The 58,048-nt window shown below is 40.4% G+C and overlaps 1 protein-coding gene across 2 annotated transcripts; it reads right to left on the bottom strand.

Moving 5' to 3' along the window:
- Positions 1-6,969: 6,969 nt before the first annotated feature.
- Positions 6,970-51,352, bottom strand: LOC124254740 (serine/threonine-protein kinase PAK 3-like). 2 transcript variants are annotated; one of them, XM_046688583.1, is made up of 7 exons: positions 51,271-51,352; positions 15,798-16,008; positions 13,683-13,932; positions 12,806-12,962; positions 11,472-11,535; positions 10,220-10,699; positions 6,970-9,279 (listed from the first exon to the last, which is right to left on the bottom strand). In XM_046688583.1, exons 2-7 carry the CDS (start codon positions 15,977-15,979, stop codon positions 8,961-8,963), a joined length of 1,452 nt encoding a protein of 483 aa, XP_046544539.1. In that variant the 5' UTR covers positions 15,980-16,008; positions 51,271-51,352; the 3' UTR covers positions 6,970-8,960. The 2 variants fall into 2 exon arrangements, with proteins under 2 accessions (XP_046544539.1, XP_046544541.1); XM_046688585.1 differs by lacking the exon at positions 51,271-51,352 and adding an exon at positions 44,226-44,325.
- Positions 51,353-58,048: the final 6,696 nt, after the last annotated feature.

Below are 58,048 nucleotides of genomic sequence, written 5' to 3'. Positions count from 1 at the left end.
GGGCGTTTGGCATGTTGCAGGTTGGCATATCAAACAGGATTATTGCCAGACGATTTGGTTGCCATCATTCCATCATCATAAGACAAGCCAACAGGTACCAACAAACAGGAACCACCAGGGACCGCCAACGTCCTGGCCAGGCACGTGTTACCACCCCTCGCCAAGATCGAGACATTGTTCGGCGCCATATTCGGGATCGTACGTTGCCGGCTGCCAGAACCGCCAACGCTGTCCAAGGCCGACGTGGTTTGATCAGTGCTTCCACCGTCCGACGCCGTCTCCGTGCGGCAGGATTACGGTGTCGACGCCCTTATGTTGGACCCATCCTGACTGATAGACATCGCCGTGAACGCCGGCGATTGGCTGAACAGCATCGTTTGTGGTTGTTGCGACGTTGGCATAGTGTTGTGTTCTCCGACGAGTCACGTTTTCACTTGCGAAATGCTGACGGGCATCTACGGGTATGGCGTCGACGGGGAGAACGTTACCATCAGGACTGTGTTGTGCAAACAGATCGGTGGGGTGGAGTAAGCATTACGGTGTGGGGAGGGATCAGTTATCATCACAAAACCGCTCTGGTAGTTTGTCGTGGCAGAATGAATGCCCTTTACTACCGTGACACCATTCTTCAGAACAACGTCGTTCCCTTCTTTAACCAACATCAAGATCTGCACACATTCCAGCAGGACAATGCTCGCGCGCACACTGCACGTGTTGCAAGTTTCTGGCAAACAACAACATTCCTCCATTTCCATGGCCCGCATTGTCACCAGATTTGTCTCCCATTGAACACTTGTGGGATTACATCGGCCAAGGCCTCTCACGTCGCCCACAGATCAACAACCTTGGGAAACTTGAGAATGCCTTGCAACAAGAGTGGAATGCATTGCCTCAAAACATTATTCAGAGACTTATCAGTTCAATGAGGAGACGTTGCACAGCTTGTGTTGCTGCTAACGGCGGTCATACACGTTACTGACTTTCCAATTTGACTCCATCTTTCTTTCATGGTCAGCTGGATTAAAACTTCACTCTTTGCTGGATTGGTCCTCGTTTCTTTTCTTTACCAATCATTGGACTACAAACGTATGTAAAATTTACACCGATTGCTCATTTATGCTCTTGGAAATCCAAACCAATACAGGTGGTGCGTTTTCAATGATGTTCAGTATATTAGAGGCATTTGTATCATGATTCTCGTGACTTAAACTTCAACATGGCAAAATGGAATGCTTTTTTAAAAATACACTTGGGAAATAAATATAAAAACGAATTCAACGTTTCATTCAAACTTTATTCATTGTTAGAATATCTCGAGAAACAACAACTTTATAACAGGTTGAAGAACCCAGAGCAACAGCAAGTTGGTGGGTGACAATTAAAGACTTACTCCATATTGTTTCCTGAACCTGAAAACTTCTAATGAATGTCAAAAACTATAGTCAGGAAGATAATATGATACTGGAAAAAGAAAAACAATTTATTTTTGGATGCTTATTTGAGTGTGTTGCTTAATACAATGAAAATGGAAAATAGTTAAAGAGTGAGATTACAAATCATTGCTGAATACACATAATCACCACTGAATATACTGTCACAGTGATATTGAATAAAGGGTAATTGCTTGTCAGTCAGTGGCGTGGTACATTGTACCAATCATAAACAGAATTAACCAATCATCAACAGTACTAACACCAGGAGGTGATTCTGTCCACACATTGTGAAAAGGCACATAGTGAAATCTGAACAAGTTTAACAAAATATAGCACTCCTTCATACTGCATGTCAAAGTTCATCAAAAAAGGCACTGTGGTCTGTAATACGGAATGTTACATATTTATCTCCCCTTGTTAAATAACATTTATCTCCCCATGTCAAATACACGTAGATGGTGTTAGCAAGAAAGTTATCTTTCCTTGGAAACAGGATCAAACATCAATCACATAATTCCTTTAGGAATAATACTAAATAATACATTCTGACACAAACACTATACTGACCGTTACAAGTAAATAGGTCAAAAACATATTTGCTGGTGAATTGCCAACCTGTCTTGAATATTTCATAATGACTTGGTTTTCGACATTTGTTCATTTTCCCATGGGCATCATCTCTCTATATTACTCTGGGTTATCTTTTTTATTCTGGAATGTTGAACATTACAAGAAGCAATATATCAGTAACTCACAAACATTATGTAAATCAGGATTCGATTCCAACACAAATTTAACAGAAATGCAACATAAGTAAATTGTTACAATTATGATATGGAATGACATGAGAAATGCATAATTACATTATTTAAAAAATATATTCTTAACTGTAAATAATTCATATTTGTCCATGTTTCAAACAGTCTCAGTGTGTCAGTATCCTTCTGTCTCCAGCAGCATAGTGTTAACACAACAATGGTCTGGTTTATCATCTTTGACAACATAAGTCTTTACATTCTCATATTGCTGCCTGAATGAGAAGGGTTTTGTCAGTCATTTCAGTGAGTGAGTTTAGTTTTGCGCCACTTTTAACAATATTACAGCAATATCACGGTGGGGACACTGGTAATGGGCTTCACACATTGTACTATGTGGGGACACGAACCCCGGCCTTCGGAGTGATGAGCGAATACTTTTACCACTAGGCTATGGCACTACACCCTAACTTTATTATATGAGAATACAGTGACATTAAGACTTGGATGTCCTTAAGTTCTATTGAGAAGTATCGTTACCTTTCCAGCAGTGCCAGACCCATGTTGGAACATACACTAGTGTGCCATCTGGGCCAAAACAACACATTTTCACATAATGTTTTTTTTCAAAAAGGACATGTTTAATCAAAGTTATGTGAGAATTTTGTTTTGATGTCTTAATTATCCATTAATTCAAACTTGTGATGTTTACACAAACACTGGTTAAGTTGATAAAAAGAACATATTTACAAATAATTTGATGAGATTGTGTTTATAGATTGTCATGATTGGACATTTAATGTACGATTTGATTATTGAACTTCCTTAAGGAAACATTGATTTGTTCATATAAAACTGACTTTTGATTTGTATAAGTTCAATGGAATATGAACCTTCAGAGAGTGAGTGAGGGAAACACAGCTAGAACATCGGAGCTTACAAAAATACATGACTGGAGAGATTCCCAAAGTGTTCATGAATCTGTGACAAGGTGTTCATCATGATGAATTGGTTAATCACTGAAAGGTGATTACAACCATGTAACAGATCTTAAAGGGGGAGTTGGTGAGTTTAAAATTATGCTGCTTTTAGCAATATTCCAGCAATATCATGGCAGGGGACGCCAGAAATGGGCTCCCACACATAGTACCCATGTGGGGAATCGAACCCAGGACTTCAGTGTGAGGAGCAAACGATTTAACCAATAAGCTTCCCCATCGCCCTAGATACTAAAGAAGATTTATAGTTTGCTGGAAATGTCACCCTTCAGTCTGGACTTGAATCAAGAGATTTTCTTCATTTAGACAACTAGGATCAGTGGCAGCGAGGATATTCTTGAGCAGGTATGCAGTAAAACGTTCTGACTCATCTATGCTACAACCCTCACTTCAGGATTTAAGTGTCCAAATGCTCAGAAACTAAACTTGTGTGTGTATTCATGCTGAGGAGTTCAAATGAATTCCTTTAGGTATCTGGAAGTACATCAGTTCCTCCATCATGCCAAGAAAACAATCTCATGAAAACATGTGAATGTCATACTGTGTTTTCCCCTTATAAACCTCAGTTTCAGGGTCATGTGACTGACCTCTCGTCCAATAGAAAATCAATGTCCCAAGTAAACATTACAAAAAAAATTCTTTTGATTTTTCATGTCAGGTTTAAAAAACATCTCGTATAAATTCTGCTGGAATAAAATGTTGCATATAATTTTCTTAAGGTAGAAACAGATTTGGAAAACACAGCTTAACTGCAGACAGAGTGGAGGCACTGAACTAGCTATGTCAACTCTGCGTCACATCAGCACACTTCAGTCAGTCATAGTGAACTGAAATCTCATTCAGCCAAGAAAGGCTGTCTACTGAAGTTTGGTTTTAATACAACAGTACCCATAAATTTAGGATTTACAGCAATAATGCAATCGAGGTAGAAGCTATGTAAGAATTAGATACATTGATGTCACTAAACCTTGTCATACATAATTTTAGAAATGCTCAACATTCTACTGAATGAACCATTACAGAGCATCCCTATTATTCTGTTACAGTTATACAGGTAGATAAAATACTTGTGCTGAATATAAGGGAATTGTACAGAAGAGCAATACGTAGGTTTACTTACTTAAGTGAAATAATATCTATACAATACAATTGTTAAGACAGTAGATGAGGTACATAAAGATATATAAAGCCAGGTGGATGTACAAAATCAATCGTATGATTGCCACACATGGAGTGATAATAATACTATATTTCAATGGAACACAAGCAATTGTTTACATAATGATAATGCATCATGAGTTTCTATAGAGACCATCCCCAAAATGAAAAACTATGACTTCTGATTTCTGACCATGTTAACAAGGATGCTCACTGCCGACAACTCAACTAATGGAAACCAACGCAATGCAACAGAACACTGCTACAAATGTCAATAAATATGCTTAATCAGCAATACAATACAAAATTTAATTCTCGAAATCGTGCATTATTTCAATGTCTTCCAATCATCTTGGGGATGACATGTTTCATTCTGTACGTGTTCCCTGAATTTTTTGCATGAATATATTTCCACATTCAAGCATATTCGCAGGGCACTATTCATATTTTTACTTAAAGCTTTACATCAGTTAATAGAATATCAACAATCATGCTGGTACCAACATATCAGGCAATCATACCATGTGACAACAAGGTCACATTACAGTTGTAAACATGTTCATTACATGTCAAATGCAAACATGATATAAACAGTTGCAAATATGTCCTTAACTTCTGTATAAACATGTTCACGACTTCACAGCTGCAAACATGTCCATGACTTAACAGCCGCAAACATGTCCTTAACAACAGCTGCAAACATGTCCTTAACAACAGCTGCAAACATCTGCCAAGTCAGTTTCAACAATTAGAGAATCTCCTTAACTTATCAGTACTTCGTCTTGTATGGTGACCATCTCATCCTCTGACTCACTGTTGTATGTTAATAAAGAGATGAATTCTCCTTGTTTCCTCAATGGACTCCAACCACAGATGACATGTTTGTCAATGTTAACACTAATATTCATTTCCTGCTGATACAAGCTGACTGCAGACCAGTTGAAGAAATGAGTGTATTGATACCAGCAACAGGAAGACAACACCGTAATGGGGACTAACATAGGATACCGACATGAGCAAGATGAGGAGACAAATCAATTGAAACATCCAACTAAATGCATCCACTACTGTATGCAGTTGCCATAGAAACCAGTGATTACAATTACAATGTATCTATTCAGAAAATTGTGCTAACAGCTGCTGGTTCTGATTACACAGATGGTGACAGGCAGTTTCATGTTTCCCCATAACCGGTAATGATGGGTTGGATGTACAAAACTAAACAAGTCAAAGACCCTCCCTAAATGCTACATGCTTTTTATGTACTCATGCATTCTTCTAACTTTCTGGGAATCATTCACCAGTGCATGTCAGTATCTTAATGACTCTTCAACTGGATTTAAATGAGAATGTAAATTTCTATTTCTCCCTTACCGACCCCTCTGTGATGCAGGCATTCTTGTCACATCCTTCCCTAGGTCCCTTACACATGCACGAGAATGAAAACAAGGTGTAATACAGGGCAGGGTTATATGTGGTGCACAGATGTAGCGAATGAACGCAGAAAAGCAAACCTACCACTTCCTGGGACACAAACAAAAATACTGACAGCGAACTACCGCACCTCAAGAGTAGTGTGTCTGGTGAAGTAACAATAATCATGGCCACTGTCCACACTATCCCTGATTCAACCCAGGCTCTGATGAACTGTACCATTTCAATACTATAGCAGGCCCTCATATTACCTTCAAGGACAGGAGAGCTGAGGGTCGCGGGTTCGATGCCTGACCGCGTCATACCAAAAGACGTTAAAATATGGTACTTGTTGGTCCCTGCCTGGCGCTCGGCATTAATGGGTACAACAAGGACTGGTCGGCTCGGAGTCAGTATAATGTGTCTGAGTGGGGTATTCATGCTTCACTGCGACATGGTATCTCAGTTGGCTAGCACTATAAAAACCAGCTTAAGTCTGGGCTAGTAGAAGCAGCGGCACATACACATACACATACACACGCATGCACGTCATCATATGAGTGAAATATTCTCAAGCACGAAGTTAAACCCAATTTCACCTCACCTTCACCTGCAAGGACACTTAAAACTGATTGAAGGGAGTCCCCTGGACCCCGAGTTTTGTAAGTCAAGGTAAAGCCCTGTACTGGGTGAGAATGACCCAGCTGATTTCTGAAAGGAACAGGGTTAATATCACTTTCTTTAGAATACAACTTCTACACTATAACTGTTGGGGCTGACACAGTGCTCTGCCTCTTAGAACTACAGATCTCCAGATTCAACATTAACAAATCTTCAACATTATCACTTTACCTAAAAATACTACTGAAAAGAAATTAGGAAAATAGATGTGATTAGTTTTTTTTGGTTTTTTTCAAGAATACCAACAATAAATCTGCACACACACTGAACATTGCTCTAAAAATGTCAGTATAATTTTGGTTCATTTTATAAGAAATCTCCTAAAAGTGTGAAATTTGAAAGATATTTAAATGACAAATACATTGGGTTTATAGGACACACTGATGCCCCTAATGTATCTGTTTCACCTACAGGCTACACAATAATGATACAAACAACAATGGACAACTAAATATAGAAATATAACTTATGTTTGTTTCAGAATGAAGAATAACTTGTAAATACGCGTTAGATATATTACAATATAGATTATTTTCGTATCTTGGATAAAAAGAGGAAATTTAGCTACCATCAGAATATCCCTATCACAAGTTCAATGGCATACACCCTGCCAAGCTTCCCTTCAGGAGCTGTAGTTTTCGAATGGCAAGTTAACAGCAATAATTTGCACTATGTGACTGGGACTTATCAGAAAACAAACATCATAAACAAATATCAACATTAAATGTTTCCTGCCCTAATCCAGTGTCAAAGTTTACTTCCCTTTCATCGTCAAAGGCTTTCTAGTAACAGTCTTTCATCACACTTCACACATATCTGCCTGGACGTGAAGAGACGTGAAGAGACCCATGTGAACAGGCCCAGGGTCAGCTGTACTTAAATTTACATAACTTCAGTGGAAAAATTCATTCGACAGGATATATACAGTTCCTATAACAGTTTCAGTCCTTCTGGAGAATAATACAGTAACTCATGGCAGTTTTGTTCCGATAGAGCTCGTCATGACTAAATACAGTGTGTAGCATTACTTGTTAATGGATACATTGTGTGCATATCGACATGGGCTTGACATGCTGTTTCTACAGGTTTTACAATCTACAACCAGGACCATAATTTAGAACAGGCTTTTCATTATACTCTTTGCAAGTTGTATGATTTTAAGCATCATTTCAATTTGGTTCTTTGCCTCCATGAACGCTTAAGCAGATGAGTCTCGCAAAACTTATTCAATATTAGGGATTAGTTGTATATTATTTGGAGGGGTGTATGTGTTATTGGGGGACAGTTCCTTATTGCGATCTGACACTCTTTTCATGAACATAATGTCAAAACAAATCTTAACAACATCGCATTGTTGAAATAATTCCTTATGGTTAGGGGAAATAAGGAGTCCAGGTGTCCTTACTTTATGGACCAAATATGGCTTGATAAATTTACTGCACTTCCCTCTGAGTCAGAGCACACAGTGGTCAAAGATCAGGCAAATGATCGTATCAAGCATATTGAATATGACCATAAGGCTACCAACATGAGAAACTTGTTGCTATGGATATAGATACTTCTCCTTGGCATCATGCCAGTGAAACGGTCTTCCCTTTCAACTCTGTATTTCTCCAACCTACTTAGCGCCTTTAGATCTGCTCTCAAGACCTATCAAACTTTCAACTGGACTTTTCTTCTAATTGTTTGATCGTCATTTTAGAAGTTTGGGAGTCAAAACTGAAACATATGACGGTGTAAGAATCTACATCGAAATGCCGCTCTATGCAATAAACAAAAAGTTGTCATCCAAAAAGTTGTTTCATTTTTGAACTTTTCTTCCATGCACTTTGAGGATAATATTGAGTATAGAAAACATAATCTACATAAGCCATATTCTTCTGTTTAACAGCATTCTGTGGTGATACTAGGACAATAGCTTGTTAGCACATGTCAACACAATCAGTGTTGTACAGTACTAGTGTTAGAGAAACATCAAAACACATGTTATGTATATTCTGCTATTGTTAATATTGACTGACTGACTGATTGAGTTTGGTTTTACGCAACTTTTAGCAATATTCCAGCAACATCATGGCGGGGGACACCAGAAATGGGCTTCACAAATTGTACCCATGTGGGGATTCTAACCCGGGTCTTCGGCGTGACGATCGAATGCTTTAACCACTAGGCTACCCCACCGCCCCCCCCCTGTTTTAGATGTTACTTGGGTACCATGTATATTATCTTTCCAGTTTACATTTTACAAGCAAGTACGAAAATTGAAAATTAAAGGACATAATTTTGTGAGCATATTGTTGAGAGGTTGCATACTGAATTGTTAATATTGTGCAAGAAGTGAAAGATCCCTCTGTCAGGTGTCTCTCAATAACCGTATGGTCCTTACTTCAAAACATGACAATATGTACAAGAGATGTGTCAAGTCATTTTATCATCAATGATGAATACGCCAACTTGACACTGTCATACGGCTCCTGTACTCAAGCCCATGTAGATATATACACCAATCAGAATGAATCGACTCAATGACCAGTAGATTGCCTGGCAGCAATGATTAGCGGTTTTAGTGTAGTAAGCGGCATGGCTTTCTTCAGGAAAGCGTGCTCAAGCAGTTCGGAGGCATTTGCCCTCTTGTCGACCTCCACTTCCAGACAGGCGTGCAGGAAGGAACGCAGCTCCTCAGACAGTTTGGTTTCGTTCTTTATCTCGGGTTTGCCGACAGTGGCAATCCTGAAGATGGCTTTCAGAGGAGTTTCATTGAGGTATGGCGGCTCCCCTTCCAGCATCTCAATGATCATGATGCCCAGACTCCAGATGTCCACCTTGTTGCCATACTGCTTCCTGGAAGACACAAACGGTAAAATGCCAGAAAAGCATCCTTTGTTTTATGTCACAGTTAAAATTCTTCTTGTGAGTGAGTATGATTTTACGCTGCTCTTAGCAATATTCCAGCAATATCACGGCGGGGGACACCAGAAACAGGATTCACACATTGTACCATGTGGGAATCGAACCCTTACCTTTGGCGTGACGAACAAATGCTATAACCACAAGGCTACCCCCTTTAAATCCTTCTAACCTGTAATAATTGAGTCCAGGGGTGGAAATAACTTTAAAATTGCTAGTGTACTCCGGTACAGTGGCACATGTAAAATCACTTGCCCTGATAATTTTTCCACTATACCGGCCGTTTTCTTGTTGATTTTTTAAATAAACAACATAACTAACATTGGAATATCAACTGGACACCGGTACAGTGTGATATACAAATTTGCTTGCCCGACAGAAAAAAAAACCCTGTGAGTCTGAACCAGACAAACTAGTGACTATTTCATGAACAAAGATCCCCCGACTCAGGATGGGAATGGCAACTCAGTGTGACCATAACCATGCCTTGTATGACAAGCACAGGTTGCTGGGGCTCATGTCTATCCTAGAATTCCAACAGTTGGAGAAACATAGAGCTTTCTCGCAGACGCATAGACAGAATCTCAGGGATGAGAATGAAGTTTTGAGAAAATCTCTGAAAACTATCCGGGGGTTTAGCATCTATCGGATTTGGACGATTCACAAAAATGACCCTTGGCCATATGAAATTCCCGGAATTCTGCGGATCCGCGGAAAATTCGCATCCCGGGAATCTTGACAAAAGTCAATGAAATATGTGGACATAAGACAATTTCTCCAGTGACTTCAAAATCATAATTTAAAATGTTTAATAAATGAAGAATATCAAAATGCACATTTTCATTCCTTGAGACATAAATCCTCAAGAACTTACCTGGAGACAACTTCTGGCGCCATCCAATATGGTGTTCCCACCATAGTGTCACGCTTAGACTTCTCTCCACTAAGTTGAGCACAGAAACCAAAATCGGTCAGCTTGACAGCGCCAGTCATTCCAAGCAATACATTATCACTCTTAATATCCCTGTGAATAATATTCCTCTCATGAAGAAACTTAAGCCCCACAAGGCACTCGCGACATACAGCTGCAATCTGACCCTCCTTCATGATGGTTTCTGTGACAACATCGGTCAAGGCGCCACCGTCCAGGTACTCCATGATTACCCAAAGTTCAGAATCTAGCATGTAACAGTCCAGGAAGTTTACAATGTTGTCATGGCGATAGGTTTTCATGACCTCGATCTCAGTAATAATCAGCTCCTTCTTCGGTTGGTTATTTAAGTCCATCATTTTAATCGCCACAACAACATCCTCATTAGCCTTCTCTCTGGCGAGACACACCATCCCAGAGGCACTGAAGAAACAACATGTTAAAGTGAGTGAGTGAGTGAGTTTGAATCTGATCCATGTAGCAGTTCTAGTCTAATGGTGAAGGGATGCTAATGTATGGATAACACCTTACAACTGTTCCCTGTATATGTTTTGTCTGGGGTTTTTTTAACACACACTCAATTTTTCAGCTATATGACGGTGGTCTGTACATAATCGAGTCTAGACCAGACAATCCAGTGATTGACCTAATGAGCATCAATCTACATCTTTGGGATATGATGACATGCATCAACCAAGTCCACCAGCTTGACCACCCAACCCCATTTACAATCATGGTTGCTGAAGATTCTACAGGGATGGCAACAGGAAATATCTATTTTCAGCTGAAAACTTAACATTGTACTATCGAATGGGGGAGTTCAATCAATTTTTGAATAAAATCTGCCGAAATCCGCGGATCAGTGGAAAATGCCATAACTGATTCCAACTCCGGTCACAGAAGATGATAGAAGACAGAGATGGCGAAATAGTCTCACATATCAAGATAAAACCATTCATTGTATTCTCAGTCATCTAGTCTTATACCTTAATTCAGTAATGCTACCTTTACTGACTTCCGACCCATGCTATTCTTCAGATGTGACATTAGCACTCCATTGCTCCTAACACAGAATTTCTGTTGTATAACACAAATTTGCCATGGAAGAGACTGGGTACAGCGTTAAACTGAGACATAATGCCCCTGGTCACCGAGGATGGGTATGACACGGGAAAGGTAAGGACACTACTCTTACCCTGATCCTAGTTTCTTCTTGATCTCAAACTTCTGCTGTGGGTCTCCTGCACTGGCAATCTTCCCTGAAGGGCACACACAAACATTTCATGTTTTCATGCTTCAGAACTGGTCTTATTGAATGGGATAAACAATATCAATAAAGAAAAACACAAAACTGCCAAGAAACTGAACAAGTGGGAACAGATACCCTTTCAGTATATATACATGGTGTCATTTTTAAAACTTATTGGGATCTCAGAGATTGCATAACCCTGAATTACCTGCGGAATCACAGCAGAAATAGCGAGAGAGTGAGTTTAGTTTTATGCCGCACTCAGCAATATTCCAGCTATATAAAGGCGGTCTGTAAAATAGTCAAGTCTGGATCAGACAATACAGTGATCAACGCATAAGCATTGATCTGTGCAATTGGGAACTGATGACATGTCTCAATCAAGTAAGTGAGCCTGACCACCCGATTCCATTAGTCGCCTCTTATGACAAGCATGGGTTACTGAAGATCAATTCTAACCCGAATCTTCACAGGCCAGCAGTAATAGCGATGTACAGAAAGTTTCACATTGCAAATTCACAGAACATGAAAATTCTACATCTGACTTGCATGATTTGCTCAATATGATCGCGTAACTTACAAAAAATCAGCATCAGATTTATCTTAACATTTGGCAGACCTTCAGTCAATTCTGTTAAAATATTTGTCAAGTACGAACTGAACAGTACACATCGCTAGTATGACAAATCCAACTGAGAATAGTCTTGCTTTGACGACATCGAGCCTTAACTCTGCCAGTGTAGCCAACACATCGTAAGAAGTCAGAGCTTATCATACTAGCAACTCAAACTATACCATTTTTATTAGATGATAGAATCATTGTTTGTAGTGGAGACAAAAAGATTATTTATCTCTGTCAAATAAGATAATGCCAACAGAAAATGACTTTGATTTTGTGATATAAACATCATTATTTGACACTGACCAACACCATAATCCAGAGCCTAGGTTTTCGAAGCTCTCTTAGAGCTAAGACAGTCATAAGTTAATGTTAATGTATGACACTTACGACTATCTTAGCGCTAAGAGAGCTTCGAAAATCTAGGCCCTGAGAGTTAGACTTAGTCTTTGGGGAAGTGACTTTATACTCATATTTGTCCACAATTTTATGAATTTTTGACATTTGCAAAAATAGGCAAAATGCATCAAATTTCTTGCAATCATATATTTTCTTGTGCTAAAACGAACAAGCCAAACAAACATATATCAAGTATTGCTAGCCTGTTCAATATTGGTACAATAGGCGACAACCACTATTTCTCAAAAACAAATTTACTTACGCAATTCCTCATTTATTTCTTCATCTGTCTTTGCTTCCACCTTTTTGTCTGACTTGGGTCGGCGTGTGGGAACTTCCTCCTCATCCACGGTTACATCGGCGACGCCATCTCCCAACTTGTCCACTGCCTGGTCTCCAGCACCCACTTCGTGTTGATGCTGCAACAGATGCGAACAAAATATCATCATCCATGGGGAGATATGTGCGCACATTCCCAGAACCTGTACTGCAAATATATCACTGCAGAAGATTTGATTGATGACGATTGTTTGTTGTTTAATGTCACACTCAGCAATATTCCAGCTATATAGACCCGTGTTAGAATTGATCTTCAGTAACCCATGCTTGTTGTAAGAGGTGACTAACAGGATCGGGTGGTCTGACTCACTGACTGGGTTGACACATGTCATCGGTTCCCCATTGTGCAGATTGATACTCATGCTGTTGATCACTGGATTGTCTGGTCCAGACTTGATTATTTACAGACCACTGCCATTTTGCTGAGTGCAGCGTAAAACTAAACTCACTTACTCCAGCTATATAGTGGCAGTTCGTAAATAATCAAGACTGGACCAGACCATCAAGTGATCAACAGCATGACTGTACACAACTGGAATATGATGACACGTCTCAACCAAGTCAGTGAGCCTGACCACCCGTTCCCAATAGTCACCTCTTACAATAATCATGGGTTGCTTAAGACCAATTCTATCCTTGATCTTCACTGGTGTTAGGAAGGAAAGAGCACATAGGACAGATGACAATATTTTAAGAAAATATAAATATAAATCATTTAATGAGTATAATAATTGCCAGTCTGACACGGCATGAGAGAGGAACGCTGTATTCAAACATCCCAGAGGTAAAGTCACACATACTTTATTCTGCTCATCCTTGACCGCAGTTTTAGCTGCATCCTCCGAACTTTCAAATACAACCTCCTGGCCATTGGAGTCTTGCTTCGAACTCCCTTCCTCATCATCAGCCCCTTCCAACGGCTCATCAGACTCTCGTATCGTCGTAGCAACCATCATGAACTTGGCATTTGATGGTTTTCGTTTGACAGAGTTCTGGTAGGTCTTCAAGGAGTTGATGACGGCTTCAGGGTTGTCTCGTTGTTCCTTGGCGCTGTTAGCAGTAAGACATATTGTGTGAGTGTAGGTGCTTCATATAGGTATCAATAGGTTTCTAGGTGTTTGATCATGTGTAAGCAGAGCTCCAGATAAGATTTAGCTCATGTGGGTACTGTACCCACTGTATTTTTTAGGAGTGGGTATTATGAATGTTGAGTGGGTATTTCATTTTCCGTTACCCACTGCTTTCAAATATGTGAGTATTTCAGTCATTTTACTCAACTAAGTATTACGTCATTGAGTAAGTTTACTAAGCAGGTATGTTCTGCCTTATGTCATACCTAACCAAAACCAACTTAAATATAATGGAAATGATTTCATAAAAGATCACTCATCCTATACTGACAGTACAACACTTGTCCTATACTATCAGTACGACTTGATAGCAATTGATGTCTTTTCATTATGCAAGCGATTTTTATAAATATATTCCGTACGCATTTGTTTTAAACTTTTTGCGTATCTAACATTTTAAATGCGTAATTAGTACGCAACAATTATTTTTCAATGCGTAATTGGAAATTTTCTATGCGTATTTTACCCGGATACGCAGCTTATCTGGGCCTCTGTGTAAGTGTTTTTTCATCTCTACATTTCTGCTCACAGATAAGTGTTTGTTCATCTACACATGTTTGATAATCTGTAAGTGTTGGTTTGTTTCTAGGTGTTTGATCAACTGCAAGTGTTTGTTCAGTTCTAGGTGTTTGATCATGTGTAAGGTTTGTTTCTAGGCGTTTATCAGGTGTAAGTGATTTTTTTCATTTCTAGGTGTTTGATCATCTGTAAGTGTTTGTTCATCTATCAGTGTTTGTTCGTTTTTAGGTGTTTGATCATCTGTGTTTGTTACGATAGTTTCTCAGTGTTTGATCATCTGTAAGTGTTTGTTTGTTTCTAGGTGTTTAGTCATCTGTAAGTGTGTCATCTATATGTTTCTGGTCACCTATAAGTGACTGTTCATCTATCAGTGTTTGTTCGTTTTTAGGTGTTTGATCATCAGTGTTTGTTACGATAGTTTCTCAGTGTTTGATCATCTGTAAGTATTTGAAACGATAGTTTCTCAGTGTTTGATCATCTGTAAGTGTTTGTTCGTTTCTAGGTGTTTAGTCATCTGTAAGTGTATGTCATCTATTAGGGGTGTCACGATATGCGAATGTATCGATGCATCGATACATCTTTACTGACGATACGATACGCGATACATGCTTGCGTGTATCGATTCCTATTTTAAAACTTTATTGATTCAAATTTTTATGCTATATCCATCTCCTTCAAAGTCTTGATAGGAATATTATGCGAGACCGCTCCGATAAATAGATGTAGCTAGTTTTACTTAAAAAATAGGTTGGAAACTAACAGCTTTTGTGATTGGCCAGACTATTTTGATGGACCAATCAGCGAGCCCATACGTTGCCGGTAAGGTAATGGTATGAAAAGGCGCGAAAATTATGTATCGCGATACGTATCGTATTGTGACCTTAAAATCGTGATACGTATCGTATCGTGAGATTGGTGTATCGTGACACCTCTATCATCTATATCCCAGATAGCATTCAGACGTTGGCCCATTGTTGGCAATGGTTTTGACAACATTGCCAACGTTGAGCCAATGTCCAAATGCTATCTGGGATGTTTCACCTATAAGTGACTGTTCATCTATATGTGTTTGTTTGTCTGTATGTGTCTGTTCACTACAGGTGTTTGTTAATCTGTAAGTATTGGTTCATCAAACAGTTATCATTCCATGTGATTATTTTCATTCTAGAGATATCACCTTATGTAAGTGTAGGCTAACCAAGGCACAACCCAATAATTCCTTGCAATCCCGTTTCTGAATGCGATGTAAGTGTAAGGTGTAATTACGTCAGGTTGGAGTCCTTCAGCAACTGGGACCATGCCGGCGGCAGACCCACAAACTTTCCGTTTGAGCTGTCAAAGTTGACGTGGTAGTTGCGGACAACGTTGAAAGGGGTGCCGATGCTCATCGCTCCTTCGGCATCGCTCTCGGAGGCTTTGTTTTTCTTCTTCTTTGTAAAGAACGGCATTTTATGTGTCTACGGAGAACTTTGTGTATCTGAAAAATAGAAGACAAAATCAGAAAGACATCAAGAAAAACTCACAAAACATACTTTTGTATGTCAAACGGAAACACATCTTGATATAACATATTGGTGTGACATGGTGTGACATTATGGTGTGACATCATGGTGCAACATCATGGTGTCCGCATAATACAGGAGATACTGAGACATATCTTAAATATCAGAGTGAGGGTGTGAAAAAAGCAGACCTGACTAAACTCTAAGTAAACGTAGGCTCAGTATTATTCGTTACACTGCTTATACTGAGTCTAACAAACCCTAGTAGAAGGTCGCGTCAGGTAACCTTTTGAATTGACCAATCAGAATACAGCTTACCAAATTGTGAACGTTAACATTCGCACATATTGTTTGAACTTTTACCTTGAAAACTCGAACAATTCCGAATGCTATTTTCCGCACGATCGCTTCCAAGTGTTACACATGGATGAAGCATTATTCACAACAGCGAGTAAACAGTCGCTGAACAAAGCATTTTTGTCAATATTCCAGGATGTCATCTTGCGGAAATATAAGCTAATAGTCATTTCTGGTGTCCACCGCCATGATAATACTGGAATATTGCTAAAAGTGGCAGAACTTTAAACTCACTCATTCATTCACTTTTAAATCAGTGGACCCGTGAAGATCCGAGTTAGAATTGGTCTGCAGCAACCCATGCTTGTCGTAAGATCGGGTGGTCAGGTTCGCTGACTTGGCTGACACATGTCATTGTATTTTGCGCAGATCGATGCTCATGCTGTTGACCACTGGATTGTCTGGTCAAGACTCGATTATCCACAGACCATTGCCATATAACTGGAATATTGCTGAGTGTGGCGTTAAACAACAACCAACCAAACCAAAAATAAATCATCGACATCTTTAGCATAAACCGATGACATGCATAATGTCACGAAGAAACATCACCCTTGACACTGATGACTAGGGCTGCGCAATATAACCGGTTTACCGGTATTTACCAGTTCAGACATGAAAACGATACGCATTGCGATACGCAGATCGAAAACCGGTATTTTGACTTGCATTCGGAAAACTTCGTAACACTCGGAAATCTTCGGATATGTCCTTGTTTCATTTGTGCCAAATATTATTCACATTTTTATTTTATCATGATTAAAAGTTGTTATTAAAGCTTAATCAAGCCTAGTGATTTTGTTGTGTTTTTGCTCTATAAATCAAGAATTAACTCGATTATAAGTAGTTTTTTGTTTAAAAATACTTCATGCAATATATTGCAATAGAGATCGCAATATATCGCAATATGAAAATTCTCTGCAATACCCACCCCTACTGACCCTATTAACAAACAGACCCAATGGCTGGATCTGAGGGATAAAAAAACATACCTGACTTTTACTTCAGGCTTCATTGTTAGTTTCACAATGCATGCTTAGTGTTGTGGTCCAATACGTTCAAACATTATACTCAGCCTAGAGATCATTGACTGAGCCAAAACCAGGAAGTGTAATAATCTTTACAACCATGAAAGCATGTAAGGAAAAAAAATCATCTGACTATTATATGGAGTACATATTGTGTAGCTTTACAAGGATGTAGAGGAAATAAACATATCATAAATTCTTTTTCAGCATGATCTTTATGATAAGCTGTTAAGGATTATGAAACACTGAAAACTAAGGCTGTAACGATCCACTCGCACATTCGGTGAATCGAACCGTAGCCCTTCATGAATTCAATTCGTTATTCGTGGTCACAAGAACCGAATATTCATGAATATTTACCATTTTTTTAAGGGAGTGTGTTTTACTTGAACCCTTATGTCCTTTTTCAAAACGAGATATGCAAGAATGCAATATGTACTAGCCTTGTAGTAGCCCAAGTCATGTTAGTTTGCCAAGGCTGCACATGTTACTGTCAACTATAACTATTACATACCAAATTTGAGTGTCATGAGATGACTGGTTTAGCTGAGACAAATTAACACTGTCAACATGGGCGTTCCATATTGTACATCAATCACTTAACTACAATATTGTATTCATGAATAATTATTCGTATTCGTTACCTAATATTTGTGATACGTATCATATTCGCCACATAGTGTATTCGTTGCAGCCCTACTGAAAACACAAGCAACCACACCCCATGAAACATCCGTATGTAAAGAGATCTACGATATGGAGGATACTGTTCATTTTTGCGCTTTTGAAACAGTCAACAATTCTCATTACTTTAATGAGATTAAATTCCAATTTAATGACATCCCTTTGTTTTGGGGAAAAACATGGTCGATGCAGTACCACTTTTTAAGAGCAAATGCTATTTCTCTAGTTAAGGTCATAATGTTCATAAATAAGTATTTCCGTAATTAATTACCTATAATCAAATAACAATCTACATACCATGCTGACAATATTTCCTGAATGAAACTAACAAAAAATCACTTCATGCATTAATGACCTTCAAAATTAAAAACAACTTTGACATTTGATACAATCTTGACATTTGATAGGTGCTGAGCTAGAAAGTTTGTATTCATGTTACCTGATCGCAAAATTCTACTTTTTTGTCATGACTTAATCAAAACTTTTTTAAAATTTGTAACATTTCATAAAGAGTCTCTGGGAACTCGGTGTCATGGCAGTAAATGCCTCTGGTTGACAGGTGTTGAAAGAGTTAAAGCTATTTGTGACTAGACGTTTGTTCCATATCTACTTGCGAAGTGCACACTGAATACGTACCAGAACACCCCTGTCAGCTTAATACTCTAATCTTTATTTGAGCACATCTGTTTCAAGATATTCCCAACAAAATTCAACATAGTTGTAGGTATACTAACATAGGGCCTGTTATTGATTGCTGTTGGCCCTTATCTCACATACAGTACTGCCTTTTGCAACTGTAAATCTAAAACTGTGCGTTCCAATACAATGTATTGATTAGTCATATATCTTGTGTGGTTGTATTTACTAATGTTGGGAATTGGTTAAAATATCATAATTGATGATTGGTTCATTGACAACCGATCAATCATCGAAAATAATTGGTTTGTGTCATTTATCAAATTTTTCTGTCATGTTTGTTAATGCAAAAAAATTTTTTAGTTTTTTTTGCAAATTGTACACAATACATCTGCAAATTTCACATCTTGAAAGGATAACTAGTACGCTAGGAACAATTTTTTTTTTAAGTCTTTGAGATAAATTCAATCATGACTTGGAACGAGCTTGTAGTGCTTATGAAATGAAAATTTAATGACACAGACAAAACAAACCTTGTGAAAAATATTGTTAATGCAAACAAGTGTTCGATTATGAGAAAACACGATCGATTGCATGGTCGTTTAGTCACTGCGGCCAACCTTCGATTATTTCAATTAATCGGACCACCACTAGTATTTACTGACTTCACTATTTAATTCTGTATGTATCAGTTTCTGGGAGAACCTGAGTGTGCATTAGTGGGTGTTTTACATGGGAGTTTCAGCTGGTGTGAACTAGTGTTGGGAATTGGTTAAAATCTCATAATTGATGATTGCTTCATTACAACCGATCAATCATCGAAAATAATTGGTTAGCATCATTTATGAATTTGTCCTGGTTATTTTTGTTAATGCACAAAAACATAGAGAAAAAACATGTAGTTCTTTGGGGTTTTTTTGGTCAAATTTCACATCTTGAAAGGATAACTAGTATGTTAGGAACATAACTTTCTTGGGGTCTTGAAGATAAATTCAATCATGACTTGGATCGAGCTTGTAGTACTCATGAAATGTAACTGATAAAACCAACCGTGTGAAAATATTGTTAATGCAAAAAGTGCTCCAGAATTGTTTGTGTTCGATTATGAGAAAACATGATCGATTGCTTGGTCGTTTCGTCACTGTGACCAATCTTCGATTATTTCAATTAATCGGACCACCACTAGTGTGAACAACAAAACCATATTTCATACAGATTACCAGCGATCAAATTAAGACAAGTTTAAGGAACTATACAAAAGCATATAACACATAGGTAGTTGAATACACACAAGGTTGGTTAAATGTGGGACTGACTATCAGAGGGAAATCACTCTTAGCTACATCACTGTACTGGGAATGTTTTGCGTCTTGATGGAGATTAATCAACACCCAATGTCATTGCAAGGTATTTATATTATCAGGGCTCGATTTAGTGCTTTGTTACTTGCACTGGTGCAACCCAATATCATAAAATGCAACCTAGTTATTAGTCTAACTTGCACCAGGTGCAAGTCAATTTTTTGAGTGGGTAAACTTCTGAATAAAACATCTAAATATTCAATGCAATAAAAGCAGTGCAACAGGAATTTGGCTGGTGCAACTATGTTTTTATCTTAGGTTGCACCTGGTGCAAGTAAGTTAACATCGCTTAAATCGAGCCCCGGTTATGCATAGTTTCCTGCAAAATCTTAACTTGACAAGTTTTGCTAAATATAGGACCTTTTTAGGGCAATTCACTGGCAGTTAGGGTTTTGAAGGATAAAACGAATTAAGGGGCTTTTTTAGATGAAAATGTCCAAATTACAGGCTTTTTCAAACCAATGTGAACCTTGCATGTTAACTGACATTGCATCAGAGTCTGTTCACTGTTCATTGAACCAGGATGTGCAAATGTAGGGTTCTCACAATGTAGATATTAACTAAATGTAGCAAGATAAGGGCATGTGTTTTTTATACTTCTCTCTCTCTAAAAGACTACAGTTATGTGACAATGAGCCGGGCTGAACAATGCCTTGCACAATATTATAGAATCAGCATGGAGTTTCAGTTCAGGGTCAGGATCAAGGTCAAAGTAACACACATCACAGAGCTCCAGATAAGATTTAGCTCATGTGAGTACTGTACCCACTGTATTTTTTTGGAGTGGGTATTATGAATGTTGAGTGGGTATTTCATTTTATGTTACCCACTGCTTTCAAATATGTGCGTATTTCAGTCATTTTACTCACCTAAGTATATGTCATTGATTAAGTTTACTAAGCAGGTATGTTCTGCCTTATGTCATACCTAATCAAAACCAACTTAAATATAATGGAAATGATTTCATAAAAAATCATTCATCCTATACTGACAGAACAACACTAAGTATACTAACAGTACAACTTGATAGCAATCGATGTCTTTTTCATTACGAAAGCGATTTTTATAAATATATTCCGTACGCATTTGTTTTAAACTTGTTGCGTATCTAACATTTTAAATGCGTAATTGGTACGCAACAATTATATTTTCAATGCGTAATTGGAAATTTTCTATGCATATTTTACCCGGATACGCAGCTTATCTGGGTCTCTGCATCATTGACATTTTTCACTTCAGTGATACAAATGAGTGCAGATACAGTGCAAACAATGTTTAACAATTATAAACAGTAAAAAGCTCAAGTCTGACATTTTGACCAGAGGACCACGCTGATCCTGTCACAGCTTGGGGATGTAACTCCCTTGAACTGCAGGGCTGGTAAGATCTATTGGCTAACGTATGCCTTGCAGTAGGAAGTTATATAGAGAATCTCACCCGAGTGTCTTTTGATATCAAATATATCACCACGAGTTGATAAAGTAACAAATATCCGAGGCTTGCCAAGGATATTTTTTACTTTTATCAACGAGTGTCGATATATTTGATATCAGAAGGCACATGGGTGACATTCTATTTTTCATCAAAAATCACTCTTCATTAGTTTTCAATGAAAAGTACATCTCTGATCACAGTACTGCCATTAGATTTGCAGTGCAGCGATGTTATAACATTGTGACGTCAACAAGTTCATGACGTCATAGCATTGTCAGGGCATTGTACAAAATCCACTGTCAAAACAATAATTCCTAGGAGATATCGTCTGATCTCGGGGCGGTGGGGTAGCCTAGTGGTTAAAGCGTTGGCTCGTCACGCCGAAGACCCGGGTTCGAATCTCCACATGGGTACAATTTGTGAAGCCCATTTCTGGTGTCCCCCGCCGTGATGTTGCTGGAATATTGCTTAAAGCGGCGTAAAACCAAATTCACTCACTCGTCTGATCTCACACAAGCGATATCTACTGTGGAACACAGTTTTGGATAATAAATCATCTTAGGTAGTGAAGTGATATTTATATCTTTGCTAACATTCCAGCTAATGAACGAGGTCAGTAAATATTCAAATCTGGACCACACAATCTAGTGATCAATATTGTGAGCAACGAACCAGACCATTAGGGGACAATTGGGTGCACTATCAACCAAGTCAACAAGTGAGTGAGTGAGTATGGCTTTACGCCGCTGTTAGCAGATTCCAGCAATATAACGTCAGGGGACACCAGAAATGGGCTTCACACATTGTACCCATGTGGGGAATTGAACCCGGGTCTTCAGCGAACGCTTTACCCACTTGGCTACCCCACATCCCCCAAGTCAACAAAGCTGATCACTTGATGAATGTGCTCATTTCAAAAGACCAGTAAGGTTTGACATAACTCAAAGTAGAATGCTGATGATGTCTGATTACACTCAGGAAATATACTAAATACAGTTTGTTTATGTCATTAGTTTAGCAAAACCAGAGAGAGATATGTAGTCATTCAGTGTTTTTTGATGTTCACTGAGTTGAGTGTGAAAGGTTTAGGCAAACTAACAGCAACAACAGTGAGGGAGTTTAGTTTTAGGCCACTTTTAGCAATATTCCATCAAAATCACTGCGGGGAACATCATAAATGGGCTTCACACATTGTACTCATGTTTGGAATCGAACCCGGGTCTTTGGCGTGATGAGCAAATGCATTAACTACAAGGCAACCCTACCTCACCAACAGTAACAAAAAATATTCAGTTCGAATATAACAATGTTATGCCGCGCCGTTGGGACTAGTTATAGGTCATGTAGTCTCTCTCAATGTTGCTTAGCAATGGCACCCATCTTGTATGTGAGTGACTATACTTGAGTGGCGACAGCGCCCAAGTTAATCACGTCTGCCTACACTACAAACCACTATAATGGCATAGCTTTGAAAAAATGACTATTAAGAAATACATTGAGTTTAATGCTTGATTATTGGAACAGTTAGTTATCATTATGATCAAACCATTACTGATTCATAGAAAACTAATTGTCTTACATATTCCCCAGATGAAGGAGAAAGAATGTCACACGTAGATAACAAACGAGTCCTGACAACAACAGAGGAGTACAGCGACATTCATCGGCGAGACGTCAGACGCCACTCCTCGCCGGTACAAGATGTCTATCACGACTATCCATTGAAGAAATAGGAAATACTTCAGCATGTTCAGTGGGGTAACATAGCTAGAATTCTGAGAAACTGACAAGAGCTGGTAACTGGCCATTTCAAGTAGATAATGGCTCACACTGTACTCCTAGAAACTGTCCAGTATTGTAGTCACCTGAAGATATTATCACCAACTGGAATACTTCACTACCTCTGACTGTGAAGTTTGAATCCAACTAGTGAGTGAGATATATTTCACGCCTCACTCAGCAATATTCCAGCTATATGGCGGTGGTCTGCAAATAATCAAATCTGGACCAGCCAATCCAGTGATAAACAGCATGAGCATCATTGTTTGATCGTCATTCTAGAAGCTAATAATGGTGTAAGAATCTACATCGAAATGAAACTCTATGCAATAAAAAAGAAGATGTCATCAATGAAGTTGTATGTTTCATTTTGAAGCATGAGCATCGATCTACACATTTTGGATACAATGACATGTGTCAATCACATCAGCAAGTCTGACCACCCAATACCCATAGTTGCCTTTTACAACAGGCATGGGTTACTCTAATCCGGATCTTCACGGGTGTTGAATCCAACTATGGACAGTTGGGTTTCACACAACTGTGCAGGTTTTAGGGCTTTACTAATAAGTGTCACTCAAGGCTGACATTTGTTAGAAAACAATAAAATGGTCAACATGTTTGGTAGGTTCAAGAAGACTTACATTTGAAAAGGATTTACCACTGAGAATAGTCAGTGATATTGCAGTGTTAGCATGTTGAACATTCTGGGTACAGACATGTTTTCTCAAGTAGATCTTGGGTAATTGGGTAGCCTAGTGGTTAAAGCATCAGCTCATCACACTGAACACCTGTGTTCGATTCCTCACATAGGTGCAATATGTGAAGCCCATTTCTGGTGTCCCCCACCATATTGCTGGAAAATTGCTAAAAGCCATGTAAAACTAAACTCACTCGAGTAGATCTTGAGATTAACTTCCAGCTACACAGTTAATTCTACAAAAAAGTAATCATCATCATCATCATCATCATCATCATCATCATCATCATCATCATCATCATCATCATCATCTTGTTAGCCTATATTTCAGTTTAATGCACTAGCCTTATCACTTGAATCCATTTATATCCATTTAGGACAAAAAGAAAAGGTTGGTTAAAGTTAAAATATTAATGTATTTGAAAGACAAACCTAAAAATGATCAACTTTGTGATAAATGTATAAAATATTGCTTCTAACCATAACAGTTTAGGAAATAAAACCAAAACTTTGAACATTCTAACTGGGATGTCCTGGGAAATTTATGGAGAGAATAATTTAACTGAGTTTTACAAGAACAGCCACTTCTCAAGTTACTTCCTCTCTTGTAAGCCTGACTGTCCCTCCAGCCGGATCCTCACTACATCTGACTCACGCTACTGATAATGGCCTGTAAATAGATACATCCTGAACCGCTACAGTGTTGCTGCGCCAGATATGACGATAAATACTCAGTGTGACGGGTGTGAATCCACAGATGACCAAAGTGATCTGTCGTAACCCTGTAATTTAGAGGTTATAATGAAGGGTAGAATTGCTGTAGCATTAAGATCACTTTGTGCACATGTACCCAAGGCAGTAGGATTATGGTAGGCATTAACATCAGGGTTGATGACAACCTGGGTTGACGACAATGAACATCTGTTTTGATGACAATGAACATCCTGATTCATCACAATATCTGGGTTGACGACAATGAATACCTGGGTTGACAGCAATGAACATCTGGGTTGATGACAATGAACACCAGGGTTGACGACAATGAACATCTGTGTTGACAACAATGAACATCTGGGTTGACGACAATGAACATCTGTTTTGATGACAATGAACATCTGGGTTAATGACAATGAACACCAGGGTTGGCGACAATGAACATCTGTGTTGACAAATGAGCATGAACATCTGTTTTGATGACAATGAACATCTGGATTGATGACAATGAACATTTGTTTTGATAACAGTGAACATCTGGGTTGACGACAATGAACATCTGGGTTGGCGACAATGAACACCAGGGTTGACGACAATGAACACCAGGGTTCACGACAATGAACATCTGGGTTGATGACAATGAGCATCTTGGTTGGCGACAATGAACATCTGGGTTGACGACAACGAGCATCTAGGTTGCCAACAATGAACATATTTGTTGACGACAATGAGCATCTGGGTTGACGACAATGAACATCTGGGTTGACGACATAGAGCATCTGGGTTGATGACAAGGAACATCTAGGTTGACGACAATGAACATCAGGGTTGACGACAATGAACATCTGGGTTGACGACAATGAACACCAGGGTTGACGACAATGAGCATCTTGGTTGATGACAATGAACACCAGGGTTGACGACAATGAACATCTGGGTTGATGACAATGAACACCAGGGTTGACGACAATGAACATCTTGGTTGACGACAATGAGCATCTTGGTTGATGACAATGAACACCAGGATTCACGATAAATGAGCATCTGGGTTGATGACAATGAACACCAGGGTTGATGACAATGAACACACCAGGGTTGATGACAATGAACATCTTTGCTGGCGACAATAAACATCTGGGTTGGCGACAATGAACACAAGGTTCGACAATGAACACAATGAACACCAGGGTTGAACACCACGACAATGAACACCAGGGTTCACCACAGTTCCACGATAATGAACACCAGGGTTGGCCACAATGAACACCAGGGTTCACGACAATGAACAACAGGGTTGATGACAATGAACACCACAGTTCAAAGGAACACCAGAGTTCCACGACAATGAACACCAGGGTTGGCGACGACAATGAACACCAGGGTTGACGACACAATGAACACCAGGGTTCGACGAACACAGGGTTCACGACAACGAACACCAGAGTTCACGACAATGAACACCAGAGTTTACGACAATAAACACCAGAGTTCACGACAATGAACACCAGGGCTGATGACAATAAAAAGACCAACAAGTTTTGAAATGTGACATGCTATTTGAACTATGCCCAACACAGGTCTGTGTCCATGGTAACCGCAGTTAAATCTATTTCCTGTTGTTCCGGGACTGGCAACTTGATCTACGGGATGTTCTGCTGATTGCAGCCACAGGCCTCGTAACAGCTAATACTATCCTTTATTGTCATTTCGTGTGACGTAACTGGGAATATGACCCTTGACCTGTTCTCTGGGCACATGCCCTGTCAACTGGACTTTTAAAGCAAATATAACATCCTGAAGCTGTTTGCTGCCTTCAGCAGTTTGGTTTCATGCCATGTGGACACTTTGAGCACGTTGAACAGTATAACAAGCTTTAATTCTGGTAGGACAATAAATAGGACACATAGCTCGAATGACAATGACATAAAAAACCGACAGGCTCAACCAAAACCCCAGCAATCCGCAGCAAGATATCACTGAATCAAGTCATGAATCTTCCAGTACCAGCATTGAATTGCCTTTGCCATACTGACAGAACAAATATAACATACATGCTGAAGGCACATGGTTTCTAAGACAAGGACTGTTACCTTAACATGCATTATTGTATCATTCTGACACTCCCACTCCAGAATTTGGTAATCAGCAAAGCTAACAGCAAATGGAACATTTTTCTGGACCAAACATTATTTCCCAAGAGAAGTGCCTGAATTTATTTTTTTAGTAAAATTATACCAGAAATAATAAATTATGTGAATGTGCATTAAAATAAATTAAAACTCAATCACAGAAAACCTGTAAATCCCAAGGATTCACTGTTGAAAATGATGGCCAACTTGAATAAACACTGATCATCTTTTGTGTTGATCATTGTTGAGATTTGAAAGATCCTGCCAAAATGATCACCATGATAAGACACAGAAATCATAATCTGCTCTGTCATGTGTTGAGAACCTGCACACTGAATCAGCCTAATTAACATCTACAGTCTACACAATGTCAATTATTTCATAAATATCCCAGAACCCTAATAGGGAAAGACCAAATCATTTCTCTGTATTACAGTTTGGTTAGCCATCATGTCAAGAAGTAAAACAAAAATATTAACTTGATTTGCTAAAAGAAGGCGACAACATATTGGTTTGTAAAACAAAAAAAATAAACTGGTATAGCCTTATAGAACACACGAACCATGGGAATACATTATGAAGTACACCCTGTTTAACTTTAATATCACCAACCTCCTGCTGCCCTGATGGTGAGTGAATACCATCATTGGAGCCGGGGCATGCCCCTCTGTACCCACCCAAATAACTGGCGTGACAATGGTGAGGATATCCGTGGTTGGCTACACATGTACAGATGATACAACACTTCCCCTCCGTGACATTCATCACCGTGACCTGACCAACAGCAGGATGTTTCACAGAACGACTACCTCATAAACATCTTGCATTGGCTCCATAAAGGTTCAGGTTTTTAGGTTTTTATACATACAGATATGCTAAAAATTGAGAATGGGCGTTAATGATCCAATGATCGAGAGAAAAAAATACCAGCGCCTTGAGCAAGCACTAGCTGCCTGGATATGTGCGCTATCGTATAATAAAAGAAGCTCACCTGAACTATTAGCTCATAAAAATCTTGCCCAAGCTCGATAAAAGTTACAAACATTATGTTCCTCATAATAAAGAAGTTGACATCCATAAAACCTCTTCCTTAGGTGCATCACTTCTAAATGCTATTCAAAGACCTGATACAACATCAACATGGAGACATCAACATGGAGACATCAACATGGAGATGATGCAGTAATATCCATCAAAGAAGTTGACATCCATAAAAACTCTCTTTATTAATAAAAATTAACGTTAAAGCTTTCAACAATTTGCATAACAGTCATACTTTACAATGCAAGGTCCCCTGGGATTAAAAAACATACCTATCTAATTTACCAAATTGCAAAGTGCAGGATATATTGGCTTCAGGAAATATTTGGAGCCAGTGAGTGTTTAGTAACGTGTTGTGACAGGCATTGGGGCTTGATTGTTTTCTTTGGCTATTCATTATTCAAAATATGTTTATTCCTTTGGGACTGGACAATTGGGTTTTGTAAATAGACAAGCAGGCATTTTATAAAATAGTTCATGGACTATACTTTCTCAGTAAAGCATGGATTTCAGTAATTTTGGGGGTTGAATCTTATCTGGAATTCAAACCCACATTCTCACAGTGAGGCGCCTAATCGCCATGGGCTCTTTTCATAGCCTCAGCAATGGAAGCCATGCCAGTTAACACTTGTCAGAGGTGTACACAAAGTATGTGGTCTAAACTGCCAGCTGTCAGGCTTAAATTTTGTGGAAACTGCTGTGGTGGCTGAGTGGGTTAGATCACTGACTTTTTGTGCTGGTGATTAGGTGCCTAACTTTGACAGTCGGGGTTCGAATCTTGGATGGGATACAATCCCAAAATATAGCTCCAAACAGCGATGTCAGGCTCCATGGTCCTTTTTGGCTTTAACCCGAAAGAACTTAATTAGCCATTTAGAACTTCCTTAAATTGCCTGTTCCTTCTTTGCAAGTTAGTTAGATAAAAAAGGATTGTGTACTCTGGTTTGGATAACGACACTTGTCTCTTTGGAAACTGATGCTAACTAGATATGTATCTAATCACCAAACGGTGATACTTTTTACATCCACCATAGAATAAAAAATGATCAAACTACCTAAATACACATTGGAAACTGTAATTGTGCTCAGTAGAGAACCAATGAAGATTGGAACTATGATAAGCAAAATAGATTTTTTTCTCTGTTGTCTTTGGTACTATGTTGCTGGTATAGGTATAATCGGCACTGGTAGCCAACATGCATAGCCAGACAGAGTTACAGATGTTTCGAGTGTATTTGAGGAATAGAAAAAGTACACAACCAAGAACCTGTTTTTGACACACAAGCAGATTTCTGAAATATTGGAAGTAGTCCCAGAGAAGATATAGTTCCCTCTTGAATAGGCTGTAGCTCTGTTGACCTTAGGTCTACAGTCAAAACAGTGTTAATGTTCTGGAATGGCCAGAACTGCAGTTATAAACTACACACATGATTTTACTTTCTGAAGAAAGTACTTTTGTTCAGTACCTCAATGGTAAGTTTGCTTTTGAAAAAATCATAAAATCTTGGAAAGTTTTTGAAGAGAACTTTGGCCTGGATATGGCAGCCATCGAAGGCACCTCCTGGCACTTTCTGTGCATTATTTGCACAATGGTTACTACACATCAGTTTGGAAGCTCTGGCGTTGATCGTTGAAGCTCAGCACAATTTGGGAGCAAAGTACTCAGAAAACTGTTGAAAAACATTGCTAAAAACTGAGAAGAAAAAAGCTGCCAAAAGTTGAATTTTAGCAACTTGACCCGTCCAGGCAGAATTGTTGGAAATTTGATTGGACATGTACTCAAGAAATTTGGAAGTCTTTGAACTATTACTTCTAGAGATATTTGCTGTCAAACTTTGAACTTTTGGAATTAATTTTGAATTATCTGCGCTTTGCTATTGAGCCTAAAGCCTTGAGATTTCTGCACAATCAACTTTAGCACTGTCGACACCTTAGTGAATTTTATAAGCGATTCTGAGCTTTGGTTTAGGAGCTATGTTTGGTACAAAATACCGCAGAATAATAAGTAATAATAATAATCTCAACGATTACAATAGATCTGCTTACCTGAATCTGTACTTCAGTGAGAAAGTGTAACCCAAACATACTTTGTATCTGACCATTTTTAACATGCATTGTGCACTCAAACTATTTAAACCTCTAATGCTGTTACTGGTAAGATATTATTATAGTATGACCAGAAATTATTGAGAATTTTAGGAATATGTTTAATTGGATTTCTAGTATAAACAACCTTGACCAGCTATCAAGTGCTTGGTTCCATTCAAGAGAGACAACTCCGTTAATCCTTTTTCATTAGTTTGTGAAGAGTTATCCCCCTTTGTTTACTTGCTAGCAGACAACATTTCAGTGATCCTCAGTATGGATGATTTAGAGAAGAGGAAGTTGATTTTAGAGTATTATAACAAGGACTTCAGATCAGCTAAAGTGATTTCAAGTAGAACAGGCATCCCTTTGTCCACTGTTTATCGTGTTTTGAAAAATATTGCAAATGGATATGGCATTGAGCACCAGGGAGGCGCAGGTAGGCCCAGAAAATTGACTGTTGGTGACAGGAGGCGGCTTGGTATTCTTGTTTCTAAAAACAAACGAAGGGGTTTAGAAAACTTAAGGCTGGATATGATTGATAGAGGAACTGTGGCTGTCTGTAAGGAGACAATTAGAACTGAGCTGCATGCAATGGGTTGGCAGAAAAGTCGAGGAATTCCATCACCGATAATGAAACCTGAACAAAAGGAGCGAAGGTTGAACTGGCGCTTACAGCATAGAAATTTTAACTGGGACAATGTGATTTTCTCAGATGAAAGTTCTGTGTGGCTGTTTCCTAATACACTGAAATTCTGGACCAAACAAACTGAAAAACCTTTGTATCAGTGCCCAAAGTACAGTCCGAAATTTAACGTGTGGTGTGGCATGTCTGTGTTAGGGGCAACGCCCCTCTGTGTATTTGAAGGGAATATGAACAGTGAGCGGTACACAGATATTCTCGAGGGACATTTACTTCCATCCGCTCACATGTTCTATGGAAATTTTTGGATTTTCCAGCAGGACAACGACCTAAAACATCGTTCAAAGCATTCACCCATGGTGACTTGACAAAATACTAACTGTCCACCTGTCTTTGAATCTGGAGTTATGTTCTGCTAATATTCACATTTAATACGTGAGTAATGAGTGAAAAAAATATAAAAAATTACAATCTTTAAATTCTCACTAATTTCTGGTTGTACTATAGCATGTGTTTGTCATGTGTGACATGTGGAATAACCTCATGACAGTGATACAGGTCAAGTTACGACAACCATGATGTTGCACATCGGTCCATTACTCACTGCAGTCGAGTTAGTGTACATGTGATGTCTGAATTCAGTCAGCAAGAACAGATTGTTTCTGTTTATCACTGCACTCAGCAATATTCCAGCTATATGGCAGCAGTCTGTAAATAATACAATCTGTACCAGGCAATCCAGTGATCAACAGCATGACCATCGATCTACACAATTGGGATACGAAGACATGTGTCAACCAAGTCAGCGATCCTTACCACCCCATCCCGTTAGTCGCCTCGACAAACATGGGTTGCTGAAGACCATTTCTTACCGTGATCTTCACGGGTGCAGCAAGAAAAGATCTGTAAATTGTAATTATGTGTATGCAAGTTGCAAAAGCTACATTGGGTAACTATTAGTGTTGGGAATTGGTGAAAATCTCATAATTGATGATTGCTTCATTACAACCGATCAATCATCGAAAATAATTGGTTAGCGTCATTTATGAATTTTTCATGGTTATTTTTGTTAATGCACAAAAACAAAGAAAAAACATGTAGTTCTTTGGGGTGTTTTTGGGCAATTTTCACATCTTTAAAGGATGACTAGTATGTTAGGAACATAAATTTCCTGATGTCTTTAAGATAAATTCAATCATGACTTGGAACAAGCTTTTAGTGCTTATGAAATGTAACTGACAAAACCAACCTTGTGAAAAATATTGTTAATGCTAAAAGTGTTCCAAAATTGTTTGTGTTAGATTATGAGAAAACATGATCGATTGTTTGGTCGTTTAGTCACTGCGACCAATCTTCCATTATTTCAATTAATCGGACCATCACTAGTAACTATGCACTGTGTTGTTAAAGTATACGGTTATTGAATTTCTTCACACATTTGTGTGAACTCAAAATAAACTGGGTTAGAGCCTCGCAGATTGTGTATCCTCCAATAATTTGATTATGTAGCTTATCTGGAGCTCTGGGATATACGTACCTGGCATGTTAGTTCAGGGTTGCTTATCAACAGTTACAGGTGAAAGGAGTGTTTCTGTACGAACACTGAAATTATCATCTACACACAGTTTGAGAGTCCCAGCCAGAGGATCAAAACAATATATTTGTGTACATTTATTTTATACATAATTGTACTTGTACTAGTTATGGACAGTTTGCAGCAGTGGATTTGATTGTTTTGACTATTTAATGTGGCCTCAACGTACCATGCCATATGAATAGATGACATCCACTTATACAGCAGTGAGAGATTGAGTTGGTTTTCACATGGCTCTGTACAATCATTATTGTAGTTATATAACAGTAGGGCAGCAAAAGAGAAGTCTGTCATACAGATTACAGAGGTTTAGCAATTTGGTGAAACGTACGAGCAGTGATATGGTGTTGACAAATCCAGATCAACACCTGGGAGGAATGTCAGTTTCATCCCATAATCAAAGGGTTCCCTGCTGCCAAAGGGACCTAACTTTAATACATAAAATAGTGGCACAACAGACAACTGGGCCACTCGTCTCCCACTAGTACATCCGTGAGTAGCCTGAAGATCATGTAATGAATTTATCATAAACATATTTTAGGATTTTTAACGACTTTCATTACTTCCTCAACGTTGATCAAACCATACATCAAAAACTGAATCTGTATCAAACCCACATAAACGATGATTGACACAAGAGTGGTTTATTTTCGAGATAACCACAACCTTTCACTATGAATGTTTGCCTTTACTGGGTAGAAACAAGCAAACTTCCTGGATAGGACATGTGTGTTACTTAACTCAATACGGCTGAACCACAGCCAGTGACCTTATATAGTAGTGGGGCGATGAATTCTGAAATGTACGTATCAGTGACTTGGCCAGTTGACTTAGTTTCCTGATAGACGTAATTCAATAGGTCAGTCATGTATTTAGAGTAGATCAAACTATGAAAATATTTTCATTTTCTATACAGACTACGTGAATTGGCATTTTTTAAATTGGTTCATGGACTTCCCACAGAACATGCCTACAATACGGTGAAAAATGGTAATAAATAAAAATTACAATTTAAAAATATATTTTTACCTGCCGACATGAAAATTGTTTTTTAAGAATCATCAACTATATTTCAAGAGGTGAGGTGAAATTGGGTTTTACGTCGTGCTTGACAATATTTCGCTCATATGACGACCAGTCCTTGTTGTACCCATTAATGCCGAGCGCCAGGCAGGGACCAACAAGTACCATATTTTAAAGTCTTTTGGTATTACGCGGTCGGGGATCGAACCTGCGACCTTCCGCGCTCCAGGCGGATGCTCTTACCACTACACCACGGAGGCGGTCCTATATTTCAAGAATCAGGCACTGCAGTAACAAGACTTTCATTAGAACTCACTACTTTGCTGAGTAAATCGCTTCGACAATTTACATGACAATGGAATGCTGACATTAAACACAGATAAACTCAACTTAAAGTTAGTGAGTATGATTTCACCCTGTGATAAGCAATATGACTGCAATATCATGCGAGGGAACACCAACAACAGGCTTCACACATTTTACCCATGAGGGAAATCAAACTCAGGCCCTCAGCATGACAAGCCAACACTTTAACTACTAGGCTACCCCGTCCCTCCAAGCACGGTAAGTTACTTACAGTCTACATCAGTGAATGTGTGAGTCTGTTGGGTATTACGCCAGCTATGTTCCAGCAATATCATGGCAGGGGATACCAGAAATGGGTTCACACAATGTACCCATGTGGGGAATTGAACCCGGGTCTTCAACGTGACGAGCGAACACTTTAACTACTGGGCCACCCCACCACCCATCTACATCAGGGTATCTTGACTCGTCAGGTCAGAATTTATTCCTTTTTTCCTGAGATGAAATGATTTCCTTGAGGAAAATCTGTGAAGCCTTTATCATGTTACATGAACAAGAACGGATGCTCCGCTATAGAGCTCCTGGGAAGTAACAGAATCTTACAAGGGATATCAAACCTATGTTACCAAGCATTTAACATGTTAAAGCTTAAGCCACACTCGTTTTTCATAACAATAAATATTTACAAAGCATCCGTATCCTCGCACTAAGACACTGGGTAACCAAAGATGCCTGTATGGCGCTGGAAGGTTACCAGTAATGACTTATCGAAAGTTATCCCACCAGGTACCCATTCACTGCTGGGTGGACAGAGGCAACTATGAACAAACTAGTTGTTAAAGCCCTAAATAAAGCAAGTCTAGATTTCCTCAGGTTCAGGTTCTGAATCTCTGGTCTCCTTTTCAATTTAAATGGGCTTGTTTGTTACTATCAAACTTATATATATTCAGAGACTAAGCATTAGTCTAGTGTCACGTTTGCTTTGTTGCGGGGTAGGACTGAAGTCTTTATAAGAAACTCAGAAGTCAAGCTGCCGGTCACCCATCAAGTACTCTCCATGACCAACGTTGCTTACCTTCAACTGATTTGTGAACTGGGCTCTATGCACAGGGCCACACACCACCATTACCACCATTGGGGTATGACGCTTCCAGATTGGCAAGTCAAGAGGGGAAGGGATACAGCAGCTACCACAACTATGTGGGGGTGGGGACAGTGTTTGCCATGATGCAGAAAACCTGCGCGTTTGACCCACAATTTATCTCAAATACGCAGTGAACTTAGAATCTTGTGTCCTTGTTGACGCAATGCTGCTGGGCCTTTAGTTCAGATAATCTAAACTAATTAGTTTAAATTGTTTACCAGTTAACTGTTCAGTGCTGATTAAATACCTGACCTGCTTTACCTTGTCTTTTGTCGTTATTAAACAATCACAGTCGATGTCTTGATGAAAGTTCCAAACTGAAGTTTACTCCCCCCAAAACACTCCCCTCAAGACACCAGGGAGTCATGATGACTCCTAAATATTTATGCCAAGGGCAAACACTGGTGGGGGTGTCAGCATGAAAATATTACACAGTTCTATTCTGTCAAACAACAAATTCGCATAAGGTTTTTAAGACCTATCATATTCTTGTCACAAAGACCCCATCACTTTCACTCAAATGTAACACACTGATAGTCTAAGATAATTTTCAAGATATGTTTTAAATGATCTAATACTGTAAACGTATTATATTTCGCGCAGGTTTTATTTTCGCGCTTTTCGCGCAAAACATTTTAGCGCGAAAATTTATACACCGCGAATAAACCTGTCATTCATTCAGTCTAGCCACGCTCGCCCCTGAGTTGTTACCATAACACATCACGTTTGAAGACAGAAATCAACGGGAATCTTAAAATGACGACTGATCATACTTAACTGTCGCTGTAATGGATTTCCCAAAACATAATTAAATAATGAGCCAAATCCCATTGCCGAATTAGCGAAAACAGCAATGTGTGTTGTGGCCGCCATGGAAATTGGTCACATGACATGGTTTGATACAAAACAGATTACCGTGAAACGACTCGGAAAGAAATAATACAGCAGTATTTTATTTATTCATTAAGATTTTATTCACCAGTACATCATGAAGCGAATAGTCACTAACACTCAATCATCTCATTCACAACAACCCGGCTTGTTTGAAATCACAAAGAGCTTCATATACAGTATAAGTTAATTCGTCAAATCGTCAGAATTCGGAACATAAGACTGATGTGTTTTTCATCTCTTCCGGGAGTAAACGGATTACTGTGTACTAGTATATCGCACAGATAGGGATTTCCTGTGAGTAAGCAATAAACGCCGCCTGACAGGTTAAGCCACTCTGTTTGTTTTCACTGCTATTAGTGGCGGCCAAAGAGACAGCTGGCAGTTCCGGCAATTACTGATTGCGCGAATAATTGACCGCGCGAAGTAGTCTAAACTGTCAATTCCGCGAAAATTGCACCACGCGAAAATAAGTACGTTTACAGTATATCAATCACAACTTTTTCATCCAAACTGTAACCATGGTAACATTAACAATTTTTTCATCCAAACTGCAACCATGTTGTAACATTACCATGACGACATGTTGATGAACATCAGGGCCACTCACCTGGCAACAGACATGCAGAACATTGGATGAATCTACTTACAAGTATAACATGCATAAAAACATGTCAACATATGATCACAATCAAAAAAAACTAATACAGGAAGTGATGGGCACATGGGGACAATGTGAAAGCCCATTTCTAGTATCCACTACTGGGATATTGCTGGAATTTGCTAGGTAAAAGTCTAGCAAAATCATCCCCACCCACGTAACTCACCTGACAATTTTTTAAGTGCATAATTTAATCACTGCTGGTTTTGGGGATTTGTTTAGACTTCATATCCCCATAAAAGCAGATTGATCTTTGAACATTCCCTGAGAATAAACAGAAAATATGTTGACAAAAGCTACAGCAACAAGACACAACCACGATGACATCGTATCTCTGTGTTCAATATCACAGATATTCTAAATGCATTTCCTCAAGTCTACTTTATGAACAAGGATTAGAATCCAACAGCTTCAGAATCTTCAAATACATGTTACATGGTATCAAATTGTCTTTTCGACTCTACACAATCAGGATAATGTTTCCTTCAGATAGCGATCTGCTGTTATCTCATCAATACCTGTCTCAACAAGGATGTACTCACTGTAACTGACAAACAGTATCACTTACACTGTCATCCAGAGCATATCGACAAACACACAATGTTTTCCTGAGCAGATATTAAATCTATGGCTTATCCTAAATCCAGTGTTCAAGACAATGGGGGTATCATATCAAAATATGAAGATATGATTAAATTTAAAATAAATAGCATATAAAGGGTTGTGCGCCACTTTTTAAGATATGGACAGTACTCCCCTTCACATTGCACAGTCAACACGTATGTAAACTTCGTAAACGTTGCCGTGGTTGAAGTAATGGATGGACTACATAACAGGAAAATCTTCGTTGCTAAGCAATACAGCATCAGAACTTAATGGCTTCATTCGATTTTCATTGGCTTCATGGGACATACCGACACTGACATATCAGATGGTGATGTCTACTGGCACATACAGACACTGACATCTATGATGGTGAAGCCCACTGGGACATACAGACACTGACATCTCTGATGGTGAAGTCCATTGGGACATACAGACACTGACATCTATGATGGTGAAGTCTACTGGGACATACAGACACTGACATCTATGATGGTGAAGTCTACTGGGACATACAGACACCGACATCTCTGATGGTGAAGTCTACTGGGACATACAGACACTGACATCTCTGATGGTGAAGTCTACTGGACATACAGACACTGACATCTCTGATGGTGAAGTCTACTGGGACATACAGACACTGACATCTCTGATGGTGAAGTCTACTGGTACATACAGACACTGATCCGCATCTCTGATGGTGAAGTCCACTGGGACATACAGACACTGACATCTCTGATGGTGAAGTCTACTGGGACATACAGACACTGACATCTCTGATGGCCTACTGGGACATACAGACACTGACATCTATGATGGTGAAGTCTACTGGGACATACAGACACTGACATCTCTGATGGTGAAGTCTACTGGGACATACAGACACTGACATCTCTGATGGTGAAGTCCACTGGGACATACAGACACTGACATCTCTGATGGTGAAGTCTACTGGGACATACAGACACTGACATCTATGATGGTGAAGTCTACTGGGACATACAGACACTGACATGAAGTCTACTGGGGACATACAGACACTGACATCTATGATGGTGAAACTGGGACATACAGACACTGACACTGGGTGAACATACAGACACTGACATCTCTGATGGTGAAGTCCACTGGGACATACAGACACTGACATCTATGATGGTGAAGTCCACTGGACACCTGACATACAGACAGACATCAGACACTGATGGGGAAGTCTACTGGGACATACAGACACTGACATCTCTGTGAAGTCTACTGGGACATACAGACACTGACATCTCTGATGGTGAAGTCTACTGGGACATACAGACACTGACATCTATGATGGTGAAGTCTACTGGGACATACAGACACTGACATCTGACATATGATGGTGAAGTCTACTGGGACATACAGACAGACACTGGGACATACAGACACTGACTCTATGATGGTGAAGTCCACTGGGACATACAGACACTGACACTGATGGTGAAGTCCACTGGGACATACAGACACTGACATCTCTGATGGTGAAGTCCACTGGGACATACAGACACTGACATCTGATGATGAAGTCCACTGGGACATACAGACACTGAAGTCTACTGGGACATACAGACACTGACATCTGGGACATACAGACACTGACATCTATGATGGTGAAGTCCACTGGGACATACAGACACTGACATCTCTGATGGTCTACTGGAAGTCTACTGGGACATACAGACACTGACATCTATGATGGTGAAGTCTACTGGGACATACAGACACTGACATCTATGATGGTGAAGTCCACTGGGACATACAGACACTGACATCTCTGATGGTGAAGTCTACTGGGACATACAGACACTGACATCTATGATGGTGAAGTCTACTGGGACATACAGACACTGACATCTATGATGGTGAAGTCTACTGGGACATACAGACACTGACATCTATGATGGTGAAGTCTATGATGGTGAAGTCACTGGGACATACAGACACTGACATCTCATGATGGTGAAGTCCACTGGGACATACAGACACTGACATCTCTGATGGTGAAGTCTACTGGGACATACAGACACTGACATCTATGATGGTGAAGTCCACTGGGACATACAGACACCGACATCTCTGATGGTGAAGTCCACTGGGACATACAGACACTGACATCTATGATGGTGAAGTCTACTGGGACATACAGACACTGACATCTCTGATGGTGAAGTCTACTGGGACATACAGACACTGACATCTCTGATGGTGAAGTCCACTGTGACATACAGACACTGACATCTATGATGGTGAAGCCCACTGGGACATACAGACACTGACCTCTATGATGGTGAAGTATACTGGGACAAACAGACACTGACATCTATGATGGTGAAGTCTACTATGACATACAGACACTGACATCTATGATGGTGAAGTCCACTGGTACATACAGACACTGACATCTCTGATGGTGAAGTGTACTGGGAACATACATACAGACACTGACATCTGATGGTGAAGTCTCTGATGGTGAAGTCCATGGTGAAGGGGACAAACAGACACTGACATCTATGATGGTGAAGTCTACTATGACATACAGACACTGACATCTCTGATGGTGAAGTCTACTGGGACATACAGACACTGACATCTCTGATGGTGAAGTCTACTGGGACATACAGACACTGACATCTCTGATGGTGAAGTCCACTGGGACATACAGACACTGACATCTCTGATGGTGAAGTCCACTGGGACATACAGACACTGACATCTATGATGGTGAAGTGTACTGGGACATACAGACACTGACATCTATGATGGTGAAGTCTACGGGGACAAACAGACACTGACATCTATGATGGTGACTGCGTCTACTATGACATACAGACACTGACATCTCTGATGGTGAAGTCCACTGTGACATACAGACACTGACCTCTATGATGATGAAGTCTACTGGGACATACAGCCCATCTCTGATGGGACATACAGACACTGACCTCTATGATGGTGAAGTCTACTGGGACAAACAGACACTGACATCTATGATGGTGAAGTCTACTGGGACATACAGACACTGACATCTATGATGGTGAAGTCCACTGGGACATACAGACACTGACATCTATGATGGTGAAGTCCACTGGGACATACAGACACTGACATCTCTGATGGTGAAGTCTACTGGGACATACAGACACTGACATCTATGATGGTGAAGTCCACTGGGACATACAGACACTGACATCTCTGATGGTGAAGTCCACTGTGACATACAGACACTGACATCTATGATGGTGAAGTCCACTGGGACATACAGACACTGACATCTATGATGGTGAAGTCTACTGGGACATACAGACACTGACATCTCTGATGTTGAAGTCCACTGGGACATACAGACACTGACATCTATGATGGTTAAGTCCACTGGGACATACAGACACTGACATCTATGATGGTGAAGTCTACTGGGACATACAGACACTGACATCTATGATGGTGAAGTCTACTGGGACATACAGACACTGACATCTATGATGGTGAAGTCTACTGGGACATACAGACACTGACATCTATGATGGTGAAGTCTACTGGGACATACAGACACCGACATCTCTGATGGTGAAGTCCACTGGGACATACAGACACTGACATCTATGATCTATGATGGTGAAGTCTACTGGGACATACAGACACTGACATCTATGATGGTGAAGTCCACTGGGACATACAGACACTGACATCTATGATGGTGAAGTCTACTGGGACATACAGACACCGACATCTCTGATGGTGAAGTCCACTGGGACATACAGACACTGACATCTATGATGGTGAAGTCTACTGGGACATACAGAGGATGACATCTCTGATGGTGAAGTCTACTGGCACATACAGACACTACATTACAACAGGATACAACAATACAGGAGGCTGTGATACCATACAATTAAATTACTATGGATCTCCACTCACCTGATAACTTATCTTTCAACCAAACATGTTACATTTATTTTCTTAAATATAAAGTTATTATTTTTTGTTATTATTGCTGATTTAAGCATGTTAAGGCAGTGCATGAACGTACATGTAATAGCTATTGAGGGCTTAGTTAATTTTTCAAAATATGTAACAGTACAAGACAAGTCAATGGGAAAATATTTCTTTTGTTTTACCTGTAGTGAGTGAGTGAGTGAGTGAGTATGGTTTTACGCCGCTTTTAGCAATATTCCAGCAACATCACGGCGGGGGACACCAGATATGGGCTTCACACATTGTACCCATGTGGGGATTCGAAACCGGGTCTTCGGCATGACGAGACAACGCTGTAACCACTAGGCTACCCTACCGCCCTTTACCTGAGTGAACAAACAAGGATCAAGGGAGGTAACCATGCTAAGTGTCAGAATTGTTTGGGTCAGCTGACCTGGAATAGGTCAACATGTTATTGCCATGTATAGTCAAACCCCATCCCCACTTGTAACGGTGATGGGTCACACAACCTTTTTTGTAGACTTCTAATAGGGGTGTATGTAAATCTATTAAGGAAATAAACCCATCAGACAAAACTGAAACAGGTTATGTGAATGTTATCTCACCTTCATTCACAATGGTGAGACCTGATTGGATAACTTGATTTTGATAAACTACCACGTATCCCCTCTGGGAGGGAAATAAATATTTCAGATAGATAATATTATAATATTAATCACAAAGAAAACAGGCTGTACATGGATTTTTAACAGGAACAAAAGCACTTGTACTTGTAGTTAGGGATGCTGGATGAAAAAAACTATATGTATCCTTTATAATTAAAGTACAACTTAGTGTGTCACTCATACAAAAATAGGCTTGAGTTATGCATCACACATCACAGGAAAGTACTGTTATGCAGGTGAGTGAGTGAGTGAGTTTAGTTTTAAGCCGCACTCAGCAATATTCCAGCTATATGGCGGCGGTCTATAAATAATCAAGTCTGGACCAGACAATCCAGTGATCAACAGCATGAGCATCGATCTGTGCAACTGGGAACCGATAACATGTGTCAACCAAGTCAGCGAGCCTGACCACCCGATCCCGTTCGTCACCTCTTACGACAAGCATAGTCGCCTTTTGTGGCAAGCATGGGTTGCTGAAGACCTATTCTACCCTGGATCTTCACGGGCGGTTATACAGGTGAAGTCATCATGACCGTAACTATCATCATCACAATCAACTGGATTCTAGGCTTAACAATTCAGTTATATTCACTTAATAGAAACTAAAACTTTGTTTGAATATTGACAGCTTGAATACTTACATTACTTTCAAACTCTCTCTGTGGTGTATAGGTAAAGTATCCATGCCAGCCTCTCACAGACAATACACAAGTGTTCTGTGGTGTAAAGAGACAATCATCCATGCCAGCCTCCAATAGACAAAAGACAGGTGCTCTGTGGTGTATAGGGACGAGCATCCATGCCAGCCTCTCACAGACAATACACAAGTGTTCTGTGGTATAAAGAGACAATCATCCATGCCAGCCTCCAACAGACAAAAGACAGGTGCTTTGTGGTGTATAGGGACAAACATCCATGCCAGCCACTCACAGACAATAGACAGGTGTTCAGTGGTGTATAGAGACAAGCATCCATGCCAGTCTCTCACAGACAATAGACAGGTGTTCAGTGGTGTATAGAGACAAACATCCATGCCAGCCACTCACAGACAATAGACAGGTGTTCAGTGGTGTATAGAGACAAGCATCCATGCCAGCCAAGCAATAGACAGGTGTTCAGTGGTGTATCAAGCATCCATGCCAGACAATAGACAGGTGTTCAGTGGTGTATAGAGACAAACATCCATGCCAGCCACTCACAGACAATAGACAGGTGTTCAGTGGTGTATAGAGACAAGCATCCATGCCAGCCAATCACAGACAATAGGCAGGTGTTCTGATGTGTATAGAGACAAGCATCCATGCCAGCCTCTCACGGACAATACACAGGTGTTCTGTGGTGTATAGGGACAAGCATCCATGCCAGCCACTCACAGACAATACACAGGTGTTCTGTGGTATATAGAGACAAGCATCCATGCCAGCCAATCACAGACAATAGACAGGTGTTCTGTGGTGTATAGGAACAAGCATCCATGCCAGCCAATCACAGACAATAGGCAGGTGTTCTGTGGTGTATAGGGACGAGCATCCATGCCAGCCAATCACAGACAATAGGCAGGTGTTCTGTGGTGTATAGGGACGAGCATCCATGCCAGCCAATCACAGACAATACACAGGTGTTCTGTGGTATATAGAGACAAGCATCCATGCCAGCCAATCACAGACAATAGACAGGTGTTCTGTGGTGTATAGGGACGAGCATCCATGCCAGCCAATCACAGACAATAGGCAGGTGTTCTGTGGTGTATAGGGACGAGCATCCATGCCAGCCAATCACAGACAATACACAGGTGTTCTGTGGTGTATAGAGACAAGCATCCATGCCAGCCTCTCACGGACAATACACAGGTGTTCTGTGGTATATAGAGACAAGCATCCATGCCAGCCAATCACAGACAATAGACAGGTGTTCTGTGGTGTATAGGAACAAGCATCCATGCCAGCCAATCACAGACAATAGGCAGGTGTTCTGTGGTGTATAGGGACGAGCATCCATGCCAGCCAATCACAGACAATAGGCAGGTGTTGTGTGGTGTATAGGGACGAGCATCCATGCCAGCCAATCACAGACATTAGGCAGGTGTTCTGTGGTGGATAGGGACAAGCATCCATGCCAGCCTCTCACAGACAATAGACAGGTGTTCTGATGTGTATAGAGACAAGCATCCATGCCAGCCACTCACAGACAATAGACAGGTGTTCTGTGGTGTATAGAGACAAGCATCCATGCCAGCCTCTCACGGACAATAGACAGGTGTTCTGTGGTGTATAGGAACAAGCATCCATGCCAGCCAATCACAGACAATAGGCAGGTGTTCTGTGGTGTATAGGGACGAGCATCCATGCCAGCCACTCACAGACAATAGGCAGGTGTTCTGTGGTGGATAGGGACAAGCATCCATGCCAGCCTCTCACAGACAATAGGCAGGTGTTCTGATGTGTATAGAGACAAGCATCCACGCCAGCCTTTCACGGACAATAGACAGGTGTTCTGTGGTGTATAGGGACAAGCATCCATGCCAGCCTTTCACGGACAATAGACAGGTGTTCTGTGGTGTATAGGGACAAGCATCCATGCCAGCTAATCACAGACAATAGGCAGGTGTTCTGTGGTGTAGAGGGACAAACAACCATGTCAGCCTCTCACAGACATTGGACAACATTTTTGAGGTGTACTGAGACAACTTCAACAAGTATCCATCACAGCTAGTGTTTGAAACACAACCTATCAAACCCTTACCTTTGATGCTAGTCCATTCTTGTATTAAGGACATGTAACTAATCCCTGCCTGAACAATTCCACACATTGCTTCATCTTTTATCTGTCACTCATAGTGATTTACAATATCAATGAGAGACAAATCCAGTCTGACTTTCCACTGCAACATCACTCCTCCACTGATCAGGAAGCTGTAGATAGTAGATAAGTCTGCCAAGAGAGAGGGGGAAGGGGAGAGGGGGAGAAAGGGGGTGGTGAAGGAGAGAAAGACTGTGGACACAGACAGATTTGTTGTAGACAGGATGGGAGATGTACTTATGAGAGGATTACTGTATACAGCTGTGTAACAGGTCACCTGATGCATGGGATAGATACAACATCTCACACATTACACTGCTAAGCAGTGTTGTTTGACAGTAAAATATACTGCATCAGAAAATAACTGTTCCATGTTCCTTGTTCATGCTATACATATTCTGAGCAAGACATCACTGGTTGTCCCCATCATACAGTTGATGCTATATTGAAACTCCTCCCTACATCACACTGATGGCTCTTGGGGGGACCAATACATCACTGGTTGTCCCCATCATACAGTTGATGCTTCACTGAAACTCCTCCCTACATCACACTGACTGCCCTTTGGGGGACCAATACATCACTGGTTGTCCCCATCATACAGTTGATGCTACACTGAAACTCCTCCATACATCACACTGACTGCCCTTTGGGGCACCAATACATCACTGGTTGCCCCCATCATACAGTTGATGCTACACTGAAACTCCTCCCTACATCACACCGACTGCTCTTTGGGGGACCAATACATCATGGGGTGCCCCCATCATACAGTTGATGCTACACTGAAACTCCTCCCTACATCACACTGATTGCCCTTTTGGGCACCAATACATCATGGGGTGTCCCCGTCATACAGTTGATGCTACACTGAAACTCCTCCCTACATCACACTGATTGCCCTTTACAGCACCAATACATCACGGGGTGTCCCCATCATACAGTTGATGCTACACTGAAACTCCTCCGTACATCACACTGACTTCCCTTTGGGGCACCAATACATCATGGGGTGCCCCCATCATACAGTTGATGCTACACTGAAACTCCTCAATACATCATAGGGTGTCCCCATCCTACAGTTGATGCTACACTGAAACTCCTCAATACATCATAGGGTGTCCCAATCATACAGTTGATGCTACACTGAAACTCCTCCCTACATCACACTGACTGCCCTTTGGGGCACCAATACATCATGGGGTGTCCCCATCATACAGTTGATGCTACACTGAAACTCCTCCCTACATCACACTGACTGCCCTTTGGGGCACCAATACATCATGGGGTGTCCCCATCATACAGTTGATGCTACACTGAAACTCATCCCTACATCACACTGACTGCCCATTGGGGCACCAATACATCATGGGGTGTCCCCATCATACAGTTGATGCTACAATGAAACTCCTCCCTACATCACACTGACTGCGTCTGGTACACCAGCTTGTTCTAAATACCCAAATCAATAGGCACTCAACGTTACTCTGGGAATCTCATTGAGCCCTGAAGCGAATGAGGGGGAGCAGTGACACACCTGTCTGGATAATGCAAACTGAGACTTTATCTACACACCTGGTGACAGGTATATGTCGTTCACAGCGACACATGTACTCGACCAATACGAGGTGGAGGGGACAGGTCAACAAAATCTTCAAGCCATGAACATTCTTCTAATTATGTGCCTGGTCTTTATTAGAAATTATCAAAGCTAAATCAGGGTCAGACACAGCAACACAGTCTGTTATTCCAACAATAGTGAAAATCTAGCAAGACACATAATTTTCTTGCAATATCTGACATGTTACCCAAACCAAAACTCCAAATTGAGCATCATGTCTGTACCATTAACACATTGAAAGTTGTGACGAAAAGTTATTTTTGAAAGCCATGACATAAACATAGACATGAGCAGTACAAAAGTCAAAACTATCTGAGTTTATATCTTGGAACTATTTTAGAAATCTATACAATTAGCATGATGAATGAACAACATCATGAATGAGTGAGTAAGTATGGTTTTATGCCAATTTTAGCAATATTCCAGCGATGGACACCAGAAATGGGCTTCACACATAGTACCCTTGTGGGGAATCGAACCTTGGTCGTGACGAGCGAACGCTTTAACCACTAGGCTACCCCTACATGATGAATGATGAATATCATGAACATAATAATAATGATAAATATAATGAGTTCCCTGAAAAATAATTAAAACTGTCAGCTAGTTACTGGCAGCAGTATACAGTCAAAGACGTATCTTTTACATGACATTAGCCCCAAGGTCAGTCTGCCACAGTGACATCAAGCCTCATGTATGGATTACTATTCTGACTGGTTTGAGTCAACGACTACCTGTATTTACAGGTCAACTGTCCTAAGGTGGGGTGAAATCAGGTTTAATGTCCAATTTAAGATTATTTGTATTAACATGGCATGTAACATCCAGATTGGATTACTGTAATAGCCTTCTATACGGACTCACCAACGGACATCTCAATAAACTACAAAAAAGTCCAAAATACAGCAGCACGTATTATATCCCTTACCACTAAACGAGACCATATCACCCCTGTACTCTCATCATTACACTGGCTGCCAATCAAGTTCCGGATTGACTTCAAACTTCTTTGCATTGTGTATAAATGTTTGCATAATCAAGCTCCTTCATATCTCTCTGAACTTCTCACTGTGTACTCCCCTACCAGAACTCTCAGATCTCAAGACCAATGTCTTCTCTCCATTCCCAAAGTTCTCCTTTCTTCCTTTGGCAAGAGGTCTTTCCAGTACGCTGGTCCTACTCTGTAGAATTCTCTCCCTCTCCACATAAAGCAGTCTCCCACATTGGGAACTTTCAAAATTAAGTTGAAGACTATTTCTTTTTTCCAAAGCCAATTTCTGTCATCAATTTCAATGTATCGTATTTTACTATTTTATCCTCTGTATGCATTGTATGTATGCTTTTATGTAGCGCCTTGAGCATGTATCAGTGGGTGGAAAATGGCGCGCTAAAAATATCCATTATTATTATTATTATTATTATGATGTATGTGTGTGGGCTTGTACTAGTCTGAACAAGTGCCAGTTATACATAGCAAAGACACCATTCCGCAGTTTAACCAAATTACTAATCCTGTTATTCGGTGAATCGAACGGCATCCTTTCATGAATTCAATTCATTATTCATGGTCACTAGATTCAAATATTTTTAAGAGAGTGTTTTTACTTGGTACTAGTTTGTTTATCTAGGTGGGATACACATACTGGAATGTGTCCAATAGGCCAGTAGAAATCAACATCACAATAATATAACGTAGACATTTGTGATAACAAGCCAGTTATTGTTCACAGGTGTCTATTTATCATGTACACAAAACCCAAGAAAAATCAAGAATGGGGAAATATGTTTCTGAGGGTGTCCAAAAAATGGACCAAAGCTTTGTTTTCATCAAACTACATAAAAGCAGCTGTAAGAAGATTTCTAAGATGCCTAGCGGTTAGAACAATCTAAAAAAAAATACATTATCAGACAATAAAGGTATAGTTTTTTGATGACGTAACAATTGAATGACGTTATCCCGTCACTGTGCCATTCTAGTGTGCCCCCTCGTAATCGAACCATTTTACATTACGTCACAATGTAAGCGACATCACGATGGTTGTCAGTTGTCATCGCCTCGTACGGCCTCCTACAGTAAACTACTCCGTTGCATCCCGTTTCTTGGTTTGCAGTTGCTTCACGCAGCTAACATCACTGGTGGAAACATTATGTTTATGTTTTACGACGGTTAAAATGTGTCAATTCGACTCACAAGTTTTCAGCGACACGGTAACGTTCGCAATGTTTACATTCCCACAATGCAATCATGGAATGTTGCTTGACTACTCAGCTTCATCTGGATGTACTGATCTAAATTTACGTTGGTAGTAGAAATGCGACGTTCATATTGCCCCCATATGGTTTACGTTAATGACAGATGTAATTAAAATAATTCAGAGAAGATATTTAATCCGAACGTAAACCGTCATCAAACTGTTATCATTTGGTTTTTTCTGGTAATGTTCGTGTTAACGTAGGGGGGCAGACACATCAATAGAACAGCGAGCCAGTTAGCCCTGTGCGAGGATTCTTAATTTAGGTCACCGACACCGTCGTTTGTTTTCTGCCTTAAATTAATCGTAATTATCCTTAGAAAGTATTAAATTTGGCATCTTAGAAAAGAAATACAGTTCGCTCTACCACCATGTATGGTATAATAAAGCACACTTTCGCCCTGAACTATTATAACGTTAAAGCCCTCGGACGCAAGTGTCCTCGTACTTTAACTATAATAGTTCAGGGTGAAAGTGTGTTTTATTACACTATACATGGTGGTAGAGCGAACTGTATTTCTTAAAGCAAAGTTGTTATGTAAACAAACAAGTGTAACTTGTGTTATTTCGCCAAGGCCCCTGACAGCACTGTCCTTTGGCGGCATTGTTCACAACGTATTGCTTTTTTTTCCGTGTATAAAAAACATCAATTAAATGTTTCAACTTGTTATTACATGACTTGTTTGTTATTTTAATTTCATGATATTAATCATAGAGTGTTTATGAATAAATATTTGTAATTCTTACTATATATTCGCAAAGCATACCTATCCACCTCATAGTGTATTTCGCTGCAGCTATGGTCATCCCACTCAGAAACAGTACTTTGACTCTCTGACAACCAATCTTATTGGCACAATGTCACTCATTTTCGACAATATTTTGGTCTATATTACATATATTGGGACATATGCACTCACTTTAAATTCCTATTGATGCAATAAAAGATGTATTATACATTACGACTTGCCTGAAAATAGTGTAATTGATAATTGAAACTTCAAGGCAAACAGCTTCCAAACAGAGAACACTTGCCATATATGGAACATAAATAATATTGCCCCGCACATCGAGCACACTGTGTTGTCGGTGTTTACTGAACTGGTTTCAATCACAAGTTGTGCATAGGATATTCATAAAGAGCGCTCCAAGGGACATAACTCTATGGGGTTAGCTTGAAATAATGTTCGGTCAGAAGAGGGCAACGTCGCATTAATTCATTCAAACTGTTTAATTTAATATTGTAATCTAAATATGTAATTTGGTTTGGAATCAATTTTATGGCAGCCCCTCTGAGGGCTGATAGTTAGTATTATTGAGAGAAATGCATTATTTATTTTTAGACAAGTGTGGTGTGACATTGTGCCTTTAATGTCGATCACCAGGCAGGGTGACAACAAGTACCACCCTTAACACCTTCTGCTTTGATACAGGAAAGGATGAAACTGTTGGGTCAGACACTCGAAATCACCAACACTAACGAGGCTGTTATGTTGAGCAGAAGTATGTGAGATGGACATAAACACTGTTAATCTTTTTTAAAACTGATAGAAAACAGGGTGGCATATATGTAATGGTTATTTCATTCTTAACAATTTGAGTCGAAATAGTAGAGTAACTGACCAGGCTGAGATCAGGATCCTGAGTTAGGATATAGTTTTCCTGTGACCTATATACTTTAACCCATTTCAGTGACAGAGTGAACTGAGTGCTCAGGCAGAGTGTCTCGGTAGACTGCATGTCATCCTGACCTATTGCTCATGACATCAACCACTGGGTTGTCTGGTCCAGACTGATTATTTACAGATGGACATGTTAATTATAGCTGGAATATTTCTGCATCTGAAGAACAAACGTTACAGGAACTGTTTTCCTAATAACCTATAACCTCATGTGTTTGTTTGTTTGTTAACGCCGCACTCAGCAATATTCCAGCTATTTGGCAGCCACAGACAGCGGTCTCTAAATAATCGGGTCTGGACTAGACAATTCTGTGATCAACAGCATGAACATCGATCTACGCAATTGGGATACAATGACATGTGTCAACCAAGTCAGCAAGTGTCATACGACAAGCATGATCTTCACAGGTCGACGCCATATTTGATTTTGAATCTACTTCGGTTAATTTTTGGATGTGAACAGTTACCATGGTCAACAATAATTTCACACACCACAAATTACATGACTATAAAATGTGCAACATTAGGAAATGTGCACCAGATTGTGGAAAGCAGACTTCATCTGAAATTTGAATAAATGTCATTTTCTAAACTTGCTAAACAATGTGAAAGCATGTACATATTTTAATCAACTTGCACAAAACAGGCTCTTGAAATTGACTTCATTGTTATTAATAATATTATCATGATTATGAGTATTGTAATTAACTGAATTTATAATTATTAAGCATGTTAATTAGACTTCAAAGAATTTCACTCAACCTTAGCTTTCGACCAGTGAATAGAGTCACAGATAGATTATAATGTCTATATTTTGTACAATGTTACATATATTTACAATCAGCCTTTACATATGAACACTCAGTATGAGCTGGAATACTTTTGGTAACACAAATGGTGGTCTTTATGCCTGACAGACTTGTACATGAATGTTATGTCATATATTGATAGGAACACTTTAACTTACATAACATACACCTGAAATTAAATATCTTATATTTTCCAATACAAACTTACAAATCATGAAAATTAAAACATCCTTCTTCATAAACATGATACATAATGATTTTTGTTATAACCCATCAGCAGATTCTACTCCTGGCCCTAACTTCCGTGTTAAGAATAAGACTTATCTAATTATTCAAGATGTTCATTAACATTTGATAGCAATTTCAACTTTTACGATTGACACGGTCACTGGTAAATTAGATTACTCGGACATTTATTCAAGATAAGTATTTAAAACTTCTATCTAGTTAATTAGCCTAGATGATAGCTTTCGTACTTGCACTTCCGTCCATCGGACGGGCACCTGTTGGATAGTGGATGTTCCTGCGATCGGAGGGCGTTTCTCAACATAAATGAACCACTGAAAAAAGTTGTAAATACGTGAAATGGCAATGATATCTGGCGTGAAGTCGTTAAATACTCACGGAATGTATTCTCTTAAGACAACATAAGTATTTCGGTATGATCCGTCTTCAACAGGAAATACAACCCCTCTCGGCTCAGTTATCCAGACCTCTAACGTAAAACTGGCTGAACGATGCAAACTCAAGGGAGGTAACACCATATTTGCAATAACAATGTACCGTTTAAAATGTTTGTAAGTTGGGCAATGATTCATCCGTTTGATTTTTAAATTAAATCAGGGAAACTATATAAGGAGTAGAGTATCCCTGATCAAATCAACGAGCTCTTGTTGCTTGCAGACGTCACTAAATATAACAGAAAACATAGGATCTCGCAAGGAATATATTCAAACTATATTTTAAAAATCTGATCTTGTTTCAAATACTAACTGTATTGGCCTTTATGTTTTACAAACCCTGCCTTACATCGGACCTGTACTGTCAGGATTCTCGATCTTGCAAACGTTGGGCCAACGTCGGACTGCCCAACGTCTGGGTCGATCAGTTATGCTAGCGATAATGCTAGTGAGGTGCTTAATAAAACAGACCACATCACCGTCGCAGACATTCAGCAAGAGAGAAAAGGGTAAGACTGAACTTCGGGGAGTCATCCAGTACTGGATAGTATCAGCGTTTACAACAAACATATGTCGATGTTGTATTCTTCTTGCTGGATTTATTTAACATTTATTACATGACGTGATACATTTCATCGTATCCCAATTGCGTAGATTGATGTCATGATGCTGATCACTGGATTGTTTGGTCTGGATTACAGACCGCTGCCATTTAGATTGAATATTGTTGACTGCAGCGTTAAACAACAAACAAACAAACACATGACGTGATTAAATGACGATGGCACGTGTTGGCTATCTCACTCCACCATCCATTGGCTACCCCGCTCCCCTACCCATTGGCTACCTTACTCCACCATCCATTGACTACACCACTCCCCTACCCAATGGCCCATGGCTACACCTGCTACTGGCTACATCACTACCCATTGGCTACCTTACTCCACCATCCATTGGCTACACTTCTCCCCTACCCATTGGCTACACCGCTCCCCTACCCATTGGCTACACCACTCCCCAACCAATTGGCTACCTTACTCCACCATCCATTGGCTACACCACTCCCCTACACCATTGGCTACAATTTTACCTCCACCATCCATTTCTACCCTATCCTTTTCCACACCATCCATTAGCTACACTCACTACCATTATTACACTTACTCCCACCATTGGCTATCCATTGGCTACCTTACTCCACCATCCATTGGCTATCACCTACCATTCCACCATCCCTACCCATTATCCATTACTACCCTACCATTGGCTACCTCTACTCCACCATCCATTGGCTACACCTCTCCACTACCCATTGGCTCACTCCACCATCCCATTTGCTACACCACTCCACCACCATCCTACCCTACTCCACCATCCATTACTCCCACTCCACCATCCATAGCTATTGGTACTCTACTCCACCATCCATTGGCTACTCCCACTCCACTATCCATTACACTACTCCACCATCCATTGGCTACTATCTCCCCATCCATTGGCTACCCCACTCCACCATCCATTGGCTACCTCACTCCCCATCCATTGGCTACCCCCACCATCCATTACTAATTTCTCCACCATCCATTGGCTACACCCACATCCATTGGCCCTACCCCTACCTCTACTCCACCATCCATTACATATCCCTCTCCTACCCATTGGCTACCTAACTCCACATCATTCCTACCACCCATTACACCACTCCCCACCCATTGGCAACCTTCACTCCACCATCCATCCATTGGCATCCATTAGCTACACTCCCTACCCATTTGCTACCTTTTACTCCACCATCCATTGGCTACACCTCACCCATTGGCTACCCATTACCCACCACCCATTGGCTACACCACTCCCCTACCCATTTGCTACCTTACTCCACCATCCATTGGCTACACCTCTCCCCTACCTATTGGCTACCTCACTCCACCATCCATTGGCTACACCACTCCCCTACCCACTTTGCTACCACTACTCCACCATCCATTTACTCCACCATCCTTGGCACCCTACCACCTATTGGCTACATTTCACTCCACCATCCATTGGCTACACTCCACTCCCTACCCATTTGCTACCTCACTCCACCATCCATTGGCTACAGCCTCCCCTACCCATTGGCTACACCGCTCCACCATCCATTGGCTACCTCAGTCCGCTACCCATTGGCTACACCACTCCACAACCCATTGGCTACCTCACTCCACCATCCATTGGCTACACCGCTCCACCACCCATTGGCTACCTCCTCCGCTACCCATTGGCAACCTAACTCCACCATCCATTGTCTACCTCACTCCACCATCCATTGGCTACTCCACTCCACCACCCATTGGCTACCTCACTCCCCTACCCATTGGCAACCTCACTCCACCATCAATTGGCTACCCCACTCCACCATCCATTGGCTACCTCACTCCCCTACCCATTGGCTTCCTCACTCCACCATCCATTGGCTACCCCGCTCCACCATCCATTGGCTACCTCATTCCCCTACCCATTGGATACCCAATCCACCATCCATTGGCTACCCCACTCCACCATCCATTGGATACCCCGCTCCCCTACCCATTGGCTACCTCACTCCACCATCCATTGGCAACCTCACTCCACCATCCATTGGCTACCCCACTCCACCATCCATTGGCTACCTCACTCCCCTACCCACTGGCAACCTCACTCCACCATCCATTGGCTACCTCACTCCCCTACCCATTGGCTACACCCCTTCCCTACCCATTGGCTACCCCACTCCACCATCCATTGGCTACCTCACTCCACCATCAATTGGATACCCCACTCTCCTACCCATTGGCTACCTCACCCCACCATCCAATGGCTACACCAACTCCTCTACCCATTGGCTACCTTACTCCACCATTAACTGGCTACCTGGTTACCATGTCCAATAGCTATCTGACAATCTTATCCCCAGGTTACCTGACTGAACCTTCTCTTGGCTACTGAATACCATATCTATTGGAAACACACGCAGTATAACCAGCCGGTGTGTCCATTTGGTATAATTAGCCTGTGTGTACATGTGGTATAACTAGTCTGTGTGTCCATTTGGTATAATTAGCCTGTGTGTACATGTGGTATAACCAGCCTGTGTGTCCATTTGGTATAATTAGCCTGTGTGTACATGTGGTATAACTAGTCTGTGTGTACATGTGGTATAATTAGCCTGTGTGTACATGTGGTATAATTAGCCTGTGTGTGCATGTGGTATAACTAGTCTGTGTGTCCATGTGGTATAACTAGCCTCTGTGTACATGTGGTATAACTAACCTGTGTGTACATGTGGTATAACTAACCTGTGTGTCCATGTGGTATAACTAACCTGTGTGTCCATGTGGTATAACTAACCTGTGTGTACATGTGGTATAATTAGCCTGTGTGTACATGTGGTATAATTAGCCTGTGTGTGCATGTGGTATAACTAGCCTGTGTGTACATGTGGTATAACTAACCTGTGTGTCCATGTGGTATAACTAACCTGTGTGTCCATGTGGTATAACTAGCCTGTGTGTACATGTGGTATAACTAGCCTGTGTGTCCATGTGGTATAACTAGCCTGTGTGCCCATGTGGTTTAACTAGCCTGTGTGTCCATGTGGTATAACCAGCCTGCGTGTCCATGTGGTATAACTAGCCTGTGTGTACATGTGGTATAACTAGCCTGTGTGTCAATAGGGTATAACTAGCCTGTGTGTACATGTGGTTTAACTAGCCTGTGTGTACATGTGGTATAACCAGCATGTGTGTCCATTTGGTATAATTAGCCTGTGTGTACATGTGGCATAACTAGTCTGTGTGTACATGTGGTATAAATAACCTGTGTGTGCATGTGGTATAACTAACCTGTGTGTCCATGTGGTATAACTAACCTGTGTGTACATGTGGTATAACTAGCCTGTGTGTCCATGTGGTATAACTAGCCTGTGTGCCCATGTGGTTTAACTAGCCTGTAAGTCCATGTGGTATAACCAGCCTGCGTGTCCATGTGGTATAACTAGCCTGTGTGTACATGTGGTATAACTAGCCTGTGTGTACATGTGGTATAACTAGCCTGTGTGTCCATGGGGTATAACTAGCCTGTGTGTCCATGTGGTTTAACTAGCCTGTGAGTCCGTGTGGTATAACTAGCCTGTGTGTCTATGTGGTATAACTAGCCTGTGTGCACATGTGGTATAACTAGACACAGGTTTAACCGAACCAAGATTTCTGCAGTAACGACAGAACGTTATCTACTATTTTCTTGTCTCATTTAACGAAGTCGATATTTTATTGTAACTGTACGTAACTGCAGTTAAGAGCAGCATGTGTACACAAAATAGGTAACACTATCCAAGTTTTCACGAACACAAACAACGCCGTGTCAAGATAAGGTACAAGGTATCTATTTCCGAGGAAAAATTACCCAGGCGTGTGTATTTGAAGGTCATATCGTGTTAATTTTATTAACGCTTCAAACAGTTTAATTTACTTCACTTGTTTGTTTATTGACCCGGCACTCAGAAACATTCCATCTCTATGACGAACCTGAGAACCCAGATCTCACATTTGCTTCTTACGACAAACATGGACTGCTGAAAACCAGTTGTAGCCCGGATTCCCATGGGTATTGCTAACATAACAAGCAACGGGGAAGAAAATTATATTTCGATTCATTCGACATGAATAAACCTAGGCCGACTCATCACTCAGGGTATGTTTGCATATAGTTACAACACACAATCATCCTTTCACAGATTCACTTTACAAAGAAACTGTCACAGAAGCATGATCACATCGCAGGGTATGTTATTACTACAGTCAACATATCAGTATGCATTCGTTGTTTGACGCCACACTCCATCTGGATCAGACAATTCAGTGATTGGCGTCATGAACGTCGATCTACGCAATTTGAAGTAAACATTTCAGACATTTTTAATTCACAGCTCTCGGTGAAATAAAGAAGCCAAGCTGTCTACCTGACACCACAAATACACTTCTTTACACATTAACTTTAATCGAACATAAAGGCAAGAATTTATGGATTTCAACTTCTTTATTGTGATGGGGACGACGTTTCGGAATATAGTCTTACTCCTTCATCAGGTGAATGAAAGAATCAGGAAACAGACAGTTATATATGTACATGTGAAAACAACAACAGTTATGAGATAACAAGGGAAACCAGTAGTTAAATGGCACCTAAATTGTAGATGGACCAGTGGTAGCCAGGTATTGTTAATCCAGGCATGATTGATGAGGTAACAATGGTGGCATTTTAACAAGGGATAAGAAAACAAATGGAAGTCAGGGGTTGTTAATCCAGGCATGGTTGATGAGGTAACAATGGTGGTATATAACAATTCTTTCATTCACTTGATGAAGGAGTAAGAATATACTCCGACACGTCGTGTCCAACAAAATAAAGAAGTTGACATCCTTCAAATTCTTGCCTTTGTGTGTATCACTTCTAAATGCCATTCAAAGACTTTAATAGAACAGTCGGCCGGTAAAAGAGTGCAACACAACATGCATGATCTTCCCGGTTTCAGTCAAGACACCTTCAGACACAACACTATTGTATATTCACGAAAAAACGAATATAAAAGACCAGTTCACGACTTTATTGACGGTTTGTTGTTGCGCCTGAAGGATTCGGTTACTAGAGTTGCAGACTGAGAATTTCATATTGTGGAAGTGTTGGTGGCTGAGAAGGTTAAATAGCCGACTTAGATTGCTGGCGATTAGGTACCTCTCTCCTAAAGTGTGGTTTCGAATCCAGGATGTCTAATCCCAACTATAACAGGTTGCATTTGACAACTTTCTGAATGACAATGTTTAGGCAGACCTTCGGCCTTGGAGCCGTGCCAATTTACAACATGTGATCTCGGCTATCAGTTGTCAGACTTCTATGGAGACTGCTGTTTCTCACTGGATTAGATTGCTGTATTTGCGTGCTGGCGTTTAGGTGCCTGGCCCTAAAAGTGTGGGTTCGAGTCCCAGATGGAACTCACACCACAAAAAGTGTTAGACTCTGTAATTTACAGAAAACATATAATCCCAAATGCAAACATACGATCAAAAAAAAGTTGTCACTTTGGTGAACACCCAGTTTACGTTGATGTAAACAAATATTAATATTTCATTAATGTTATGTTAATTTTGCACAATATCGAGGTGATGAACTTATAATATCATCATTAACAGTTATTGTAAAACTCTGTGGGTACAAAATGTCGTTTTTTCACACAGGCTGTAAAAGCAAATGTGGCCAATATCTTGGTGAACCTTGTGACTGGGGACTTGAGAGACGCCATCAATACCTCGTGTGACCTCCTCTGGCAAGAATGTCATAACGCCTTCGCATGGATGACGTCAACCGTCTTATGACGTAAGCCTGTATGCGTTGCCACGTATCGTTGAAGGCATTCTCCATGTCCTGAAGATTAGTTGGCTGGTTGGGACGTCTCCGTAGTTCTCTACCAAGATGATCCCATAGGTATGACAGACATGTCGGGGGAACGCGAGGGCCATGGCAAGACGGCTACATTGACGTTGTGGAGAAAGTTCTGAGTGATCCTTGCTGTGTGGGGACCTGCATTGTCTTGTTGCAGAAGGTCCCCCTGGTTGTTGCTGCAGGAATGGCACCGCTACCGATCTCAGGACTTCGTCAATATACCGTGGTGCATTTAGGTTACCAAGGATAACAACCAGTTGCATTTT

This window comes from Haliotis rubra, unplaced genomic scaffold (genome assembly GCF_003918875.1).
Source record: "Haliotis rubra isolate DU_JTF1 unplaced genomic scaffold, ASM391887v1 Scf58, whole genome shotgun sequence".
NCBI lineage: Eukaryota > Metazoa > Mollusca > Gastropoda > Lepetellida > Haliotidae > Haliotis > Haliotis rubra.
This window is presented reverse-complemented; position numbering and strand designations above follow the sequence as displayed.

Coding starts and splice junctions, on each gene's coding strand:
- LOC124254740 (XM_046688583.1), bottom strand. CDS start 15,979: ATGCCGTTCTTTACAAAGAAGAAGAAAAACAAAGCCTCCGAGAGCGAT. Junction 11,536..12,805: donor AGAAATAAATGAGGAATTGC/GTAAGTAAATTT, acceptor TGTGCCCTTCAG/GGAAGATTGCCAGTGCAGGA. Junction 9,280..10,219: donor GCGCCAGAAGTTGTCTCCAG/GTAAGTTCTTGA, acceptor TGTGTCTTCCAG/GAAGCAGTATGGCAACAAGG.